We start from the raw sequence: 52,884 nt of genomic DNA on the forward strand, positions 1-52,884 counted from the left end.
TTGCATGTCGCAACATATATTATATTGGATCGGGTTGCACGCCGCAACAGATATTATATTAGATCGGGTTGCACGCTGCAATAGATATTATATTGGATCGGGTTGCACGCCGCAATAGATATTATATTGGATCGAGTTGCACACCGCAACAGTTATATATGTGGATCGGGTTGCACGCCACAACAATATTAAATGATAAGGGATCGGGTTGCGCGCCGCAACAGTATTGTTATTGTATTGTTGTAGATATTGAATTGTCCTTTCATATCTTATTAAGTTGCTGTTGGATTTGGTATGTTGTAGATATTGAGCTATCCTTTCATATTTTATTAAGTTTATGTTGGTCTTGATATGTTTCCCCGAAGCATGTACCCCCTCTCATTTTAAACTGCTTATTCCTATTTATTTTCTGCCATATATTATATAACTGCACAGGTTTATCTGGAGTCTGGTACTAGCCTCATCACTACCTCACCTGGGTTAGGCCAAGCACTTACTAGCACATGGGGTCGGTTGTGTTGATGTTACACTCTGCACTCTATGCAGATAGCGGAGCAACATTGGATCAGTAGCTTGGGAGCCTGCCTTCAGTCCACAGAGATTCCAAGGTAGTCATGCAGGCGTCCGCAGGCCCGACGTATCTTTTATCTATTATCATGTTCTGTTATCACTCGTATCCGAGACAGACTGTGTTTCTTTCCTTCAGACATTTGTATGTAGTAGTCATAGACGGTTCGTGGATGTTGTGACACCGGTTTCTGGGTAGAGACATATGTTGGCTTTTCATATCGATTTTGGTATTATATTCACTAAGTCTTCCGTTTAATTTCATCTTCCGCTATCATTTAAATGTTTATCACTTGTTAATGCAAGTTGTTAAAAAGGCTTAAAATAAAGTAGTTAAAGATTTCTAAATTTTCCTGGCTTGCCTAGCTTCTACGAGTATGCGCCATCACGACTCCCGATGGTGGGAAAACCCGGTCGTGACAAGTTGGTATCAAAGCTCTAGGTTACATAGGTCTCGAAATTCACGGACAAGCTCAGTAGAGTCTGAGGGATCGGTACGGAGACATCTATATTTATACCCTAGAGGCTACAAAGTTAGGAAAAACTTCACATTTGTTCTTTCATGTCGTGCGGTTCTGTTTCTCAATGTTAATTGAATTTCTACTCTGTTCTTTCGCAGATGGCGAGAACACGCGCTTCCTCATCTACCGCTCAGCAGCCCGAGCCCCCAGTAGCAGCTCCCACGAGGAGTAGAGGGAGAGGTCGTGCCAGAGGCCGAGGTAGGGGTAGAGCTCATCTCCGAGCAGCAGGCCCAGTAGCGGAGCCTTAGGTTGACTTTGATGATGAGGTTCCGGCCCCAACAGCTCCGGTGGGCTCAGCTCAGGTCCCAGAGGGGTTTATTGCTACCCTAGTCCTTCAGGATGCTCTTGTCTGATTAGTGGGCCTCATGGAGAGTGTCACCCGAGCGGGCTTGCTTCCTGTACCACCAGTCGTCTCTCAGGCTGGAGGAGAGGCCCAGACTCCTGCTACTCGCACTCCAGAGTAGGTACGCTCCTCAAATTCAGACTTCAGCGGTTTAGCCAGTTGGAGCAGTTCAGCCAGGGGTGGTAGCTCAGACCGATGATGAAGCGGCTATGTCTACCGATGCTTTGTAGAGGCTGGATAGGTTCACCAAACTCTTCACTTCTACTTTCAACAGTGCATCTACTGAGGATCCCCAGGATTATCTAGACAGCTACTACGAGGTTCTCAGGAACATGGGTATTGTTGAGACCAATGGGGTCGATTTTGCTATATTTTGCTTGTCTGGATCCGCCAAGACTTGGTGGAGAGATTATTGCTTGGCTAGGCCAGCCGGATCGTCATCTTTGACTTGGGAGCAGTTTACAGTGTTGTTTCTGGAGAAGTTTCTCCCTATTACTCAGAGAGAGGCCTATCGGAGGCAATTTGAGCGTCTCCAGTAGGGTTTCATGATGGTTACCAGTATGAGACCAGATTCATCGACTTGGCTCGCCATGCCCTTGCCATCCTTCATACCGAGAGAGAGAGGGTGAGGAGGTTTATTGATGGTCTTATTCAGCCGATTCGCCTTCAGATGGCTAGGGAGGCTGGGAGTGAGATCACTTTTCAGGAGGCGGCCAATGTGGCCAGGAGAGTGGAGATGGTTCTGTCGCAGGGAGGTGGTCATGGGTCGGATAAGAGGCCCCATCATTCTAGCAGATTCAGTGGTACCTCGTCTGGAGGTAGAGATTCATATGGTAGAGGCCACCCTCCTAGGCCCTTTCAGTTAGCTCTTCAGGTTTCTCATGGTGCTTCAGGTAGTCGTGGTCCGCATATGCAGTATTTTGATCAGCAGTCCTACAGTGCACCACCAGCTCCTATCAATGCAATGCCGCTCTAGAGTTTTCAAGGTGGTCATTAGGGTCGCCAGGGTCAGTCTCAGTTTCCTCAACCACAGCACCCAGGTGGATGTTTTGAGTGTGGTGAGTATGGTCATATAAGGAGGACTTGTCCGAGGTTAGTGGGTACTCAGTCGCAGCAGAAGGGTTCCCGCGCTATGGTTCAGGCACCAGGTGTTCCACAGACCGCCCATCCAGCTAGAGGTGGGGGTAGAGGTGCTAGAGGTGGAGGTAGAGGATTTAGAGGTAGAGCTCAAACCGCTAGAGGTAAAGGCCAGCTAACTGTAGGCCATCTCAGAGATGGAGCCCAAGGTGGTGGGGCCTAGCCCCGTTGTTATGCTCTTCCAGCTAGGCCCGAGGTTGAGGTTCAAATGCGGTTATCACAGGTACTATTCTGGTTTGTGATAGAGATGCTTCATTGTTATTTGATCCAGGGTCCACCTACTTGTATGTGTCATCTTATTTTGCACCTTATCTGGTTATGCCTAGTAATTCATTGAGTGTTTCCGTTTATGTGTCTATACCGGTGGGTGATTCTATTGTAGTTGATTGAGTTTATCATTCTTGTATTGTGGTGATTGGGGTCTTGAGACTCATGTAGATTTATTGCTTTTAGACATGGTCGATTTCGATGTTATATTATGGATGGATTGGTTATCACATTACCATGCTATCTTGGACTGTCATGCCAAGACTGTGACCTTAGCTTTACCGGGTATGCCTCGTTTAAATTGGAGAGAGACTCCTGATCATTCTACCCGTAGTGTTATCTCTTATGTAAAGGCCTGACGCATGGTCGAGAAGGTGTGTTTGGCTTATTTGGCATATGTTCGTGATTCTAGTGCTGAGGTTCCCTTTATTGATTTTGTGCCCGTTGTTCGTGAGTTTCCTGAGGTTTTCTCTTCAGACTTGCCGGGTATGCCACCTGACGGGGATATTGATTTTTGCATTGATTTGGCTCTGGGCACTCAGCCCATTTCTATCTCGTTGTATCGTATGGCCCCGCCTGAGTTGAAAGAGTTGAAGAAACAGTTGCAAAACTTGCTTGAGAAGGGTTTCATTAGACCCAGTGTTTTGCCGTAGGGTGTGCCAGTGTTGTTTGTCAAGAAAAAGGATGGATCGATGAGGATGTGTATTGATTACTGGCAGTTGAACAAGGTTACGATCAAGAATAAGTATCCATTGCCTATAATTGATGATTTGTTTGATCAGCTTCAGGATGCCAAGGTATTTTCAAAAATTGACTTGAGATTTGTCTACCATCAGTTGAGGATTAGGGCATCTGATGTCCCTAAGACAGCTTTCCGCACTCAGTACGGGCATTATGAGTTCTTGGTGATGTCATTCGGATTGACAAATGCCCCAGGAGCTTTTATGGATTTGATGAACCGAGTGTTTAGGCCTTTGGACTCATTCGTGATAGTCTTCATTGATGATATTTTGATATATTCCCGCTGCCAGGAGGAGCACGAGCAACATCTCAGAGTGGTTCTTCAGACTCCAAGGAATAGTCAGCTTTATGCTAAGTTCTCGAAGTGTGAGTTCTGGCTGAGTTCAGTTGCATTCCTGGGTCATGTTGTATTAGTAGAGGGTATTCAGGTGGATCCGGAAAAGATTGAGGCAGTCAAGAACTGGCATATACCAGCATCAGCTACAAAGATTCGGAGTTTCTTGGGATTGGCAGGCTACTATCGTCGATTCATGGAGGGGGTTCATCCATTGCAGCCCCGATGACCGGTTAACCTAGAAGGGTGCCCAGTCCAGATGGTCGGATGAGTATGAGGTGAGCTTTCAGAAGCTCAAGATAGCTCTGACTACGGCACCAGTGTTGGTTTTGCCCACAGGTTTAGGGCCTTATACAGTCTATTGTGATGCATCTCGTATTGGACTTGGTGCAGTGTTGATACAGGATGGCAAGGTCATTGCTTATGCTTCGCGGTAGTTGAAGATTCATGAGAAGAACTACCCGGTTCATGATTTGGAGTTGGCAGCCATTGTTCACGCATTGAAGATTTGGAGACATTATCCATATGGCGTGGCATGTGAGGTGTTCACTGATCACAAGAGTATTCAGTATTTGTTCAAGCAAAAGGAGTTGAATTTGAGGCAGAGGAGGTGGTTGGAGTTGTTGAAAGATTATGATATCACTATCTTATATCACCCGGGAAAGGCCAATATGGTGGTCGATGCCTTGAGTAGGAAGTCAGCCAGTATGGGCAGCCTTGCTTATATTCCGATCGGTAAGAGACCGCTTGCTTTGGATGTTCAGACTTTGGCCAATCAGTTCGTGAGGTTGGATGTCTCTGAGCCCAGTCGTGTGCTAGCTTGCACAATCGCTCGTTCTTCGTTATTGGAGCGTATCCGTGATTGGTAGTATGATGATCCCCATTTGTGTGTCCTTAGAGACACGGTGCAGCGCGGAGGTGCCAAGTAGGTTACCTTAGATGATGATGGAGTTTTGAGATTGTAGGGTCGAGTTTGTGTGCCTAATGTGGATGGACTCCGAGAGTTGATCTTAGAGGAGGCCCATAGTTCCCGATACTCTATTCATCCGGGCGCCGCGAAGATGTATCAGGATTTGCGGCAGCATTATTGGTGACGTAGAATGAAGAAGGACATCGTTGCATATGTGGCTCGGTGTTTGAATTGTCAGCAGGTTAAGTAGGAGCATCAGAGGCCTGGTGGTTTATTTCAGAGGATTGAGCTTCCCGAGTGGAAGTGGGAGCGGGTTACTATAGATTTCGTTGTTGGACTCCTGCAGACTCGAAAGAAGTTCGACACAGTATGGGTCATTGTTGATAGGCTGACCAAGTCAGCGCATTTCATTCATGTGGCAGTCTCCTATTCATCCGAGAGGTTAGCTAAGATCTATATCTGAGAGATTGTTCGTCTTCATGGTGTGCCTGTGTCTATCATTTCAGATCGAGATACGTAGTTTACCTTACATTTTTGGAGAGTAGTTTAGCGAGAGTTGGGCACTCAGGTTGAGTTGAGTACAACATTTCATCCTCAGACGGACGGGCAGTCCGAGCGGACTATTCAGATTTTGGAGGATATGCTCCGAGCCTGTGTCATCGATTTTGGAGGTTCGTGGGATTAGTTCTTGCCTTTAGCAGAGTTTTCCTACAATAACAGCTACCAGTCGAGTATCCAAATAGCTCCTTATGAGGCTTTATATGGTAGGCGGTGTCGATCTCCGGTTGGATGGTTTAAGCCGGGAGAGGCTCGGTTGTTGGGTACGGATCTGGTTCAGGAGGCCTTGGATAAGGTCAGGATTATTCAGGATAGGCTTTGTACAGCTCAGTCCAAGCAAAAGAGTTATGCAGACCGCAAGGTTCAAGATGTGGCTTTTATGGTCAGTGAGCGGGTATTGCTCCGAGTGTCGCCTATGAAGGGTGTGATGAGATTTGGGAAGAAGGGCAAGCTTAGCCCTAGGTTCATTGGTCTGTTTGAGATTCTTGATCGAGTGGGAGAGGTGGCTTATACACTTGCACTGTCACCGAGCTTATCAGCTGTGTATCCAGTGTTTCATGTGTCCATCCTTCGGAAGTATCACGACGATCCATCCCACGTGTTAGATTTCAGCACTGTCTAGTTGGACAAGGACTTGTCTTATGAGGAAGAACTGGTAGCCATTCTAGAACGGCAGGTTCGTCAGTTGAGGTCGAAGAGTTTTATATTTGTTCGTGTTTAGTGGAGAGGTCAACCTCCTGAGGCATCGACCTGGGAGTCTGAGTCCGATATGCGGAGTCGTTATCCCCATCTTTTCCCCGACTCAAGTACTTTCTTCTTCTGTCTGTTCGAGGACGAACGGTTGTTTTAGACGTGGAGAATGTGGTCATCACTTGCTTTAAATTAAATTCTGTGTTCTAAGGCCTTGAAAAACTCATTTAGAGTCACCTCGATTTGCGTGTGTAGTCCGGGCGTGTAGCGGAAAAGCTTAAATATGAAATTCTGTGAAAAATGATAAAATTTGGTTATAAAATGAGTTAATTTGACTTCGGTCAACATTTTGGGTAAACGGACCCAGACCTGTGATTTGACGGTCCCAGAGGGTCCGTAGAAAAATATGGGACTTGGGCGTATGCTCGGAATCGAATTCTGAGGTCCCAAGCCCGAGAAATAAAAAAATTTTAAAAAGAAATTGTGTTTTTGAAACTGTTTAAGGAAAATTGAAATAAAATTTGCTTAGAACATGATGGTATCAGGCCCGTATTTTGGTTCTAGCGCCCGGTATAGGTCTTTTATATGATTTAAGATGTTTCCGTGAAATTTGGTGAAAAAACGGAGTTTATTTGACGTGAATTGGACTTCCGGTTGAAGAGTTATGGACTTTGAGAGTTCTTGATGAAAATGTTAAGTTTTGAGGTTTAATTCATGATTTTACATGTTCTTTTGATGATGTGATCGCACGAGTAGGTCCATCTGATGTTTTTGAGTTAGTATGCATACTTGGTTTGGAGTTCCGAGGGCTCGGGTGAGTTTCAGATAGGTTTGGGGATGTTTTAGGCTTAAAACCAGAAGTTGCAGGTCTCTAAACTCACCAGTGCGATCCATGGTCGACCTTGTGCGGTGCGCAGTGGAGGTTGTGCGGCCGCAGTCGACTTTGTACGGTCCGTACAGGGCGTTGCTGTGCGGCCGCAGTCGACTTTGTGCGGTCCGCACATGGACTAGACCGCAGTAACCTCAGGAAGACCTGTGCGGCCACAGTCCATTTTGTGCGGTCCGCACAGGGGGTCTGAGAGGGGTATAAATAGACAGGATTTTTAGTCATTTTTCATTTTTCAAAACCCCAAAAACATAAGAGGCGATTTTCAAACAACATTTCTTCTCCAAATCAATTGTAAGTCATTTTTAACTAGTTTCCTTCAATCATTAACATCTTTTAACATGATTTCAACTTCAAATCAATAATTTTCATGGGGAAATTGGGTGTTTTGGGTAGAATCTAGGTTTTTCAAATTGGGGATTTGGACCTCGATTTGAGGTTCGATTTCAAAATAAATTATATATTTGAGTTTGTGGGGGAATGGGGGAATGGGTTTTGGTTTGAACCTCGGGTTTTGACCACGTAGGCCCGAGGGCGTTTTTGACTTTTTGGGTAAAACTTTGGAAAACTCATTTTCATGCATTCAAATTGATTCATTTAGAGTTTATTGAAGTAATTAAGTAACTTGTGGCTAGATACGGGCGAATTGACAATGGAATAAAGGGGTAAAGCTATAATTGAAACTTGAGTTGTGTTCGAGGCATCGAGGTAAGTGTTCGGTCTAACCTTAGCTTGAGGGATTAGGAGTTGAGTCCTATTTGCTATTTGCTTCTTGTTGAGTACGACGTATAAGCATGGTGACAAGTATCTATACGTTGGTGTCAAGCATGACCGTGCGTCTTAAATTGATACTTGTTGTATTCTTGAATGTTACTATGGTTGAAATAGTGAGTAAATCATTGATATTGAGCAAAGACTTAGTTTGTTTATCGTAGAATCTACTTATGATTGAGAAATGGTGGTAATTGAGACGAGTAGGAGTTGAGTTAAGATTGGTTATAACTGATTCTCCCTTTCCGGGACGTATATACTTGTACTGCTGAGTTCCCTTGCCGGGATAGTGTAGTCTATTGTTGATCCCTTGCCGGGACGGTTAAGTTAGATGTTGTAGCAAGATTGGATCGGGTTGCACGCCGCAACAGATATTATATTGGATCGGGTTGCACGCCGCAACAGATATTATATTGGATCGGGTTGCACGCCGCAACAGATATTATATTGGATCGGGTTGCACGCCGCAACAGATATTATATTGGATCGGGTTGCATGCCGCAACAGATATTATATTGGATCGGGTTGCACGCCGCAACAGATATTATATTGGATCGGGTTGCACGCCGCAACAGATATTATATTGGATCGGGTTGCACGCCGCAACAGATATTATATTGGATCGGGTTGCACGCCGCAACAGATATTATATTGGATCGGGTTGCACGCCGCAACAGATATTATATTGGATCGGGTTGCACGCCGCAACAGTATTGTTATTGTACTGTTGTAGATATTGAGATGTACTTTTATATTTAATTAAGTTTCTATTGGTCTTGATATGTTTCCCCGAAGCATGTACCCCTTCCCATTTTAAACTGCTTATTCCTATTTATTTTTTGCCATATATTATATAACTACACAGGATTATCTGGAGTCTAGTCCTAGCCTCGCCACTACCTCGCTGGGGTTAGGCCAGACACTTACCATCACATAGGGTCGGTTGTGCTGATGCTACACTCTGCACTCTGTGCAGATACCGGAGCAGCATTGGATCAGTAGCTTGGGAGCCAGCCTTCAGTCCACAGAGACAGCCTTTAAAGTAGTCCTGCAAGCGTCCGCAGGCCCGACGTCTCTTCTATCTATTATCATGTTCTGTTATCACTCGTATCCGAGACAGACCGTGTTTCTTTCCTTCAGACACTTGTATGTAGTAGTCATAGACGGTCCGTAGATATTGTGACACCGGTTTCTGGGTAGAAACATATGTTGGCTTTTCGTATCAATTTTGGTATTATATTCATCTAAGTCTTCCGTTTAATTTCATCTTCCGCTATCATTTAAATGTTTATCACTTGTTAATGCAAGTTGTTAAAAAGGCTTAAAATAAAGTAGTTAAAGATTTCTAAATTTTCCTGGCTTGCCTAGCTTCTACGAGTAGGTGCCATCATGACTCTTGAGGGTAGGAAAATCCGGGTCATAACAAATATTTATTCTCTTTATTTCACTCAAACCTCCCTTAGAGGTGAGTTGTGTGGTATTCATATAATTATGAATTGCATGTCTTTATTCATTGCTTTTATCATATATTGCCACATTCAACTTTAGGAATGGGTTTGCATTCTCATTGCTTATCACAAGTCACATTCTTTTCAAGGAATGGATCATAATCAGCGACGTGCTTTATTATTTTCATACCAATTTGATGGTAAACATTGCCTTCATATTTTGAAGGACTATTTTGAGAACTCTTATTGTTCCCCTTTTATAATCATCATGATGATTATTATTATTTTGATATTTGGAACGCCCACGTTCGTTGTTCAACCACTTGTCTTCATTTAAACTTATTATGCACTGCTACCACATTCACTTCAAGAATAGAGCAAATCAAGTGGGACAATCTTCATGCCTTTAATGAAAAATATATTATTTTTCTTTAGTCATCATTATCATCAATATGGTATAGTGGGACTCAAACCCAATGTCTTACCAATATAAAGACATGTTAGGCCATAATAAATTGCGACCCAAACCCAACTCTTATCATTATGGAGCATCACGATGTATTACCCTCAATCAATGGCATAATAGGCTAAACAATATTGAGATTCATTCTCAAGCCTTAATTTCAATCACATGCCAAGAAAGTTATGCACAACTAATTTGCAACTTAGCAAATCAAATTTACTTTCTTAAATAATTGTACAAATCTCAAATCAGCGTAAAGCTTTATTAATTATTTGTAGCATCTATATGAAATACAACCGTTTGTAGTCAGAATATTTCTTCTAAATTCTATTAGAGTTTAAATGGATTATAAAATCATTCTCGTAATATTTATTGAGTCTCTCTTAAAAATATTATTGTTTTTGGGGTATACCCTACCTATTGGATTTGATTTAACGCTATGACTTTCCTTCACTCAATTCAACCAAGCAATTAGTGAATAAATTTATCAAAAGTACATCATATAGTACTAATACATAAATTCAGCATTTATATTACCTGAAAAGTTACATTATAGGTAACAACTTATCAGTTGTAGCTTGTGCATCATTCATATAAAATACTTGAAAATGGTAAGTCAGTAGCAAGCATCAAGTAGGTCATGTATACTCAAAAATACCTCTTCTAGTAGTCATACTAATCGTTGTTTGCTTTCAAATGATACGAACATAAATTATGAATACTTTCTCAATAGCTGGTTTGTTTTTCAAATTTCAAAAAAGCAATGTCACGACCCTAAACCCGGACCCGGTCGTGATGGCGCCTCTCCTGAAGACAAGGCCAGCCAATCAAACCCAATTCACTTTTTAAACAGTTAAATAACATAAAAATGGTTTGAAACATGATATAACAATACTAAATAGCGAATAATGCCAACAAAGTGCGGAAGCACAACCCAACACAGCCCTAACCAGAGTGTCACTAGTCATGAGCATCTATAATTCATAATACAAGTCTGCTAAGTCTATAAGCTAGTACAGATGTCTCAAAAGAGATAGAGATGATAAGGGAGTAGAGACACGGGGTTGCAGACGTCAACGGCTACCTCGAAATCTCCGGAAACCTGCCTGAAGCTGGAGGTATCAGCACTCGGGAGCGATACCAACAACGCCTGAATCTGCACACAGAGGTGCAGGGAGTAAAGTGAGTACTCCAACTCAGTGAGTCACAAATGTAAATAAAGACTGAAGGCAAGAAATCACGTAAAGCATATCAGGATGCTGTATAGAAGCAGTTCAAAAATCAGTAAGAAAGCAATGAAGATGTAAAATCTCTTTAAACATCTTAGCTCAGTTTAAACTTTTTTGAAAATGGATTTTTCAACAGTACGCAAATGAATGCAAAATAGTTAGTGCAGATAAGCACAGAAATCCGCCCCTCGGGCACAGATAACATAGTTTAACAGGTAAATGACAGGAAAATATGAAAGATAAACACATAAAGGTTCGCCCCTCGGGCTCAATGTCAACAACTCTGCCCTTGGGCAATATCTTAGAACAATACCAGCCCCTCGGGCAATCACATAGAACGGTACCAACCCCTCGGGCAATCACATAGAACGGTACCAACCCCTCGGTCAATCACATAGTACAATACCATCCCCTCGAGCTATCACATAGAACAATATCAGCCCCTCGGGCTATCACATAGAACAATATAAGCCCCTCGGGCTATATCTCACATCACAATGGGTACCCACGCTCACTGGGGGTGTACAGACTCCGGGAGGGGCCCCTTACGGCCCAAGTACAATATCAAGCCATCTCGTGGCATCAAATCTAGGCCTTCGGCCTCATATCAGTCAAGCCACCTCGTGGCGTATATATCTCAGGCCCTCAGCCTCATAAACAATATCAACAAGCCACCTCGTGACGTACATATCTCAAGCCTTTGGCCTCAAATCAGTATTAGTGTTTCCTTACAACTCGGACCTTGGCCTTACTCAGTCAAAAATACTCACAAGCCCCTCGGGCATTAGTAAAATAGTATTTCTTAGCCCAAAACATCATTTAAAATATCATTTATGTCTAAAAAACGGAGTAAAAATGGCGGAGTAGTAAAATAGTGAAAAATAACATGACTGAGTTCAATTAGTAAGTCAAAACATTCAGGACATAGTAATAAAAATCCTCGAAGGGTTCAAATAGTTGGCACGAAGCCCAAATCATGATGATAACATATAAGTTTCAGTAAAATGCGCGGTAAAATCATCAATCGGGACGGACCAAGTCACAATCCCCAATAGTACATGACCCCACGCTCGTCATCAAGCGTGTGCCTCACCTCAATATAGCACTACGATGTGCAATTCGGGGTTTCAAACCCTTAGGACATCATTTACAATCATTACTCACCTCGAACTGGCTAAATCTCTAACTCGCGACGCCTTTGCCCCTCAAATCGGCCTCTATACGCGTCGAATCTATCCAAAATCAACACAAATACGTCACAATACGCTAAGGGAACAAAGCTCAAGCGAAAACAATCGAATTACCACAAAATTCTAGAAATTGGTCAAACCCGACCCCCGGGCCCACATCTCGGAATTTGACAAAATTTACAAAACTAGAATCTTTATACTCTCACGAGTCTAAACATACCAAAATTATCCAATTCCAATACCATTTGGTCCTTCAAATCATCATTTTATATTTTTGGAGGATTCCACAAATTTTCTTCCCAAGTTCCATCCCAAATCATGAATTAAATGATGAATTCAATGATAGATTCATGTATTCTAGCCAAATCTGAGTTAGAATCACTTATCCCGATGAATTTCTTGAAAAACCTTCGAAAAATCGCCAAAATCCGAGGTTTCTAGGTCAAAATATCAAATAAAATCCAAAACCTCGTATTTATAGAGCACCCCACAGATTTTCACCTCCGCGGACCGCACAAAATCGACCGCAATTTGCATAAAACCAGTGCAGTCCGCACAAAAACGACAGCGGCCGCACAGGCTTTCCTCTGCAGTGACAGGCTTTAGTATTTTGGTCATAACTTTCGCTACAGATGTCCAAATTGCGATATCTTTACTTTCTGGGAACTAGACACGAAGGGCTACAACTTTCGTTTTTGAATCATCTCAAATTCCTTGTAGATCAAAAGATATGAGCTTCTGAAGTAGGAACGGTGAATTACTCCCCACCGCAGCCGCACAGCATTTTGTGCGGTTCGCACAACACCTACCGCGGCTGCACTTCATTTTGTGCGGTCCGCACAACACATACCACGGTCGCACTTATTTTTTGTGCGGACCGTGCGGGTGAGTTCCGAGGCCTGCAACCCTTCTGGACCTGCTACAACTATGATTTTCGGCCTAAAATATCCCGGAACTCCCGGAACTTCAAACCAATTGTACCAACACATCCCATGACATCGTTCAAACTTGTTCAAAACTCCGGAACGCTCACAACAACATCAAATCACCAATTTAACGTAGGATTCAAGCCTAAGAACTCCAAGAACTCTTAAATTATGCTTTCGATAAAAAAGTCTATCAAATCTCGTTCGAATGACCACATCCCAAATGACACAACGAAGCTACTGTCACTCTCAGAATTCTATTCCAAGCTCTATATCAAAATCTCGCCTATCAACCGGAAAACGTCAAAATCTCAATTTCGCCAATTCAAACCTAAACCTTCCAAGAACTTCCAAAATGCATTCCGATCACGCTCCTAAGTCCCAAATCACCAAGCAGAGCTAACCAAATCATAAAATTTCCTATCCGAGATCATATACAACAAGTCAAATCTTGGTCAAACCTTTCAAATTTCAAGATACAAACTCAGAATTGTTCTTCCAAATTCGTTCCGATTTCCCTAAAAACCCAAACCAACGATTTACATAAGTCATATTACATCACACGAGGCAAGTCATAACTGAGAACTGGCGATCGAAGTGCAAAAGCTCAAAACGACCGGTCGGATCGTTATAAGAAATTAATTAACCTAGATAAAGATGTGAAGTATTTTTTTTGTTTCTTTAAGATGATTTATGTTTCTAATTAGTATGACCAATTTTTTTTATGCAAGTGCAAAAACCCAAAAGGAAAAAATATTCATCCAAGTAAAAAAAATATTAAAAGCGGCAGGACAAATTGAAGATAGTTAGCACACAAATAATCGTAAGACAACTTATATAACATATCCTTGGTTACCATGACATGCATCATATCAACAATTAACTGCTACTATGATTTTCACATATAGAACTTCGAAAATTCCATTCCATTCATGTGATATAAAAGATGTAATACTAATATGTGCTTATGCAATACATGTGTAGTACGAACTTGTGTGCATTCGAGATATTAGAGGAATGACAAATATAAGATAATCATACCTTCTTACGTTTCATTACTTACCATATGTAGTTTCTCTTTACATCTACCAAGAGATGATATGTATGACTTCTAATTGCAAACTTTCCGAATGTAGGAATTTTTTTTGTAGATATATATACAATTGGTTAGAGACTCGTACTGATAACGTGTTATGAAATAAAAGCAATTTAGTAAAACATGGGCAAGAAATAGAGATAGAGAGAAGAAAGAGATTTTCTTCTTCAATTGTGTGTATTTTCCTATCTATTACAAAGCCTTTATATAGGCATGAAAAGTGAAGAAAACATGTCATGGAATATGTCATTGAGCATCTGACATGAAGATCATGGAGGAAGACTAGACATCCACTATAATATGATATTTACCATAACAACATGTATGTTTTAGAATATTTATAAGTTTACTTTAATTTATAATCTACATGTAACTAAATAAAACAAATTTAATTGTAAATTCTCATATGTGTTTTCCTCATAAATTATGGATTGGGTTGGACTACCTAACATATGAAAATAAACGTATAAGTAGCCTATAGTTCTGATATCACTTTTAAGTATTTTTCGTTAAAGATAATTTTAACAAGAATACAAAAATTAAATACTAATGTTCTTACTCCTTATTATAAAGTAATGGAGTTGTATAACTAACATTTTGATCACGATCCAAACAATTGCAAAATTCACTTCTCGTTGGAAAACATATAAAGGAATATAAACAGATTTTTTCATTCTCACTTAGTTTTAGTAAACTTGACTAGAAAAACAAAAAAAAGGTTGGTACATTTTTGTGACTTTCATTTCCTCCTACATTTTCACAAATACGACAAAAATAAGGTCATAGTGTATTGAAAACAACCTCTCTACCCTATAGTAGGGGTAATGTCTGCGTACACACTACCCTACCCAAACTCTACTAGTAGGATTATACTAGATTGTTGTTGTTGTTGACAAAAATAAGGTCATAATTCCGAAATAGATTTATACCTATTTCTTTCGATTACCTTTTATATAACAAATTTGTTTTTCTATTTAGATTTATTTTTTTTGGTTTAAATGTAAGGTTTACATTATTATGATTTATGAAAGAGAAAAAGAAAATAACCAAGGGCAACTTGGGTAAAACTAGTGCAGATAGATTACGATAACTCGCTGCTAAACGCACGCTAGCCGAGCACCGAATCACTTTACCCCACATATAAAAACCCTTCCCTGATAGTCCAATTTCTCACCCTTCATATTTTCTCTCTCTTCGATCGTTCAATCAAATCTCTCGCTCTCTCAAACTCCCCATTTCGCTCTCTGCTCTCACTACTCGTTTGAAAAACCCTAGGCATTAACTGTTGCTGATCCCTTCGCGATGATTCCTTTCACCTCCACTGTTTCTACACAGATTCGGTTTCTGCTCAATAGCTTGAACGCTTCCAATTCTGACACTGTTTTCCATGAGCTCCGTCAGGTACTATAAACCCTAGCATTCACTGAATGTGTGGTGTGTTATATATATATATATAAAGTCGATTACTGCTTGTTTCTTTCTCAGATTGGATTTTTTTGTGTAACTCATGTTGCCCCGCCCACTGTAACTTTTTAGAAATATGTTTGCATTGGTGTACTGGGGAATAATTGGTATTAATAACTGGAAACTGGAAAAGAACGATTTTCAAGGTTATGTAGTTGGGCTAAATGGCACTTCTTGAGTGACTGGATAATTTTCGAATTCACCCAAATTGGATATTTTATTATCAGTATAAATTACTTAAGTGGGTTATTATATGTATAATACCCATTTGTGTGTCATTATTCATGCATTTACAGTCGGATTCTTGGTTGATTATTTTACAGATTGGATTTTTGTTTCCTTTCTGTAGCGTCTGTTGTTGCATTGTAACTTTTGTATACATATTTTGCACTGATGTAGTGGGTGAATTATGAGCATTGAAAGGATCATCTTTGAGCTGATGTAGTTTGATTACTTATAAAAAATGGTGATGTAGTTTTGAGTTTGTTTTAATAAGACTTATAGAAAGAAATATTTTTTTTGATAAGGGAGGTGAAGTTGTTTTGATAAATTGCATTTCCTGGGTAGTGGGTTCTTGAATATCCAAAATTGGAATTTCCATTTGTTTTTGTAAATTCTGCAGAAAGGACCTCACTCCGTTCAAAAAGGGGGCCACTTTCTCTTAGCAAAGGTCTTTGTTTGCTATGACTAGAAACTCGTTATGGTTATGCGGCTGTATAGAAAAGATGTGCGGTGGGGTGGGGGCTTCACGCTTTTTTTTTAATCAACAGAATTGATCAAATTCCGTCGATTGTAGCTAGTGATTGCCCAGGTTAGTGTGTGATCACCGAAGGATGCCGAATACCCCTGGCCGGTTCTGCTGCGTAAGCCCAGGAGCTGGTTTGGGGAATCGCTGGGCCTTATTTATTCGAGGTGGGGTGGGGGACTTGATTATGATACGGAATAATTGATAGAATCGAAATTTCATAGAAGAATGATCGAGTCCACAAAATATTTTCATAAGCGCACATGTGGCTGAATATATAAGGAAGGTCACACACCCTGAATACTGATAATTTAATTTACTTAAGTGGACGATATGTATAATCCACATATAGGAACCCATCTGTGTGTATACATGCATTTATAGCCAATTTCGCAGTTGTTTCTTTCATATATTGGATTTTTGTTTCCTTTTTGTAACTTCTGTTGTGCACTGTAATAGATATGTTTGCACTGTAATAGATATGTTTGCAGTGAGGTAGTGGTCGAATAATTGGCTATTACAAACAATGGTCTTCAAGGCTATATATTTGCCTAAACTTTCAATTGCTAGCAATGGGTTTTGCTTTAAATATCCAAAATTGTAATTTTCATCTGTGAATAGTGTTAGTAAATACTTAATTGGACTATATGTATTTTTATACATCAGGTGCAAGAGAACCATAGAAAACACTATCTCTAGCTGCACTAAATTGTCACTCTTGAGCAATGTAGTTTTGCTTTTAATACCCAAATTTGGATTTTTCAGTCATGAAAATTGTTTCTAAAATTTATGTAATTGGACTATATGTAGCGTAGCTGGTTTGTCCCTTTTTTGTGTGTTGGGCGCGAGAGAACTGTCAGTGATCTCCATTCCGTGGTTGCGCTAAATTGCCCTTCTTGAGTAATGTATGTTTGTCCAAATATTCAAAATTTGACATTTTCTGTTGTACTATATGTATTTACTATATCAAAAAAATATTTGTACTATAAGTACCTCTATATAGAGATTTCATACATTTTTATGCATCCGGTGCCAGAGAATCGTGGTGATCAGAAAGCATGAGCTTTGGTCATTGGCTAAAAGGATTTCTAATTTTTTGAGTATTTTAGCGTAGTTTCCATGTGGACACAGATGCATTTGAGCACCATGAACGGTTTTTTCCTGTTTAAACGTTGAATCAATGGGGATAATGTGTGTCCGTGACATCATTTTGGTTTGGGTAATTAGAATGAGGATTTGTATAATAAGAGAAAAGGAAATAAGGATTCGAAATGCCTTCCCTATCATAAAAGGGGATTCAAACTTTTTCTAGCATAACTAATTTTTGGATTTCTTTTCCTTTATTACGTGATATTATTTATGAGGATATTGGCTTTATGAATACAAGTATTACCATTTCATCTTTTTGATTGGTGAAGTAGGAGATTAATTTGTTTCCTATTCTTATATATGGCATATCTGCACTGTGCTTCTTCCCTTTTGGGTAATAAGAGTGGGATGACAAGTATATGCTAACTACGAAATTAGGACACTTGGCTTTGAATGCCTTTTATAACATTTTTGGTAAAAGATAAGGGTGCTAAGAGTGGAATATGCTCAAGTTTATGTTTTCCCCTTTTTATAAGATACTTAAATGTTACTTTTTTTAAAAAAAAGGATACTTAGATGTTCCGTTGTGCAATTTCCAATCATCAATGTGCTAGATATTTGAACATCCATCTTCTTTTACAGCTCGGATATGTTTGTTGGTTTTTCATTCTCTATGTTCTTAAATTACTATTTCTTGCCATATTTGGGTAACACTGTATCAGGAAGCTTTTTTTTTGGTGGGGTGGGGGTGGGGTTGCAACCTAGCAAATATATAATAATCCATAAAGGGAAATTAACTATTAAACGGGAAAGGGTCTTGGTGGAAAAATTCTCTTTTGTGGACGTACCGATGACAAATTGTCGTTTTTGGACGTACGAAAATTATCTTTCCTGGACGAGGTTTCATTGTTTCACTAGCTATATACCATGCATCAAGTTATAGTATCATTGTTGCGTAAATTATGAGAGTCAGTTCTTTGTTCTCAAAGCAAGCTTGAGGCATGCTTATGCTCTGAAGTTAGATGTAATACAGGCTAGGTGTTTCATCCGTTTAAGCGACATTTTGAATGAGGAACCAAAATTCGAGGTGCACACTTGCATTTTTTTCCAATTAGAAGGAGGTTCTTTTTTCCCCAGTAAAATCTTCTTTTCCTATTAAATCACTCACATATCTTCAAACAAAGCTACATCTATTCAAACACCTTTTTTTGCACAATACATTTAAAAACTTCTTTCCCGAAGTGGAGTAACTGTGTATTGCTTTCTTTCCAGAATGTCCATTAAGTGCATGCATGGCTGCTTTGGTTATTCTGGATTACATTGTGCCAATAGTAGCACTAGTGTTTGTAAAGCGAGAAGTGCAAAAAAAGGACAATGTTCGTGGATCTTGAAGTGAAAAGCATGAGTGAAGCGCACAATTTATGAAAAATTTATATTTCATTAGAAAAACAATTTATGAAAAAAATTTAAAATATCAAACATTTATTAGTACTATAGTAATATTCAAATTGCAATTGAAACGACATCAAACATACAATAATGCCAATAATAATTCAACTTCTCGAAGTTGAGATTTAAAGAACTACTGCTTCTCATTGAATCACTTTGTGTGTTATTATTTGAAGCTCTCGCTTCTCTAAAGTGTTAAAGCGAAGAAGCAGTAAGTTTTAATAACATTGAGTACATCGTAGTAATTAATTGAATAAGACATAATCCAAACATTTGTGAGCTGCTGCATAATATGAAGCTGGCAATTGACACACACCACTCTTTTTCTAAGGTAACAGCAATTTGCCAACTCTTTTACCTGTTATTTTATACTCCCTCTGTTCCAGTTTATGTGAACCTATTTCCTTTTTGGTCCGTTCCAAAAAGAATGAACTCTTTCTAAATTTGGTAACAATTTAGCTTAAAGTTACAACTTTACCCGTAATGAGAAGCTTTTATAACCACACAAATACTCTGGGCCCCATTTGAACTTGTTTAGGACCACAAATTCTAAAAGTCTCATTTTTTACTTAAACTTCGTGCCCAGTCAAACAGGTTCACATAAATTGGAACGGAGGGAGTACTAGTTAGCTTCTTAAGTGCACCATAATTTCCACATATAGGTGGAATTGTTTTTCAATTGTGTCACTGGTAAAATGCAAGTTCTCCTGAAATACGTTGTCAATATTTCTGTATGAATTCTCTCTTTTTTATATTTTTTATTGATAATGGTAACTTGAACATGAAGTTTTCTTCTTTTCTCGTCAGAACAGTTAATATTGCTTTAATAGCTCCTTTTTGTTCTTTCCTTCTAAAGATAAGAATAACCCTTTTTTTAGTTGAACTCTAATACTGCTTGATATAGTTGGAAGCAGAGTCGCTTTTCAAAAAGAACTACTTCTACTTTTGGCACTGAATGTCTTCTCACTATTTTTGAAGATTGTGTGATTTTTCCCCACATAATCTCTTAAGGAATTAGACTGTGTCATTTATCTTTCACTCCCAATTTCTTTAAGATGCAAATTTTTGTCTTCGCCATCACCCTCTTTAATTAATGCTTTTTACTCAGAAGTTCTTCCTCTCTCTTGTTGGTGCTGCTGTAGTCAAAACTGAGATTGGATCTTGGGTCTCCTCACCTTATATGGTATTCTACTAAGACTACCTAAGTTCTGTATGTTACTCTAGAGCATAGAAGGTAGGGCGGGAGAAGTAGATTTGCTTGAGAGAAGAAGATTTCCAAGTATATACATCTTTTATTGTATGTTTCCCAATTATCGTTGAACTGTGTGCCTAGACGTAAGCTCTAAATGATGTTTAAATATACATGCCGAGGTTCTGTTGGCCCAATTTTTTGGTTACGTTGGAGGCTTGGAGCATTTGTTTCGTTATTCTACTATTTATAATAGTGGAAGTGTTGTCCTTTTCCTCTCCATGTTCCTTCGTCTTTGTTGGGGAAGTATGTTCTCGACATTTAACTGGTATCTTCTTTTCGTTATCATATGAAAAGCATGATAATTTTGACTGGTATTGCAAATTATAGTTAACTTATAAATCTATACATAACTGGGAAGCCAGCAGCCATTGGGCTCCTACTTGTGTTTTTAAATTTGTAGGAGTCAAATTCTTATTGTCACCATTTTAAAAAATGGCTTAAGTTCATCTGGAATTTTGTTTAATCTATTTAATCCCTCAATTGCCCATAAATTTTAGAAGTTATTGCTTTTCCAATTTAGGGATGTTATTATTTCATTTTACTGAGAGAGGATAGTTTCTGGTGGTGCATATTACACCTGGTGCAATCAAACTTTGAGTCTTATTTTATCCAAGGGTGTCACAAATGAGGGCTGGTCAAACATAAAGCAGCATTTTGGTCCACTATACTGGCAGCAATTTGGTGGGTCATATGGAGGGAAACAAACCTGAGAATGAGTACATAGTTAGCCTTAAGCAGAAATGTGTCTCTTTGCTCCTTTTTTGATGGCTAGAATCAATGTTAATGACGTCGACTCCATGGTAGATTTTATTAGTAATCTGCATAGTTTGTAATTGGGTTGTTCTTACCAACCAACACTTTCTTTATCTGGTTTTTCTGATATAATACTACTCCCCCATTACACATAAAAAATGTCTGAGCCTTAGTTATCAAGTCCTATTGGACCTCCACATGTCCTGACCTTTGGTGTGACTATGATGATTGAATGTACTAATGTCGACAATATATCCATAAAATCATATGGAAGAAAGTTATATAAAGAACCTATAATCTTACTGAATCAATGTGGACTTAGCTAAGAACAGAATACAATGGAGGCAAAGGATCCATATAGGAGATACAAATTCATTGAACTAAGGTTTAGTTATTGTCGTTAGGCTTACATTAGGCTTGGTGTTTGTCAAAGGCGTGTTTATCAAAGGCTTGATTAGGCGACACTTTAGTATTGAAGCTAGGTGTAGAACTGGTTGAGTGATTTGTCTCGTTTAAGCGAGCAGGCACCAAGGCGCTAAATTGTGCACCTAATTGTCTATTGATTGTGTTACTAAGATAATAAAATCACCGAGTATATTTTGCCTCCGGTGGTAGTGAGTGACGACTTATCATCTTATCTTATTATTGTTATTATTATTATTATATATTATATTATTATTATTATTGTTAACTTGTCTTTTGAGCTCCTCCCAATTGTTAAGACGATTCTGCACGCTTTTAATGCTTCTAAAACTCCTTGCTAAAACTTGAATTTATTGCTCAGAATTGCAAAAACTCTTGCTAGATCTGAGTTGAATAAAAAGCAATAAGTATCTTTAGGATATAAGTAGGCAACATAATTGCAACCAGATACTGTTCCGATATTTTGCTACATGATGGTTATCAACATTTATCCCAGGTGAAGATTTTAAAATAACACTGCTGTTCTTTTTCGTTTTTTGACATTTGTCCGAGCAGTATCTGGCATATGGAGTTGAAGGGAGCATATTGCTGCTTCAGACGTGCGTTGATCAACTGAATATTTATGGGAAAGATTTGAAGAACACACAGCTGGATCCTGTATTTGCTTCCATTTTCAGATGCATCTTGGACAAGCCAAGTTTCAGCACTGCTTTTTCTGAATCCCTAAAGGATACTGCAATCAGTGAGGAGTTTTTGGTGAATCTCTCTACTGCTTTACAGTTGACAATATCTGAAAAAATTGGAGTTGGCCTTGCATTGTCAGACTCGGAAAATGTTGATGTCAGGAAATGTGGTAAGCCCATCTTCCTTCTATGAATGCCATTAATAATACTTGGGCCCTTCTGATTTAATCTTTCATATGGTGGAAAGAAAGGAGGTAAACAAATATATGTTAACTGCTCTATTTCCTTTATCCCAAGATGTGATTTTTGTTGCTTGTATTTTGCAGGAACCAACTATTGCATGGGTCAGATAGCAGAATTATGTTCCACCAATTCTTCTTTAGATGATGTCATGCCAATTCAGAGTGTTCTTTTGTTTCTGGATCAATCTGAAGGCCTCTCTAAGCATGTAGACTTGTTTATGCATATGCTATCGCTCATCCAGTCAAAAGAAGAAGCCCAGTTCATTTTAACTCCTTTGCTTTCTGATGAACTTCGTGAAGCTAATTTTTTGAGGTATTATTATTTAAATTTGGTTGAGATTGTTTTATCTCTTTTGTCTAGAAACTTGTGCATTGACACATAAGCATGATGTGACCTTGTCTTTTCTTGTGACAGGAACTTAGATTTCTTAAATGATGGTGGTGAAGATGATTTTGATGCTCTTGTGGCAGAAATGGAGAAGGAAATGAGCATAGCGGACATAATGAAGGAATTGGGTTATGGATGCACTGCTAATGTCTTGCAATGCAAAGAAATGTTATCCTTATTTTTGCCGTTGACTGAAGTAACTGTTGCTAGGATACTTGGTATGGTTGTACATACCCGCTCTGGCATTGAGGATAACCAGAATGTGTTCTCAACGTTCCGTGCTGCTCTTGGTAGCAGCACTGTATCTGATCCATCTCCATTGGATTCTTGGAATGCTGACGTCCTTATTGATGCAATAAAGCAACTTGTGGGTTCCATCACCTTAAATATTTATCAGTTAGTATTTTTGATGGGGCATTTATAGCTTGATGATAAGTAACCGTTTTACCACCTCTTTGCATGCAGGCTCCTGGACTTAACTGGGTAACTGTAATGGAAAACCTAGATCATGAGGGTTTCTATATTCCCGATGGAACAGCCTTTTCCTTTTTGATGTCCATTTACAAACATGCCTGTCAGGTACCTCTCCTCTTCCCTCTCTACAATATGCATCTACGAGGCTACCCACTTTTCCCTTATCTTTTGGTGACTTGAAACAAAGGGAAATGGAAGAAGAAAAAGATTTGGAGGAAACATTTTTTGTCTTGAAACAGAGGGATTTGTACATCTGTGGTAAAATGGGAGGTGAAATTTAATTCAGTTACTTATCCACTTCTCCGTTATAAGTAGGATCATTTGTTGACTGTTCCTTTTGTATTACTGTTTATTTCTTTCCCTCTAGTTCTTGTATAGTGTGCTTCTTTCAGTGGGACCAATGTACATTGGTATGATCATTAACAAAAATTTAGAAATTTACTCCACCACATTTTTTTCTGTAAATCCCGCCGGAACTGTAGGATCCTTTTCCTCTTGGAGCTATTTGCGGTTCTCTCTGGAAGAATGCTGAGGGTCAGCTTTCCTTACTTAAGTATGCTGTCTCGGTGCCTCCTGAAGTATTTACCTTCGCGCATTGTGGGAGGCAACTGGTAGGATGCTTTTAACATTTAGCTTATCTACATCCACATATCATGTATGATTGGTCTGAACAGCCACTGTGTTCGTGCAGGCTTATGTTGATGCGGTGAATGACCATAAAATCCAAATTGGACATGCAAATCATGCATGGTTGTGTCTTGACCTTCTCGAAGTTCTTTGCCAGTTGGCTGAGAGAGGTTATGCAAGTTCTGTGCGATCCATTCTGGAGCACCCTCTGAAGCACTGTCCAGAAGTCTTGCTTCTTGGGATGGCCCATATCAATGTATTGGACATGGGCACTGATTGTGAATCTTTCCTTTTTCTTATTTTTTTCATCTATATTAATCAGTGCCTTTGGATAATTGGCAGACTGCGTATAATCTCCTCCAGCATGAAGTTTCCGCTGCTGTTTTCCCTGTTATGCTAAAAAATACTGGTGCTAATGGTATGATTCTTCATTTGTGGCATGTTAATCCTAGCATCTTGTTGCGGGGTCTTGTTGATACATTGAATGTTGACCTGGAGAACACCTACAAAGTCTTGGATACATGTCAAGAGCAAAAGGTTGGATTATTGATTATTTCCCAAATTTAAATTTTAACTGTTATGCATATATTTGATACCATTAGTATGTTATTGGAAATGGTCCATTGTTGTATTCAGTCTTGAACATTATCACTTGAGTTTGTAACCAGTAATCGTTGGATAGGAAGACTTCTAATGTGTTAATGTTCGGGTGTTATATGCTTCATTGATATAGCTAGCTTGCTTATAGTAATATGGTAAAAATGGTTTTCTTGCATAGTTATTTGTTGCAGTCAGTGTTAATTGTTTAAGAGATGAAGCAATGCGAAGCAAGTTGTCATCGGTTAGTGGATGAAGCCATGCACTTCACAGACAGTGAGACACAAAGTGATTCCAATGAGAAGTGGTCACTTCCTTTGAATCTCAATTTAAAAGATGAAAAAGTAAAAGAGAAAAAGAAGGGGAAAGTGACATTGGGCTATTTTAAATATTGACTTTATCTGCACGTATACTAAAATGCTCTCTTTATTGTCCGTATCTTTGTCTTCTAGATTTTGTAATGCCTTTTCTAGAACCACCTGTATTTCCTTTTTACTTTTGATTTACTCTTTTCTTTCCCTTTTCAAAGAAATGACTTCCTTTTTCTTCCATTATGCAAGTTCTCTTATTCCTGCTACTCCTAATTTCGTTTTCTCTCTCTTCTACTCTATTAGTACACTTCCTAAAATTATTTAATATGAAATCTATTGCTGCAAATGATCCCTTTTTATGGTTGGTTAATTTAAAATGAAAAATTTGTTTTATTTGACGGTCTTGTTAAAATTATATTCTAATGTTTTTACTATAAGGAGTTGGATTAATGATGTCATTGTTGTATATTGGATACTAAAATAGTTATTTTAATGCACTTTAATAAGTACCAAATCCATACATGTAAGGGGTATCTTAGTTTCAGTTCATTGTGTGCTTCATTTTGACAAAGCGTCGCTTTTGCACTTTTCGCTTTAAAAAACCCTGCTTGCAGCTTAATTCTTCTAGATGATTCTAGTATGCTAGCACCCCCCCCCTCACACACACACACCACAAAAAAAAGGACTTATATTGCTGGCGTAATGGTTGAATGATATTTGTAGGTTCATTGTTCGAAGAAATTGAAGTATGTTTTTGTTTCATGGTTGATTCCTCTACGTCCATTCTAGATTAGCTTGTTTCTGGAATGGGTATCATTAAGATCTTCTGTTCTTTTACTTGTTCAACGCCTTTCTTTGACCATACCCGGTCATTGATTGAATTATAAATTGATCTGCTCATGTACAATTTCCCGTTGTTTTGCATATCATGCCCTTCCTCATTCTTCCAGTATGTGGACTCATGATTTCTGTGTGTTGCAGATTCTATCATCGGTACTGGATATGATTCCTTATGCTTTCGGCATCAGACTTGCTGCCCTTGCTTCCCGCAAAGAACTCGTGGATTTGGAGAAATGGTTAAGCAATAACTTAAGCACATTTAAAGATATCTTCTATGAGGTGTGTTTCATCCACAATCCATAAATTTGAAAGGTTGTTCCACATTTTTGCTGTTCTTAACATCCCTCTGCCTTGTCTGTCTTTATGTTGGAGAAAATTTCACTCTGCTGTGGCCTGTGTTAAAAGCGTTATGCTTAGCTCTATATGCTATTTTCAGGAATGCCTTAAGTTCTTGAGGGAGGTACATCTCGCTGCTCAAGATGTTGCTTCCAACTGCTTTGATCCTCCCAATGCTCTTTGGACTATTTATTCAGAAACTTCTTCAACCTTTTTAAAGGTTCACTTTTAAGATTGATTAGTTTTAGATGGCATGCACTTTAAATTTCATTTTTGCTCATCTGGGATCTTTATTTTCAGGTACTTAAGTCTCATTCTGGTCTAGTTTCTTCACGCCACTTATCGGAGGAGCTGGACAAGTTGCACATAACATACATGGATGCTAATTCAAGGCTTAAGAGTGTTGGTGGTGCTGATTCATCCACTTCTGATGGTTCTGATGATATTGAAGCGGAAGCAAACATATACTTCCATCAAATGTTCTCTGGTCAGCTGACTAATGATGCAACAGTTCAAATGCTTGCTCGTTTCAAAGAATCGACTGAAAAAAGGTCAATTTTACAAGAATCCATTTTTATGATTTGTTTAAATACCCTGCACAAGGAAGCAAGTCATTATTTCTTTTCTTTTTCACTTCTTTTGTTCTTAGGCCGAGGGTCTATTGGAAACAACCTCTCTACCTGCATTAGGTAGGGGTAAAGCCTGCGTACAGCCTCTCCAGACCCCACCTGTTGGGAACATACTGGGTTTGTTGTTGTTGTTGTTTGGTTCTTAGAGGTCGTTTGGTAGAGTGCATAACACAAAATATGCTTGCATTAGTTTTGTGTATTAGTAATACCTTGTTTGGTACACTTTTTCAACTTATGTATAACTAATACAAGCATTAGTTATACATCCTATTTGGTATTATCATGTTTATAGCTAATGCATAGCAAAACCATGGTATTAGTAATACCAAGGCTATCAATGCATGCATTAGTATGTCTAAAGACCAAATTGTCCTTAAAGTCCCTTAAAACTAAAGAATATAGAGGGTATTTTTGTAAACAACTATTTTTTTTAAAATTATGCAATGCATTTTAGTTTTTAATACACCACACCAAACAATGTATAAAAAATAATCTCTGCATAACTAATGCTTGCATTACTAACACATGCATTACTAATCCCTGCATTACTAATACACCATATTCAGCATTATTCTTATACACTCTACCAAACGACCCCTTACAGAATTATGGTTGCTGCTCCTTTGGCATTGCTCTCTTTATGCTCTTAAAATCCATGTAACTGTTACTTAATATTCGTTATTCTTCTCATTTGTGTGTTTTTCTTCTTTTCTATTTCTCTAATGCGTTGGTCTGAGGGTGAGGTCGTGCCAAACATGTGGTAATGATTTAAGAATTCGGATTCAACCGAGTAACTTAATGTATTATGAAAGCTCATTATTGTCGGGTGAAGTGGGAAGTCCTATATTTCTTCCACTTTTCTCTATAAGCTTGGTTTGATATGCTCAAAATACCTGGGGGTTTCCGTCCTAAATGCAAATTCTTATCTTAAACATAGATATTTGCAGAAGAGAATTTTGATTGGTTATATCAATTAGTTGCGAATTCTCTTTAGTTAGTCCCACTGCAGTGTTCTAGCCTATAATCATGTTTCGTTAGTATTTTGCCATGTTATTAGATATTGAAGTGATATTTGAAATTTGCAGGGAGCAAGCAATTTTCGAGTGCATGATTGCTAATCTGTTTGAAGAATACAAATTTTTCTCCAAGTACCCAGAAAGGCAGCTCAAAATAGCTGCTGTTCTATTTGGTGAGTTTCTGAGAGATTAATCTTTCAACTGCTTATCTTCTACAATTTTCAGTTACATTGTCATAAATTTTGCTCAACTTTGAGGTGTTTTTCTCTAATTTTAAGTGTGCTGGTCACATAGATAGAATTTGCATTTTTCTGACAAATCCTTTTCAGTTATTTAATTAATTCTGGACAGTTAACATTCCTCTATAACTTCTTAAACATGTTAGTTTCCCTTATGTCCTTTGATGGGTTATCTTTGCATTCTAGATTGCACTGAGTATCCTTATCCTTCACTTTTCAAGTATTTGACATATGAAGGTGTTAGGCATTTGTAGCCAATGGGCTCTTTGCAGCTAATAGCAATAAGATGATATTTTAATAGCATATGCAGGAGGAGGAATTAAAAAATTGGACTATTTAACTGTAGGAATTCGATCTCCATGGTCAATTTCTCATATTAACTAACTTGGTCATAGTCAGAGGTTGCGTGGACCTGGGAATTGTTTATCAATAGAGGTAAACATATGTCAGTGTCTGGTTTCATGCTCATCAGACTGCAGAACTGTTGGGTTTGACTCGGTTCTCTATATATTATTATACACAAGAGAAGAAGAGCACTGGTCAAGGTCACCTTAAATCTGTAGCAATTCTTTTATGGTAACTTAATTAGATGTTACTCTTTTAAGTCATAAGATGACTGGACATCATATATTGAAACAAAGAGCTGATAGTATCCCGAATGAAATACTGCAAACATATGAAAAGGAGGCAATTATCATTGCTAAACTTGATAGAGTAGCTTTAACTTTGACTTCACAATGTGGTTTCTCTGATATCAAAGTAATTCTCATTCTAGATTATTTATAAATGAGCAAGGATAGTTTGGGGGAGAGAAATAGGAGAGCTTTTGAGGGGATTGAATCTTCTTTTTCACATGTTAAGAATAGTCTTTTATCTTTGATCGCTTTTTGGTGCACTCTTATAGCCCCTATTTGTATAGAAGATTAGGCGTCTTTTGTAAAGAATCATGTTCTGATGTAAATTCTCTACTTTTTGGTATACTTCTTGTATACGGGAGTTCTCTCCCTTTTGATTAATACAATTTACCTTATCAAAAAAATAAATGAGCAAAATTATTGAATCATTTTAACTTACCACAGTGACTTTGGCATTGAATAAAAATATGATTTACTGGCACTCAAGCCAGGAGTCCTTGTAATAATTTCTCTATAATTGAACTGCATGATTTTATTCTCTTTTATATGCCGTTGAAAAATTACGATTATAGATGGTGGCCCCAATCAAACTGCTTTTTAGTATAGGATTGATGAATAAATGGAATTAGGATTTCAGGGTGGCCCCAGCAACAGCTTCAGAAATTTAGTTTAACATTTACCAAAGGATGGGATAAATATTACTGGTAAACACTGTTAATGGTGGAACTGTTCACTAGTTTAGCTGTACTACTAGTACTTATAAGCTGGCCCAATTTCTTTTAGCTAACTACCTTCACCTATAGGTCTCTCCATAATGTTTGAAGTCCCCAAATTTTTCCTGAACTTCCTGCTTTTAATTTCAATGAACATGGCTTAAAATTGTCTTTCTATCCGTCCTACACTAGTGCTTACTTTGCTTATTTCTTTTAATTGTGCGCAAAAATAATTTTAAAACATTAATTAACTTTAAAGTTCAAGAAGTTTATATCTGAAACTTGTTTAAATTTCTTTCCCCTTTTCCAATATTTGCCTAAATTTCTTTCCCCTTTTCCAATATTTGCCTTTGCAGGATCACTTATTAAGAATCAGCTGGTAACTCATCTTGCACTTGGTATTGCCTTGCGAGCTGTCTTGGATGCGTTGCGCAAGCCTGCTGATTCAAAGGTTTATTTTCAGTGATTACACTTTTCTTAAATACTATATCTGGTTTCATATTTACTTAAAAGGCTTCTCTTCATGCAGATGTTTGTTTTTGGGATTATGGCACTTGAACAGTTTGTTGACCGTCTGATTGAATGGCCACAATACTGCAACCATATCTTGCAAATTTCTCATCTCCGGGCAACTCATTCGGAGCTTGTTGCGTTCATTGAACGAGCGCTTGCTAGGATATCACTGGCACATTCTGAATCAGAGGTAGCCCACAGTCCCGCTGCTGATCAATTCCATGGTCCTATAACATCTTCCCCAATGAATGCCGAGGTAAGTCATTCTTCTGGTCTGATTATTATTCTTCATTTAAAAAGGTTTTTAGAAAGGATATATTGCTTAATTTCTTTGGGATTCCCGCCTGAGTATATAATGTGGCGTGTATAAAGAATATCTCGTGCTTGGATAAGTTTTTGTTGCTTTGGTTTTATGGGAGTTGTTTCACACAGAGTACTTTTATGACCTTTGGTTAGTCAAATAATTGATGACATTCAACTTTTTTTTTTTTCCGGTCAGGGTTCAACATTTCCCGTGGTTGGACAGGGTAGCTTGCAGCAAAGTATGCAGGGATCCTCTTCAAACCAGCTTCCTCAGAGACAGCAAAGTTCCTTAGATGAGAGAAAACCCTCTGCTGTTCTCTCCAGCTACTTGAAGCCGGCTTTATCATCTGCAGTGCAACCTGCCGCTGTTCCTTCAAGTGATACGGCTGGCATTCAGAAGGTATACAATGAGCTTGTGTATGGCGTCTTTGGCCATATTATGATCAGGTTATGAGTGTCTTTTCATGCTGAATTGTAGCCACAGGGTTCAGTCAGTGCTTCAGCAGTACTCACTTCTTCTCCTGGTTTTCTTCGTCCATCTCGGGCCATTACCTCAGCAAGTAATAAACTGTCTAATCCTAGATTCATTTTTGACTTTTCTTCCCTGCTACTGCTGTAGACAGAGGTGCTGATGGATGTGACACTGATTTGTGACAGGATTTGGTTCTGCGTTGAATATTGAAACACTTGTTGCTGCTGCAGAGAGAAGAGAAACACCCATAGAGGTACTCTTGTTTGTCATCTGTATGGTGATCTTGCATGCATGTTAGTGTCAATTCCTTCATCAACATGTTTTAGATAGGTTAATGTCCATGTTATTGCGTCTAAATATGTGTTGCTCTATTGTGAGCATGTCTCTATTAAATGGCTGTCAGTTGTCTATCTGTTTTACTGATATCATTTTTCCTTAGTTTGCTTTTCCTCTCTACTTTCACTTAGTCTTCTAGGCTATGTTTTTTTTTTTGTTTTCTACTTTGCTCAAGACACGCAAAATCCTGATGTATTTTTCTCCTTGGTAATTTCAACGGAATTAACAAGTTTTTCCTTGCAACACATTAGGATGTTTGGTAGTAGTGTCTAGATATTGGCTAGCCTTTTGGATGACAGATGGCATGGTTAAGTTGGTGAAGGGACTGATAAGTCCTTTTAATATCATCCGTCAAATATTTTAAGGGTGGTCTCATTATTTTCGCAGGCTCCTGCATCAGAAATTCAGGATAAGATATCATTTATTATCAATAACTTATCTGCGGCAAATATTGAAGCCAAAGCGAAAGAGTTTACTGGAATTTTGGAAGAGCAGTACTACCCGTGGTTTGCTCAGTATATGGTGATGAAAAGGTGAGTTTACGCTATAATTCTTGTGTTTAGTGTACCGTGGTTTGCTCTGTTATGGTGATGAAAAGGTTAGTGTACAATATATTTCTTGTGTTTAATGTATTTATTTTATGATAAAAAAGATCATTATAGGGGGCTGATTTTATTTGTAACTTCGAATTTGCACCTTCTTTTTCCCTAACTTTGGTGCTTTTATGCTATTTCTGATTCACTGACAGAGCGAGCATTGAGCCAAATTTTCATGATTTGTACCTGAAGTTCCTAGATAAAGTAACTTCAAAAGCTTTGTACAAGGAGATTGTCCAAGCAACCTACGAGAATTGCAAGGTTCATATAACTACAGTTCATTACTCAAGACGGTGCTGGTAAAGTATTGTTCATTTGCTTCATATCTGGTTTTGGGTTTCTTTCAGGTTCTTTTAGGGTCAGAATTGATAAAATCAAGTTCAGAAGAGCGTTCTTTGCTGAAAAACCTTGGAAGCTGGCTAGGGAAAATTACAATTGGAAGGAATCAAGTCTTGAGGGCGCGGGAGATTGATCCAAAGTCTTTGATTATAGAGGTTGTTGCTTCTTAGTGAATATTGTTCTCTTCTAGGTGTTCAGGTTGTTGACTTGGTGTATCTTAATCTCATGATTATTTATTTATTTATTTTCTCTCTTGCGCAGGCGTATGAAAAAGGTTTGATGATTGCAGTTATTCCTTTTACTTCGAAGGTTGGTCCTACTTAACTTTTTTTCCTTCTCTCTCCCTCCTCGCTTTCCCCCCTTTTTTTTTGACATTCAATTTGTGTTGTGAGCTGCAGGTTCTGGAACCATGCCAAAGCAGTCTAGCATACCAACCGCCTAACCCTTGGACCATGGGTATTCTTGGGTTACTTGCTGAGATTTACGCAATGCCAAATCTTAAAATGAATCTCAAGTTTGACATTGAGGTTTGTGTTTACAATTAAGGTTTTAGTTGTGGTTTGTGATCTTTTTTAACTGTTACTTCAAACAGTATTACCTATTTATTCTTCTTTTAGGTCCTGTTCAAAAATCTTGGTGTGGATCTAAAAGAGGTAGTTCCAACTTCTCTTCTCAAGGACAGGGTGAGAGAAGTGGAAGGAAATCCTGACTTCTCAAACAAGGATGTTGGATCTTCCCAACCACCTATCGTGGGTGATGTCAAATCTGGCATTATATCTTCACTAAACCAGGTTGAACTACCACTTGAGGTTCCCAGTCCTTCTCATCCTAGTGGCCCTTCGCGTATTTTAACTCAGGTTTGGGCTTTTTCTGGTTTTGTTGTATCATAATGGCTTTTATGTATGTTAATTTAATGAACTAATAATGCGGTGGATTCAGTATGCTGCTCCTCTTCATATTCCATCTGCTCCAATGACGGAGGATGAGAAGCTAGCAGTGCTTGGGCTGTCTGATCAGCTTCCTTCTGCTCAAGGTCTTTTACAAGGGCAATCACCTTTTTCTGTTAGTCAGGTTTGTTGACAGTAATAGTGTTACCATTTGACAAGTTTTGTTGGTAATGGTTATTGGATAACTTTTTCTAACTTATAATTGTTTTCTTATAGCTTCCTGCACCTGCATCTAATATTGAGCAGCAATTTGTTGTCAATCCTAAGCTTCATGCTCTGGGCCTGCAGTTGCATTTTCAGAGGTTCGAAGCTGTAAATAGCAGTTGGCTTGTTGCAAGGGTTTGGGTTCATTACTTGCCAATTGTATTGTAATCCTCTATAATGTGATTCCTTTCTGCAGTGTACTTCCCATTGCTATGGATAGAGCTATCAAAGAGATTGTGTCCAGCATTGTGCAGCGCAGTGTTTCTATAGCAACTCAGACGACAAAGGAGCTTGTTTTAAAGGTTTTTTCTTCTGACACATCCCCTGCATAATTTTGACACCCCCTTTGAAAAAAAAAGAAAGAATGAAAAGAAAAAGTGAAATGTTTTCGCACCTGATTAAGTACACATATGGCAGGACTATGCCATGGAATCGGATGAGACCCGCATATGTAATGCTGCACATTTGATGGTTGCCAGTTTGTCAGGAAGTCTCGCTCATGTGACATGCAAGGTAGAGGAATACATTTTTACTATTCGTAGTGTGATTAAGGCATTATATCTTTCTGACGATATCTTGATGCTCTGGAATTTCCTAATCTCTTTCGACTTTGTTATTGAGTGAATTCTTTTGGTTTCAGGAACCTTTACGTGGTTCAATATCGGGCCAGCTTCGTACTTTACTTCAGGGATTGGGTATTGCAAGTGAGCTCCTTGAACAAGCTGTTCAGCTTGTTACTAATGACAATCTCGATCTTGGCTGTGCAATGATTGAACAAGCAGCAACAGATAAGGTATATTTCTGAATCCGACTTGTGTTCTAGGAGTTTGATTCATGATGTCATGCACGACTCTGCATTCTCTGTCTTGTTATAATCCTAGAGGTAGGTAATTTTTGTTGTGCCATTTCTAACATTCAGTAAGTTCGTGTCCTTTGCAATTTGGTTCATGTCATTGGACTTCAGTTGCTTTTGTGGATCCAGCGTCTCACACATTGGGCTAGTGGATGATGTCAGTTATTGATTGTTCCTTTCATTTGGAGAACATGGGGTATAGCCGATATAGGTTGGAGTTGTTTTAAATCATATGGTGTTTTGGCCTTAATTGCAAGATTAATTAAGATGCTGAATGTTTACGTTCAAATATTATGAAGTGCTTTCAAATTAATTAGTTCTACACTGGCTCTTAACATGCCACAACCCTCTTCTTTATCCGGACTTGAGACTGACAAATGACAATGTGCACAAGCTCACGCAGGTGGAGTTGTCATAGTTGTTTCAATTGATGTCGTTATCTGCTGGAGATGAGCAGCTGCTAATATAAAAATATTGCGAAGAGCAGATTTAGATGCTTGGCAGTGGTTTCTGAACTTTAATCCAACATAATGCTAGTACATTCAAATTTATTAGCTTTGCATACACATGAGAAGAATTATATACATTCTCAAACATGTGTCCAAAATATTACATGCTAAACTAGTTGATCTCTGGTTTGTTTTGCTACTTGCTTTTCACTTGTTTTCAAGCAGTTCGAGCTATAATTGTAATTATTCTGATGCTTTTGATTTAATATGTTATTCACTCGCGTGTTTAATGTTTTGATGTTTTGGTTGTTAATATCGACACCCTTGATAAAAGGAAAGTATCAACACCATGTGATATATGATTTTGATTGAAAGCTAGCATTTTTCTGTGTCAAGGGAACTTAATGCAACTTGCTTGTCTATCTATTGTATTCTTCTAAGCATTCAAAAAGGTCCTTTTTGATATGAAATGTAATGATAATCTTGATTACGAATCTAGATTTGACAGGACTTCTGGTCATAAGCTCATGCAAGTAGCTATGCTTTTTGAAAACCTGCTGCCAGTCTAATCTGTACTACCCATGCATTTACGTTGCTAGTAGTGTCCTGGTGGATATAGTATGAAAATCTGATTGTGCTTTTGCTGGGTCTAAGTTGATTAATCTACTCTTACCCGTTTTCCATGTCTTTTTTCTGTCTGGGATAATGCATGTGCAGGCTATACAGACGATTGATGGAGAAATAGCTCAACAGCTAGCCATTAGAAGGAAGCACAGAGAGGGTGTTGGTCCGACATTTTTTGATGCAAGCCTTTATACACAAGGACATATGGGTGGTTTACCAGAAGCTCTTCGCCCTAAACCTGGCCGCTTATCCCATTCTCAGCAACGGGTTTATGAGGTACTTGCTTTCTGTTTCTTCCTCTGTAAGAGTTGACTGATCAACATGGAAACACAGAATTTTGAATCACTTTCGACTTTGTCGCTCACAGGATTTTGTCCGCTTACCTTGGCAAAATCAATCAAGCCAAAGCCCAAACGCTGTTCCTGCTGGTCCATCTACTTCTTCTGGCAGCGGTGGTGTCTCCAGGGCTTATATGGCTGGAAGTGGACAAATGAACCCCAGCCTTTACTCGTCTGGCGTTGTAAATGCAGGAATTAGTGCTGTTCCGCAGCCATTGGAAATATCAGATGAGATAGATACTTCATCTCAGCTTAATAGGTTTTTCCCCTTTGCACGTTAATGGGTTCTAACTACTTGTCTTTAGGTATTCTTCCACAACTGACGGTGATTTGGATTTCTTGTTTCTTTCCTCCTGTCATATTTCAGTGCATCTTCTCCCCATCTTGGGATGGGTGATAGTGCCGCTTCTAACAATTTTGAAACCGAGGCTATTGCTGAACCATTCACATCGGTGTCAGCTCCTGAATTGCATCCACTGGAACCTTCAAACATTGCAAAGGTTGGTTAAAATAAGTGAATTTTTCAAAAACATGATGAGAAAAATTGGACTTTTCCTGTGTACGGCTGTACGCCATGGGCTAGTGTTCTTTTTCTCGCGAATTGGAATGAAAAGCATCCTATGGATATTGAGGAGATTCATATAGCCGAACCCATTAGATTGGGATTAGTGGTTGTTTTGTATAGGCATTTTGGCCATGAAACAACTTATGTGATCAACAATTTTAACCATCTCTTACAGGACTCGGGAGCTTCTTTACAGCCATCAAATGCAACAGCTGCCTCTGAACGTGTTGGAAATAGTATCTCGGAACCATTGCTGACAACTAGTGATGCTTTGGATAAGTACCAGATTATTTCTGAAAAGGTTATTCTTCCTTCTCTCTGTTAGTCTGATGAATGTAGAGTTTAAACACGCTGCTTTGATGCCTGAGGTGTGTTTGTTTCCCTACAAATTCCTGAAATCTATCGTCGGGATATATGTATTGTGTTTGGATTTATGCAGATAGCTTGGTTGTGCATAATGCTATTTATGTATTTTTCTATTAATCCTTTCAAACCTGCCTAGAGATACCGAAGTTCAATAGTTTAGTTGACTTTACTACTCCTCGATTTTGTCAAGATGAACCGGCGTCTTACATGACTCCAGTGGATAATAGGAGCTCCTTACGGATACTTGCTGCTGATAACGCACCTGTATCTGACTTTCACACTATGCCAGCTAACATAGTTTGAAAGGAAAGCATATTTACATGCAAACATTTCCTGTCCAAGCGTCATGCTTTTAAAGTTTTCAGAGTCACGATCGTCGATGCATATGAAAGAAAATAGTTTGCGTAACTATGCTTTCTGGTAGCTTGTTAGGGATTGAAGAATTAGGGTTTGCATGAATCTAAGTGGCGTTTTGTGCACATACCAAGAGGGGAAATGGCTCCTGTGACTATACGGCAAGTTGTGTTTGAAGATTGTGATTACTTCTCTCTCTTTTCGAATTGGGAAGAAGGAAGTAACAGTAAATTTCAGATGGATAAAAATTTCCATACGTTCTATGACAGGTATAGTACATACGTATTACCGTGAAACTAGTACTAGGAGGGTTCTGAAGTATACAAAAAATTGTATAAAACAGGGTAAGCCTGAAGAGAGTACTTTATCAAAAGTGTCTACTTCATACTAGCGTTTCTTTGTCATGGTTTACAGTTGCCCTTAAATTCTCTCTTGTCACTTTAGGTTCATTCAGTACTTGATGTTAGTCCATCTGATTTGTTTTTTTTTTTTGCAGATATCTTCTCCCTTTTATTTCTTGCTAGTGTACTGTACCTAATATTATCGCATTTGGTACTTGTGCAGCTTGAAAGCCTGGTGAGTGAAGAAGCTAAGGAGGCAGAAATTCAGGTATCTCTCTCAGCCATTGTTTTGTGAAGAAACCTAGAATGTTGTTACATTGGTGATTTTAGCACTTAATATCTTTCCGTGTGGTCTGTTTGTTGAAAGTATTATTGGCAAAAACTTGTTTCAATAGATCTGTGTGGGAAAATTCCCATATGTTTACTTGTTTCTTTGCAGGCGCTTATTGCTGAAGTTCCAGCAGTCATCCTCAAATGTATTAGTAGAGATGAGGCTGCCTTGGCAGTGGCCCAGAAGGTAAATCTTCTGAATTGTATGGAAAGAATTTCTGGATCTTGATGATTTCATATCTAAAGTTCAAAACTTTCTTTTCTGCAGGCTTTCAAGGGATTGTATGAAAATGCATCAAATAGTGCACATGTTGGTGCTCATCTTGCAATTCTGGCTTCAATCCGTGATGTTAGCAAGCTTTTTGTTAAGGAGCTAACTAGCTGGGTAAGGAATAGATCCAATCTTCTTTATATTATTTTTTTATTGTAGTCTCCTCGGTATGTTTGGTTTGTTAACTAATGCCAAAGCACATTTACTCCTGTTTGTATGCAACTTGAATATTTGCACTCTCTTGCTATCATGTTTCTCCATCTGCTGTGCTGTGTTTTCTCAATATAAAAATGCCATCTCATTCTGGTGTTCGAATCTACTGGTAGTTTAAAACTGCAGTTGTTTTAGGATATATTCTTTATTCCTTTTAGAAGTTGTAATATGAAGATTCCAAGAAGAAGAAGACTTCTTGTATTTATGTGTGTATTTTTAAATCCCTTGAGAATAGGTACCTATACAATGAATCCTAAGACTAAATAAGGAATGACAATCAATTACAATCAATTACAATGAAGGAAAATATCCTAGAATCAGTCTACTCCTACAAATAAGCTAGGAAATCTCTAATCATTCAACACTCCCCCTCAAGTTGGTGCAAAGATGTCGCACATGCCCAACTTGCAAACCAATGTATGAAAAGTCCGTTTGTTGAGACCTTTGGTAAACATATCAGCTTGCTGCTTTTTTTGATGACACATGTAACAAACTTAAGACGCCACTTGTAACTTTTTCCTCAACGTGCTTTGTTCGGTCATGCTGGATTGTAAGCTATACCGATTGCTGCCTTGTTATCACAAAACAAGGAAATTATCCTGTTTTCGGACAATCTCAATTCCTCTAGTAGCTTTTGTAACCACAAAAGTTCATAGACAACCTACACCATAGCTCTATATTCTCCTCCGTACTTGATCTAGCAACTACAATTTGCTTCTTGCTTCTACAAGTAACCAAGTTTTCTCATACGAGTGTACAATAATCAGAGGATCCACCTCTGTCATCTAGATATCCAGCCCTATTTGCGCCAGTAAAATCTTCTATTTCGAGGTGACCATGTTTACAGGTACCCGTATAAATGAGTCCTTAAACCAAACTATGATCTCTCCAACTCCGCTTTGTAACCTGTGATTGCTTTCAACCGACAATTCTGCTGGTTCTTTCAAGAGATCCAAAAAATACTTCCTTTTTCAAAAAAAGAAATAAAGATTCCTCCTTCCGGTCTAGCAACCTCAGTTCTCAAGAAGTACTACAATTTTCCTAGATCCTGATATGAAATTCCTGTGCCAAATACTTCTTCAACCGGGACATCTCCTCTTTGTCATCTCCTGTCATTAGTATGCCATCAACATAAACTATAAGAAGAGTGAGTTTACCTATTTGATGTCCTATGAAGAGGGTATGATCAACATTACTTTGTTGGTAGTTGAAAGAGATCATTGCTTTTCAAAATTTGTCAAACCAAGTTCGGGGGGATTGCTTCCGTCCATACAAGGATTTCTTCCCTCTGCATACCTTTCCTTGGCTTTGTGCAGTATCAGATCTGGGAGGAATCTCCACATACATCTCTTCTTCTAAGTCTCATGCATTCTTCACATCAAACCGTTGCAAGTCCCAATCAAGATTAACCGCACAGGACAAAAGAATTCTAATAGTGTTCATCTTAGCAATTGGGGCGAATGTCTCTTGATAATCCATTCCATAAGTGTGAGTGAATTCTTTAGCCACCAATGTTGCTTTGAATCTTTCAATCGAGCCATCAACTTTATGCTACACAGTGAGGACCCTTTTGCAGCCAACCAACTTCTTGTCGGGTGGTGAAGTGACAAGTTACCAAGTCTTATTTTTTGAGAAGGCCTTCGTTTCTTCAATCGTAGCTTGCTTAGAATCTGCAGAAGTTTCCTTCCAATTCTCGGGAATAGACATAGAAGAAATAGACAAGCAAAGGCTCTATACGAGGGAGACAAAGAATAATATGAGACAAAGTCGGATAAAGGGTGTTTGTTGGTGCAAGATCTGACTCTTTTTCTGCGAGCAATATGCAAATCTAACTCATTAGGAAATGTAGATAACTCACCGGTAGAAGAAGGTTCAGTTTCAGTAGATTGCATGATGACTTCTTTATTTCTCGTTTAGTAAGTTTTCAAACCAGGCCTATCCAAACGCTCAATAATCTCACCCTGAATTCTTTCTCCTGTTTCACTTCCCCTAATGGTAGTGGTAGTGGCCCTAGTGGTTTCAACAGCGGAACTTGGGAGAATCATCTCTCTCTCTCTATAGTTCTACCCTTGAAGAGGTGATGGTTTAATGCTGAAATATGCTCAAATTCTCGAAAGGTGACATCCAAGCTGACAAAGCATCTCCTGGATGATAGCATTTGTACCATTTTTTTATTGGAGAATACCCCAAAAGACACATTTTAGAGCTCTAGGATCAAGTTTCTCAAAGTTCGTAGCGTGAATGGTGTTTGGTGAAGATATGACACTTGGACCGAACTCAACCCCAAAAGCTAGCTCACGGGGGAGGATTGCCCAAGTCCATATAAGGAGACCACCAATCGATTCCCCAACCAATGTGTGACTCTAACCCACTCTAACACTCCCTCACACGCCCAGACTGCCAATTGGAGCGTGGACAATATGACACATGGGCCCAAACGAGAACGGAGCGGGAGGAAAATATTCTAGAATCTATCTACTCCTACAATTAAGCTTGGAAATCTCTAATCAATCATCATAATATAGTAGAATGGATTCACCAGAAAAAGAAAGTATATTAGAATGGGTTTTGGATAATGATCCATTTTAACTGTGCAATTTTATTTATTTATTTATTTATTTTGGGCAGCAAGCGTAGGGTTTTAACTCTAATTGTGGTTTTTTTGGAGGTGAATGTAGGAAGTTTCAAGTATAATTGTTTATTGTGTGGTTTATTGCTACAAAAAGCAATAAGTCTAATTGTTTTTTTTTGTGGCTTATTGCTCTGGTGTCCAAAGGAACTGGTTTTTTTGGCTTATTGCTGCTGCTATGGGCTGTGGACACAGAAGTTTGGCCCTTTTACTTTATTAAGTGATATTACATGTCTGAAAGTGCAATACAAATATATAATAAAATTTGAAGGTATGCATGGCACATCAAAATATCTTATTCTTACCCTATGAAATTGTTAGAAGTTGGAGTACGATGGACAGTGTGATGTCAATAATGGCTAGGCAGGTTAATTTAATTTCTAGAAAGTAAGAGGTCTCTAAAGTATGTCGAATATTGGATGCAGCTCTTTAAAAGTGAGTTTTAACTAATACATCCTATGTGAAAACTTTTCTTCGAAATGGGCTATAAAATTATGAGATCAATGCTTTACTAAAATATCATGTTCCACAGTTCAAAGAATTAGTATGGGTCTTCTTCCTCAACTGGTCATGTCATAGTGTTAGTGTTGGCGAGGGTGTTATCTTTTAGTTTAAACTCATGCAGGTTGCTGGCCCTTTCATTAATAGAACGGGCAGAGAAAATTAGTTGATAGGAAACTGACTTTTGTTGATCGTCAGTGACTCCACATTTATCTTTTGGCAGGTTATTTACTCCGAAGAGGAGCGGAAGTTCAACAAAGACATTACGGTTGGTTTGATACGGAGTGAACTGCTAAACCTTGCTGAGTATAATGTGCACATGGCTAAATTACTTGATGCTGGCAGAAACAGTATGTACCTCCTCTTTCAACTGATGTTTAATTGAGTATATACAACACTAATTTTTTTGTTTGACATGCAGAGTCTGCTACTGAATTTGCTATATCTCTAATTCAAGCGCTGGTGATAAGTGATTCGAGAGTCATATCGGAGCTACAAAACCTTGTTGAAGTGCTGGCTAAGGTACAGTTCCTTTATCTTTTCTATTCCTCTTATCGTTTTTAGACTGTCTTTGTTTCCCCTGCTCTGATACAGAATCAGGTCATTACCTATATTTTATCATGGTGCAGATTGCAGCAAGACCAGGGTCTCCTGAGTCTCTACAACAACTAGTGGAGATCGCTAAGAACCCTGCTGCTGCTAATGCTGCTACACTGTCTAGTGTTACTTTTGGGAAGGAGGATAGCAACAAACAATCTAGAGACAAAAAGGTTTCTCAAAATTTCCTTTTTTACAATATTGAGTTGTGGGTACCACTTCATCATGTCTTTAATACATTCCCAGATGTGCGAGTCAAGATTCTTTTTCATGCACCAAGTACACGAATTTTTTTGATGGATAGTAGTGAGACTCAAAGCAACAACCTGTGCATGCACATAATTTTTTTCGTGATGGTTAGCCGTTATCCACCTAGTTTCGAACTGGGCACCAATTGGCTGTCGGAGATTTATCGGTTATCAAAGAAATAAAATGATGGATAGTAGCGAAACTCAAACCAACAACCTGTGCATGCCATGTGCTATGTTGAATTGTGTGTACCGTTTCGTTTAAAGAACACTTGTTTACTTAATTATGTCTTTTACTTGTGAAGACTGCTGTTCTGTCTATCTAGTTTGAGATCTTACTAAACTTTACTCTGCAAATAAAAAGTAGCTGTCCAGAAGAGATCTGTAAACAACCCCAGCAATAAAACGGTATTTTGGTTATCTTTATCTGCAGAACACATTCTCATGGTGTTTAAGGCTTTTTATCTTCTTCAATCTTGAGATATTTTTGTATCATTCTAAATCTAACTTCTTACATAATTTATATTTCTCTTCTATTTTTCCATCTGAATTCGGAAATCATTTTATGGCTGGTGTTAAATGCAATCTGTAGCCAAGATGCATTTAAAACTCTTCATCCCATAAGGAAATATATGGTGTATATTAAACTATATAAAGTACTAGTATGTACTTCCCCTATCCTGATTTATGCGTGGTACTTTCCTTTTTAGTCTGTCTCATAAAGAATGTCATACTTCCTTATATAGAAACAATTTAACCTTAATGAGATGATTTATAGCGACACAAATTTCAAAAGTCTTATTTTCTTTCTTAAATTCTGTGCCTACTGCCTAGTCAAATACCACCACATAAGCTGGGATGGAGGGAATATTATAGGGGTAGTCAATAGTAGGACTTAGCATAGCAGAACTGTTGAATGAGGTTAGTTAAATGATTATAGCAAATGTGCAACCAACAGTTTGAACTCAAAATTAGATCTGGATGATTTGTGTTTTGTAGACTATAACTGAAAAATAAAACAGGCATGTCCTTCTCTGCCTCCCATACGTTTTGATTTCACGTCAATACTTGAACAGATTGCTGGGCCTGCTACTGGTACCAGAGAAGATTATGGTGTTTCTGAATCTGTTGAACCGGATCCTGCAGGCTTTCGCGAGCAGGTATTTCCTTCTATTTAATGTGTTTGCAGCTTTATCCCAATTGGTTAAGAATGATGTATAGTTAAAATTGGAATGAAGAAATTGTTAGTAGGTCCCAGCCACCTTAATTTCTTGTTCGATGCCGTTTTTATTTATTAATAGCTATCCCTATTTTTGGAGGTGAAATGATGCTTTTATGGTATCTTTTGCAATATGCTTCTTTTGTGCAAGTACAACTATTGTAAATGATTAGCTGGAGTTGGTGCTTGATTTCACTTGTCTTGCCTGCTTCTCATTTACCCATACTACTTGCTCCTTCTCAAAGTTATGCTTGTAGTTTGATTCTTCAGAGAGTTCAAGAGTTGATCTGGTAGTATTAGTTTGACCAGGCAGAGAATTCAATATGAGAATTGTGTTATAAATCTAGAACATCCTAAAGTTGCAGTACGGCATTAAGTTTAGGTAGGAGTATTACTTCATAGGATGGTGTGACAGGAGAAGGATTGCCTTGGGGAGGTTCATTTTTTTTGTGTGGATGAAAGTGGAGGTCCCTAGGACTTTAGTCGGGTACTATCACTAAAATAATGAATATTCATGAAAGAGATTTCCTTTTAGGGAGATTACCGTCATTTTTTCGGAAGGTTGATGCCCTTAGTTTGTTGGAGGGATCCCAGGAACTTAGTTTCAACAAAGAAAGAGGAGGAAAGCCGAAGGCAACATATCTTAATTGATAGGACGCTAAATAGTTACTCCCTCCGTTCCGGTGTATGTGAACCTATTTCCTTTTTGGTCTGTTCCAAAAGAATGACCCCTTTCTAAATTTGGAAATAATTTAGCTTAAACTTCCAATTCTACCTTTAATGAGAAGCTTTTATAACTACATAAATATTCTGAGCCCCTTTTTGACTTGTTTAGGACCACAAATTTCAAAAGTCTTCATTTTTTTTAAACTCGGTGCCCAGTCAAATAGGTTCACATAAATTGGAACGGAGGGAGTACAACATTTTACCTAGCTCTGTTTATGAGAAATCTAATCCTAAACAAATGCTGGTGCACTTCTAATTTTATGCTGTTCTCTACTCTCTGTGACATGAACAGAAACATCAAGGAGCACAGTCTGTCTGTAGGAGCATAATGACCTGCTTGGTTTTGCAACATATAGCAAATCTTTTATATCTTGTGTCTTGTGCGAGCCCCCCCAATTTTCATCTTGGCATTTTATCATCTCTTACTGCCTGGCTCTTCCTTAAGTTGCTGTCGGTGTCGTTGACTTTTGTAGGTCTCTATGCTGTTTGCTGAATGGTACCGTATTTGTGAAATTCCGGGAGCGAATGATGCAACTCATGCTCATTATATCCTGCAATTGCACCAGAGTGGCTTATTAAAAGGCGATGAAACTTCAGATCGTTTTTTCCGCAGACTCACGGTGATTTTTACCTATTCCATTAGTCAAGCACTATTGTTCAAGTGTTTAAGCATTTATTGCAAGCTAATTACATGATTATCCAGGAACTTTCCGTCTCGCATTGCCTTTCGTCTGAGGTTATGAGTTCCACCCCTCAATCTCACCAAGCACAACCTCTATCGTTCCTTGCAATTGATATATATGCCAAATTAGTGTTCTCAATTTTGAAGGTTGATATTTTTACCTGTAGAACTTTCTTATGTCATCCAGTAGCTTAGAATAGGAGTTGTTTCCTGATTGATATCTGTCTCTTTTCTAGTTTTATCCTGTGGATCAGGGATCTAGTAAATTATTGCTGCTGCCAAAGGTATGGAAATTATCTAAAATTTCCTCTAGTTTAGTAGTTTACTGTTGCTTGTTGGTTTCTCGACTTACATCACTTTGCTTTATTTGACAGGTTCTCGCTGTCACTGTCAAATTCATCCAGAAAGATGCTGAGGAAAAAAAGATGACATTTAATCCTAGACCATATTTTAGGCTTTTCATTAATTGGCTATTGGATCTCTGTTCCCTGGACCCTGTTTTTGACGGTGCAAACTTTCAGGTAAATTCCTATTTTCCCTGTATATATTCATGCCTAGACCTTCAGTTACAGAACTGATTTCCACTGGGTCCTTTCAGGTTTTAACAGCTTTGGCCAATGCCTTCCATGCTCTTCAGCCCCTCAAAATTCCAGGATTCAGGTAATGGTACCTCCTGTGTGGTAGAGTAACTTTCCCACTCAAAAGTAGATTATTCTTGAAGGAAAAGCTATGGATTCTGTAAAAGAAGGTTTTGGTAGTCTGCTACTTTTTCCTGATAAACTTATCATCCATGCTGGATTTTATTGTAGCATACTCAAGATAGATGAGTGTATTATACTGTATTAAACATCTTCTCTAGAGGATAGGTATCTTATTTCGTTTGAGTGGATATTTTTCAAATGTATGGGTTGATTTTATTCTGACATAAATTGTTGCATCAAAGAAAATACAGAGTGTGTTGTAGAAGGATTAATTGATCTATTGATGTGCTATTTACTAGAAGGTACATAGTGTGCTTTTATGAGTGACTAACTTAATGAGTTGCTTTCAGCTTTGCATGGCTTGAACTTGTAAGTCACCGAAGTTTTATGCCGAAACTTCTTGCTGGGAATGCTCAGAAGGGGTGGCCTTATTTTCAGCGGTTGTTGGTGGACCTCTTCCAGTTTATGGAGCCCTTTCTTAGGAATGCTGAGCTAGGAGAACCGGTTGGTTTGAAAAAAAATGTTATGCTTTTTAATCTTTGCTGATGTGCGTTGTTGCTTAAACCCCATATATTAATTCACGTTCTTGTTTTCATGTGCTAGGTCCAGTTTCTGTATAAAGGGACTCTCAGGGTTTTGTTGGTTCTCCTGCATGATTTTCCAGAGTTTCTGTGTGACTACCATTTCAGCTTCTGTGATGTTATCCCTCCAAGCTGCATACAAATGCGAAATATAATTTTAAGTGCATTTCCTCGCAACATGAGGCTTCCTGATCCATCAACTCCCAACTTAAAGGTCATTAGTCTTGTGAATCTTATTCAAAATTTTCTTTACCGGATTCAAGTTTGTTCAATGAACTCTTTTTTGGTTGTCTAGATTGATCTACTTGCAGAGATTAGTCAATCCCCTCGCATTCTTTCTGAAGTTGATGCAGCTCTTAAAGCAAAGCAGATCAAGGGTGATGTAGATGAATATCTGAAGGTAATCCTAACATAATCAAATAATTGTTTCTTCATTGTACATGGCATGTGTGACATGTGGGTGAGAGGAGTAGGAGAATGAATGATATTATATACATATTGCCTGTCTGCTCATCTTATGTTATACTGTCCTGATTGATTGCAGACAAGGCAACAGGGATCTCCATTTTTGAGTGAATTGAAGCAGAAGTTGCTGCTCTCTCCAAGTGAAGCCGCCAAGGCTGGGACGCGCTACAATGTACCCCTTATCAACTCCCTTGTACTCTATGTTGGAATGCAGGTAAAGTCATGATTCAATTACTTTCTTGCCTTGTCCTTATCCTTTATGGTACTCAATAAATATTCTCCCCCGGAGGAATTTGTGTGCTAGAGAAGTCAAACTGGGTGCTGTCTCATTACATTTAGTGCAGGCTTGTGTGATTTGCTTACTAACTTTTTGTTAAGCTTTTCTTCTTCTGTAGCAGCATAGCATGTTTTGCTTTTGTGCATTTTCATTACTCTGTACTTATTACCTTTGGTGTGTCGCTGTAGGCTATCCAGCAGCTGCAGGCAAAAACTCCTCATGCACAGTCGATGCCCAGTAGTGTTCCATTTGCAGTATTCTTGGTTGGTGCTGCTCTGGATATTTTCCAGACTTTAATAATGGACTTGGACACGGAGGGGCGTTACTTGTTTTTGAATGCAGTTGCTAATCAATTGCGATACCCAAACAATCACACACATTACTTCTCCTTTATTCTGCTCTACCTATTTGCGGAATCAAATCAGGTGCTCTAGTACTTGTCATTTACTGTTCCAATTTATATTTGTGGTTTTCACTTGTTGATCTTTTTTGCTTTATGATGATGTGCATCGTTATTAGGTGGTGGTCTGTATTTATTTATACACGTGCACAAAATACAAACACGCACTCCCCCACCCCCACCCCCACACAATATTTACAGGGCAAGGTTTGGAGTTAGAGGTCGAAGTATTTATGCATGCTCTCTCTCTCTCTCTCCACATTTTATATGGCAGGGTTCGGAGTAAGAGGTCAAGGTACCTAATTTTTTTGTGTGAATTTAGACAAGATTTTTAAGTTTCTGAAATAAAATTTACATGTTTGAGAACTGCATAAAAAATAACATAAGCTACAATAGTTAATTAATCAAAATATCTAAACTATTGTTTGAAACATCGTGGTCAAAGAAAAACCTATTTGATTCCCCAAATAGTAAAAATGTCACATAAAATGTGACAGAGAGAGCGTATGTGTGCGTTATATTTATGCGTGTACTCGTGCACACACACACACACACACACATGTATATAGCTGCAAGAGCTAAACAGGTGCAAAAAGCTGAAAGCCTCCGTTGTTCAAGTTCTCCCAGATCCTCAGACATTAAAGACTTCCCTCCCCCCTTTCCAAAAAAGGACGAAAGCTTCATTATTCTGTTTCTGCTTTTCTTCATTGGCTGCATTATTGCACTCCAGGAGAATGTTTCTCATGGTGTGTTTGATTGGTTGTATTCCTTGTCTATTGACCTCGTCCATATTTATTGAATTGAGTAATTAATTTTATGAAATGCTAAATGATTATAACTGTAATAGTATTATGTTTCTTAAAACGTGGAAAATATTACCATCAAATTTTGTTTCTCCTATCTGAATGTTCTTTAAATTCACAGGCCAATGATATGGCCTGATGAAGATATTACCTCATATATCAACCGTTGGTCCAATTTGTAGATTCTTCATTTTTGGTTTGAGGTCTTGATCTGTTAAAATTTCCTCTTACTAGGTTAGTATATTGGAAATTAAGTTGTAGTGTATATTGGAAACGGAGAAGATGTTTGTTTTCTAAGAGTATATGATATGGACCGGCTATTAGCAGGTTGAGACCACTATATGCAGAGTGTCAAGACTGCTTAGAAATTTGATTTGTTTAGTTATATTTTGGATCGTTCTAAGTCATGAATTTACTGTACATGGAGCAGGAGATGATCCAAGAGCAGATAACCAGAGTCCTATTAGAACGCCTGATTGTGAATCGACCTCATCCGTGGGGTCTCCTGATCACGTTCATTGAGCTTATAAAGGTAATTGGTGTTTGATTTATGCTCTTGCAACCTTCATTCCTTTTAGTGTCTTCTCAACACAGTATTTCTTCTTGTTCAACAGAATCCTAGGTACAACTTTTGGAGTCGACCATTTACAAGATGTGCTCCAGAGATAGAGAAACTGTTTGAGTCTGTCTCAAGATCATGTGGTGGCCCTAAACCTGTGGATGAGAGCGTGGTGTCAGGTGGAATACCTGATATCCATTAGATGAATTTTTCTTATCTATGTATCCTGGTAGTATTATCCATTTGTAATTTGCTGCATCTCCTCTTGACCTGTTTATAGAGTGCCGGCTTAAATAATTTTAGTGCTGTTGTAGCGAATTAACTTGATTCTACTGTTAGTTATAATGGATACTTAAACTTTAGATCTTCTTTAGATTCTGCTTTTTTCTTTATCAGCTGCATGATTGCCAGAATGTTTTTTATCTAAGCCGTTGCGTGGAGCTAAAAAGAACTATGTTGGGTGAGTCACAATCAACAATACTTGTGTGAGAAACCCCCTTGTCAGGACACTCACCTTCATTTCCAAAAGTCCCCTCGTTCTACAATCATCTTTGTTCATTCTTTTCTTTCTTGTCTCGGACTCCCGTTCTCTTCTCTATTTTATCGTCCCTTCTCTTTTTATAATCCTGTTTCTCATTTGTTAAAATTTAAACAGAAAAAGATCGATTAATACTAGCCTACACTTTATCTCTTTTTCCTCGGTGTTTCCTGCATTTCTTTTCCCAGTATACCTGAAATATTGAACCTTGTAAATGTTCCGGTCTTGGTCATGGATAAGCATGGGATATTTTGGTGGAGCTTTAGTAAGGCTAGATGAACTCATCGAGCGTTTTAAGGCCCATTTGTCTTTCTTCTTTTTCAAATTAGTTATATTGTTTCATTGCTTTGGCGTCTACCCAATGATTAATGGTAATTGATATTGTGTGAGTTTCTTGTTTAAGATTCGTTCTTTTAGGATTCCCTTGTGGCGGGGTTTCCTGAGATCTGAAGGGAAAATATTCAAAGATCTTATCTTTTTCTTTTCCGGGGTACAAGAATTAATGGGAAAGTAAGAGCCGACCAAGTGGATTTGTGAAAGCACAAGGGACTATGAAGAGAAGTGAGTAGTGAAATAGACAATGCACCTTTTTTTCAATCATATATAGGAATATTAAAATGAGATCAAATGGAGGGGATGCGTTGGAAAGAAGAAAGAAAAGAACTAAAAATGTAGAGCGGAGGGAAATTAAGGAAATGAGGGTAAAAAGGAGAGTATGCTGGGGTTGCCGGGGGGGGGGGACACTTGCACATTGTTTTTGGTTATAAGGATATTTATCACGGTAAAGGATCAAATATACTCCTGTACTGTTGAATATTGTATTTAGAAAGGCTTCGTTACACTATTGGTACTTTTGAGTCACTACCGTTACTCTATTAAATATTTGTACCCTTTCTTTACCGGAGGAGACACGTGTTCGCTCCCTGCCTTAGTAGTCAGACCTAAGTTATAATACCCGTCTTTATTAATACCCGACCCACCCAAATTCAATAACCAATAAACACTTAAATGGAAACGACCCTTCCCATTTACACCAACCCTAGTTTTATCTCTCTTTTCTAGTCCGACGTTCTGTACTGGGTTCAAGTTCTACTGCGCATGAAATTTAGCGATTTAGGGTTGGACGAGTTCAAAGGTACCATCTTTTTTCATGAATTGTTCCCTTTTTCATTTTTAGTCGATTTGTTGTGTAATTTCGTTGAATATTCTAGCTGGTATAGGGTTTGTGTTCTAGTGTTTCGAATAATTTCTTAAAGGTGATTTAGGATTTCTTCTTTTTGTATTGTTTACATTTCTGTTGTTATCTAGATAGTCCTATATAAATTTTGTTACTTTTTGTTGGTTAGTAAAGCAATAGGCCCTTTAAATTATTTGCATGTCGGACATTTTAGGTATTATTTGTTGTGTTGTGAATTCTTTATTAAGGGAGGGCCCTCATAGTGCTACTTTAGATGCAGATTTTGTCTTTCTTTGTTGTGGGGTGGGGGACCTCATATGTTTATTCGTAGTTTTTATGCCTCTTTTGATAGTTCCTTTACTATTTTCTTATTTTTTTCCTGTCTTTTCTTTGTTGCATGCTTGTAAAAAGTCAGTGATGATATTAATTGACTTAATATTTAATTATGGCGGTGACTGAATTTGCAAGTCACAAGTGCTATACTCAAAGAAAGTGCAACACATTAAGAAAGGGTATGACCCAGGACTTCTATCTTTTGTTGATTTAGTCAATGAATTCACAGAAAATCTGGGGTTTGTAGGGGTTCAACAACTAATAATTGAAGGCCTTTGTGGTACACTTTACGAGATTGAAAGGGATGAGGGGATTAGACATTTGGTGAAGCTAATTTGTAATGAATATAAAGTAGTCAACCTGTTTGTTGTTGATGAATGCGATCCTCCCTTGCATAGTATATCAAATATTGTACACCATAATGTTGATGAGGTTGGACTGATTGTAGCTTGAGTGATATAGGGCCTGACTCTAGTTTTGATTCTGATGGGTATGATTATGAAGAGCTGAAATTGTTAAAATCATAAAAAAAGGGACATAACTGAACAACTTAATGACTACAAGGAGTTGTATAAGGGTATGACCTTTAAGGATACTGTAGAAGCTAGAAAGTGTCTTAAGTTGTATTCTTTGGCCAATAAGAAAGAACTGAAATTGGAGAAGAGTGACAAAATTAGGGTTAGGTATACTTGCACAAACACAAAAGACTGCCCTTTTGTTTGTTTAGTATCCAAGGAAGGGGATGCTGGAGGTTAAAATTAACAACCTAAATCCAAACCATAGTTGTAGCACTTCATTTGATAATTCTACTATTGACTATCACACAATAGCTCAATACTTTAAGAGGAAGTTACAAAATGATCCAAAATATAAGGCAAAGGAGATGAGGGCTGACTTGAAGAGGATATTTGAGTTAAATGTTAGTCATGGGAAGTGCAAGAGGGCAAAGATGATGGTATTGGAGACTCTAGAGGGCAGTTTTACTGATGAATACAATAAGCTTGAGGCTTATGCTATTGCATTAAAGGAAAATAATCCTAGAAGTGATATTGTTATCAATTTTTCAAAAAATGCACTTGCTGAAGGGAAAAGAAGATTTCCTAGGATATATATTTGCTTTCAAGCAATGAAGATGGATTTTAGTTTGGGGCTTAGACCATATATTGGCCTTGATGGTACATTTTTGAAGGGGAAGGCTAAGGGAATATGCTAGTTGTTGTTGGTCAGGATAGTAGCAATCACTTCTACCCTTTGGCATGGGCAGTTGTTGATATGGCTGTCCAACGGGACGGAACGTCTCGTCCCGTCCCGCTTCAAGTTAAATGGGATGGACCAATGTTAAACGGGATACGGGATGGGACGAGACGACCATTTTGTCCCGTTTGTCCCGTCCCGTCCCATCCCGCCAGTTTTTTTTAAAAAAACTAGTCGTTGGGCAACGACTTAAATTGCAAAAATAGTCGTTGCCAACGGTCCAAACAGCCCCTACCCCCCCCCCCCCCCCGAAACACCCCCTAACCCCCCAAACTTTTAATATAACCCCTAAGTTTATTAAATTACACTTTGGCCCTATTTTCTACTATAAATACCCCCATTCTTCTTCATTTTTCCCACAAAAAATCAATCTTCTCTCTCAAATCTCTTACATTCTAATATCTATCTATATTCTATATTATTCTCTCAATTTTGTTACTATCAAGTATCAACTATCAACTATCAAGTATCAAGTGATAACTTTCAAGTTTCAATTTTCAAGTATTTGGACAAATTTTTTGGAGCAACTTTCAAGCTTCAAATTAATTCGTCAAGTATTTGGAGCAATATTTTAGGCAATTTCTTCAAGTTTCAATATTTAATCACGGTGCACTCGTTCCATCTCCTAATTTTAATATATAATTTTTGCGTATTATTTTAGTGCTTAATTTTTGTGTTTACTTTACGTGTTAATTTTCGTATTTTATTTGTGTATTTAATATTTGTATTAGTTTTTTTAATTTAATTTCGTATTTAAATTATGGAACCTAAAAATGTATTTGGTATTTTTTAAAAAAGCAGTAAAAAAAATAGTAAAGGTGAAAGTAGTAGTAATCCTAATCCTAACCCTTCTCCTAGACCTAGAATTAGAAAGCATATTGATGAAATGACTCATGTTGATGAAACTTCATTTTCCCAACCCTCTACATTTTATGATGTTCATGTCGGAGAACAATTAGATCATGAAACTTTACAAAGACAATTTGGCAATGATATTTTTTTGCGGATGAAGAAAATGAGGATGAAGAATTAGATGAAACACCCACTAGTCCCGCAACACAAGCTCCAACTCAGAGTCAATCTCAGTCTGGAGCTTTACCCCCTGTACCCCCTGTAAGGGGTAAGCCTAAGGCTGAACGTCCCAAAACATTACTTGTATGAAATTTTTTAAAACATGATAAAGTCAATCATCGTGCTATATGTGAAAAATGTAAGCAAGTATTTGCACACACAACAAGTGGTGGGACGGGGGGTTTAAGTAGACACTTAATAAGGGATCACAAATCTTTATGGATACAAGCTAACATAGAAGCCGGAAAAATTATAGATCCTACCATCAGTACTGACACTCCTAGCGGATCTGGTTCTAATCAAATTCAACAACAACTTGACCCTGCTTCTGGTCATGTTTTACGAAAATATAACAAAGATAGAGATCGTGAGAACTTAGCAAAAATGGTGGTTGTCTGTGGCTTACCTTTTACTTTCCCTTCTCACCCTGCTTTTGTGCATTATATACAAGAAACTTATAACCATGTTTTTCAAGGTTTTCCTAAGACGACGGTTAGAAATGATGTTTTTAAATTTCAAACCGAATATCTTCAGTATATTCGTTGTGTATTTTTTCAACTAGATTGTAAAGTGTCTATCACATCTGATATAGGTCGTAGTCCTAATGGTTGTGATTATTTAATTGTTACATGTCATTGGGTTGATCATCACTGGAACTTGCAAAAACGTATTATTGGTTATAAATTTGTTGATTCAAAACACACTGGAGCATATATTGCAACTACTG

The 52,884-nt window shown here is 38.2% G+C and overlaps 1 protein-coding gene across 3 annotated transcripts; it reads left to right on the forward strand.

Annotated features, from left to right (window-relative positions):
• The first annotated feature begins 15,182 nt into the window (after positions 1-15,182).
• LOC107804987 (uncharacterized) lies at positions 15,183-48,146 on the forward strand. 3 transcript variants are annotated; one of them, XM_075217410.1, is made up of 51 exons: positions 15,183-15,478; positions 21,808-22,105; positions 22,262-22,490; positions 22,593-22,932; positions 23,031-23,144; positions 23,522-23,650; positions 23,731-23,922; positions 24,009-24,203; positions 25,556-25,693; positions 25,851-25,970; positions 26,051-26,301; positions 27,465-27,568; positions 29,339-29,433; positions 29,512-29,751; positions 29,995-30,198; positions 30,277-30,358; positions 30,456-30,523; positions 30,994-31,139; positions 31,355-31,463; positions 31,550-31,696; positions 31,803-31,850; positions 31,940-32,068; positions 32,159-32,398; positions 32,481-32,612; positions 32,705-32,790; positions 32,889-32,994; positions 33,110-33,205; positions 33,333-33,485; positions 34,712-34,894; positions 34,986-35,215; positions 35,324-35,456; positions 35,697-35,822; positions 36,806-36,850; positions 37,022-37,099; positions 37,181-37,297; positions 40,750-40,876; positions 40,948-41,048; positions 41,156-41,296; positions 42,448-42,531; positions 43,790-43,936; positions 44,020-44,145; positions 44,235-44,282; positions 44,373-44,519; positions 44,597-44,658; positions 45,050-45,203; positions 45,303-45,494; positions 45,576-45,680; positions 45,825-45,959; positions 46,211-46,447; positions 47,656-47,757; positions 47,840-48,146. In XM_075217410.1, the coding sequence occupies exons 1-51, from the start codon at positions 15,380-15,382 to the stop codon at positions 47,984-47,986; spliced, it is 7,257 nt and encodes a 2,418-aa protein (XP_075073511.1). In that variant the 5' UTR covers positions 15,183-15,379; the 3' UTR covers positions 47,987-48,146. The 3 variants fall into 3 exon arrangements, with proteins under 3 accessions (XP_075073511.1, XP_075073513.1, XP_075073512.1); XM_075217412.1 differs by having other exon boundaries at positions 45,309-45,494; XM_075217411.1 differs by having other exon boundaries at positions 15,244-15,478; positions 30,283-30,358.
• The last annotated feature ends 4,738 nt before the right edge of the window (positions 48,147-52,884 follow it).

Source organism: Nicotiana tabacum, chromosome 7 (genome assembly GCF_000715075.1).
Source record: "Nicotiana tabacum cultivar K326 chromosome 7, ASM71507v2, whole genome shotgun sequence".
NCBI lineage: Eukaryota > Viridiplantae > Streptophyta > Magnoliopsida > Solanales > Solanaceae > Nicotiana > Nicotiana tabacum.

Coding starts and splice junctions, on each gene's coding strand:
- LOC107804987 (XM_075217410.1), top strand. CDS start 15,380: ATGATTCCTTTCACCTCCACTGTTTCTACACAGATTCGGTTTCTGCTC. Junction 32,613..32,704: donor CACCTTTTTCTGTTAGTCAG/GTTTGTTGACAG, acceptor GTTTTCTTATAG/CTTCCTGCACCTGCATCTAA. Junction 44,283..44,372: donor AATTATTGCTGCTGCCAAAG/GTATGGAAATTA, acceptor TTTATTTGACAG/GTTCTCGCTGTCACTGTCAA.